General features: G+C 45.1%; 4 protein-coding genes across 4 annotated transcripts; all 4 read right to left on the bottom strand.

Annotated features, from left to right (window-relative positions):
• Positions 1-1,349: 1,349 nt before the first annotated feature.
• LOC124671425 (E3 ubiquitin-protein ligase PUB22-like) lies at positions 1,350-2,594 on the bottom strand. Its single transcript, XM_047207797.1, has one exon. The coding sequence runs from the start codon at positions 2,592-2,594 to the stop codon at positions 1,350-1,352; it is 1,245 nt and encodes a 414-aa protein (XP_047063753.1).
• A 4,541-nt stretch (positions 2,595-7,135) lies between these two features.
• On the bottom strand, positions 7,136-9,930 carry LOC124675349 (alpha-1,3/1,6-mannosyltransferase ALG2-like). Its single transcript, XM_047211422.1, has 8 exons — positions 9,802-9,930; positions 9,154-9,270; positions 8,697-8,890; positions 8,510-8,615; positions 8,240-8,387; positions 7,968-8,104; positions 7,669-7,835; positions 7,136-7,583 (listed from the first exon to the last, which is right to left on the bottom strand). Exons 1-8 carry the CDS (start codon positions 9,890-9,892, stop codon positions 7,290-7,292), a joined length of 1,254 nt encoding a protein of 417 aa, XP_047067378.1. The 5' UTR covers positions 9,893-9,930; the 3' UTR covers positions 7,136-7,289.
• A 14,043-nt stretch (positions 9,931-23,973) lies between these two features.
• Positions 23,974-24,438, bottom strand: LOC124678262. The gene has a single exon (XM_047214180.1). It carries the CDS (start codon positions 24,423-24,425, stop codon positions 24,156-24,158), a length of 270 nt encoding a protein of 89 aa, XP_047070136.1. The 5' UTR covers positions 24,426-24,438; the 3' UTR covers positions 23,974-24,155.
• A 12,188-nt stretch (positions 24,439-36,626) lies between these two features.
• On the bottom strand, positions 36,627-38,195 carry LOC124677410 (phenolic glucoside malonyltransferase 1-like). The gene has a single exon (XM_047213397.1). The coding sequence runs from the start codon at positions 38,114-38,116 to the stop codon at positions 36,743-36,745; it is 1,374 nt and encodes a 457-aa protein (XP_047069353.1). The 5' UTR covers positions 38,117-38,195; the 3' UTR covers positions 36,627-36,742.
• Positions 38,196-72,089: the final 33,894 nt, after the last annotated feature.

The raw sequence follows: 72,089 nt of genomic DNA on the forward strand, positions 1-72,089 counted from the left end.
CGTCGCTGCTCGCCGGTGGGTTTTGGCAGGCAACAGTGTATTATGAAGTGAACATTAGAGGATGTAAATTAGGCCAACTTTCTGTCAAATGTGCTACTGCTCCGCTATGATACATTTACGGGTAAAAATTGATAATTTATCCTTGAAAAACAATGGAAATGGACTATATTGAATTTCTTGATTGGTTTATATATATTGTGTTCATAAAAAAAGAGTAAGTGAAATGCTTTTACAGAAAGGTGGAAACCTGTATTTCCAAGACAATTTCCTCAATAGCATTAATTGCATGTCAAGTTTCACAAATTAGAACTACTGAATAATTCTTTGGAATCACTAGATTCAAATAAATAAATGTATTTCATGGATAATATTACATTAGTTCATTCTAACAAATTGTGATAAAAAATAATGATTTTTTTTGTTGGCTTAATCCCCTTTCTGTCGTTCTGGTGTGGCACAGTTCCATCACGAAAGCATATATGAATACGAAGATGCAAATGATGAAGCTATATATGTTAACTTTAAATTATATTAACTCTAACTTTTGAGCTTATGATGATCATTGTTTGCTCTAAAAGAGATGAAGTTACAAACATGAGCTAGAGGGGAAGCTAATATACCCCGCCTTTAGCGGGAGAGAACACAGATACCTATAAGCTATTTGGGATTGATTTTAATTATTTTAGTCAACATGAATAACAAAATAAAATGCAACCACAAAAACATTTGGTAAATAAAATAAAATATGGTATTCGTACATGTCAAGTGAATGCATGTATGGAAATAGGATGTTCAAAAAACTTCTAAAAAAATTAGACGGAGACTTGTATTCACCTTCTATGGAAAAATATTTGTGTATGCCACTAAGATGTTTATGTATGTCCAACAAAATATATTTACTTGACATGATGGCCAACAAAATATTTCAAAAACACAACTGTTACAAAAATCATATATGTTCAGTCAAATTCTAATTGGTAACTTGGTAAGTGATGGAATCCTTGATGGATGAAAAAAAACCACCATCAATTGAAAGGAGACATGTTTTCATCTTCTATGGAAGAATATTTGTGTATGTCACTAGATGTTTATGTATGTCCAACAAAATATTCAAACACACAACTGTTACAAAATCATATATGTTCAGTCAAACTCGAATTGATGAGTGATGGAATCCTTGATGGATGAAAAAACCACCAGCAATTTGAAAATTTAATCTGTACACTACACACATGCTCATACTCAACGCACGGGCTTCAATCTTTCCTAACAAACAATCATTCCTAGCTTTCTTTACACTCGCAGATCGAGCTATGGTACAGCACGCAGAGACCAGCTGAGAATCGAGATCAATTGAGAAACTTGAGGTAATCCTTGAGGTCCGCGGGGAAGCAAGGGTACTGCCTCCAGAACGCGCCGTGCACCCTCAGCATCCTCCCCGCCTTCTCCTTGGTCGACGCCGAGCTCTCCACCTGCAGCAGCGCCAGCAGTTTCGCCACGCCACCGCTCGTCACCAGGTCATCCAGCACCTTCTCCGAGGGTCTCGCCGCGCACGACACCAACCACAGCACGTTGACCGCCAGCCTTGTGGCCAGCCCGGACACGCGCAGAACCGTCCGCGACACGGCCGCCACGGCGAGCCCGTGCTCCGCGAACGCGAGCCGGCCCTCGGGGCACTTGCACAGCCGCTTGAGGAGGAGGAGCGTCCTCTCGGTGACGTGGCGGTCGGCGTCCGGGAGGAGCTCCACGAGCACGCGCACGGCTCCCACCTCCACCACGTCCTTGCCGCGGCGAGCGCGCCCACTGGAGGGCGAGCGCGCTGTGACGTCGAGCAGCACGTCGAGCGCGCGCGAGCTGAGCTTAGAGGAGGCCCCGTCGGAGAGAAGGTCCAGGAGGGACTTCACCATGTCGTCTACGTCCACGACTGCGGCCCAGTTGCGGCCGCCGCTGGCCTTGGAGACCTTGTCGAGGATGGACATGGCGTGCAACCTCGCCTCGGCGCTGCCACGCTGGACCAGCGCGACCATGGGCCTCATGCACTCCGGTTTGAGCACCAGGTCTACTGACGCATTTTCTGAGAGCGAGAGCGTGTCTAAAACAGCGGCTGCCTCCTCGCACGTCCGGAACGCCGAGAAGTCCCCGCCGGCACTGCTCTCCGCCAGCGCCTGCGCCATGACGCGGCCGAGCACCTGGATGCCGTCGCGGGCAACGAAGTCGTCCTGCGCCGCCTCGTCCACGGTCATGCAGGATCTCAGGCTCTTCAGGGCGGTCACCTTGAACGGCGTGGCCTCAATGCCGGCGAGCACCGACGGCAGCCGCTCCCGCGCCATGGGCGCCAGCGTGTCGGTGGGGCTGGACGGCGAGGAGGCGCGGTCGCGCCAGGTGGAGATGACGCGCTTGAGGGTGTGGTTGGGCGTAAGGTCGAAGGAAGCGAGGCGCTGCATAGTGGCAGGGCACGTCGTCTTGCCGTACTTGAAGAACCACCGCTCGATGCTGCGGCGCTCGTAGGTGACGCCGGTGGACACCGTGACGGGGTCCTCCATTAGCTCCATGGAGATAGGGCATAGGAATAGTTGGGGAGACTCCGTGGCCATCGCCAAGAAATGATCGTCGATCGGGGCCGAACTATCTGAACTTCTTTGTTTTCAGGTTGGGCAGAGAAGAATGTAATATGCAGTTTGTCTGGGAACAGGGATGCTGGTTATGTACCTGCAACTTGTGCATGCGTAATGCAGAAGTCATTCTAACCCATAGAATCGCTCGCTTGAATTTAAAAGGTGGTGTGTGCGAATACCAAGTGAAAATGATTATTGAAATGTGGCAGAGCAAGAAGAAGGTAGCCACTGAGCTCATGTACAACATGGATTTTTCTATTTACAAAACTGAAGAAGTCTTCCCTTAGAAAACCATCTAAAAGAACTAGTAGATAGGATTTACAGCTTGCAGTATTTGTACCTTATCTGTTTTGATTTCTGCGGATCTGTATATTGTGTATAATACTCTCTCTAGTCAATAGTCAAAGGGCCAGAATGGTAGGCGATGCTTACATATATTGAGTGCAAGGTTGGCAAATATGTAGACATAAAAAAAAGTGCTGCGACGATATGGGTTGCTGCCATGATCTGTAACCAGAGACTGTCTCTCTCGCCTAGAGCGATCACCTGGACAGTTTGACGAGACTTTGAGCCACATACATGGATTCGATGGGCGTCGACCGAAGCAACTCGTCGGTTAGAACGAGGTGGATTCGATTTTCACCCAGGAAATAAACGAGCAGTAACCAACGACTGACTTGGTGTGAATTGTGATTGATGCTGCTGCTTACCAAGTTGCCACATACATAAGTGGTTTACTTGTTCTTGATATATTTTAAACAAATGGAAGACAGAAAAGAGGCTTGATTTTTCTAGCGTCAAACTTGCACAATGGAGTTGTTCAATTCAGCTGGGGGAGGAGGTGGCCGACGACGACGTCGGATCTTTTATTGTTAATTAATCCTTTTCTTCTTCTGTTTGTTCACTTCATGGTTTAGTTTTTGTTCAGTTTAGTCGAGAGCGGTTGAGCGTTTCCTTTGACTACGACTGGGCTACATTTTCTTATTCCCATTTCCAGCCGGATTCTCAACTCTTCCTTGGAAATTCTCTAATGGCAACCGGTCCATACCATATAATATATGCCATTTCTTGAAATTTTCAAATTGCATTTTTTCCTGCAGGGAGAAGTATTCAAATATCTTAATGCAAAAGATAACTGATAAATTAGTGGTCCAGTAGTCACCCAGGGTGAAACACTATCCACGTTGCTGCTAAATTCCACCCAAATAATTCCCCATGCATGATGAAGGTTGATGCCAAGATACTACGATTCAATTTCATGATTTCTGCTACTACCCTTTTTTTGTGGTTTAGGTGGAGCTCTGATATCGTTACGGCATCTTTCCCTGTCATGCACTGCTTGCCCACTCTTGAAACAAAAACAAGACGGGCATTAAGTACAGTCTCAACCAAACCACTGGCTGACTGACGTTTACTACACTCATAGTCTCGTACATCAGTCATGAAAATCTATTTCATCACACATGGAATCTGTCGCTTGTGCAATTAATTAGCAAGTAGCTTGTCATCAGCTTGTCACCATTGTTCATTTAGTGTTAGGTTTAGATCTTTAGAATGGCTTACCGCCCCTGCATTGCATGCGGTTATCAAAATCATCGCTCTCCTACAAGTGTACCTATGGAAGGGTTGTGATAAAGTCATCTTAGGAAAATGTAAAGTTAATTGGGAGACGGTTTACCATCCAACAAAGGGAATACAAATCTTGGGATTTTGAATCTCGAGAAATTTGCCACGGCCAGGATTGGGAGTGTTGTTGGGGCAAAAAAATTTGGGTTATCTAATTCTTGGAGAGTAGGATCATGTGTAAAGACCTAGACTTATCCTAAATAAATACTATTTAACCTCCTTCTTAATCAAGAAATGGTAAGTCCTTTGCCCTGTTTTAAAAAAGAGCTTGCCTCAATTTGCCAAACAAAACATATTTTAAGAAAAAATGACTAATTTTAGTCCATTAGCAACGCCGGAAATCTAAGCTTGGTCCGTCGGCTCTTGATCCATGCAGCACTAAAACCACCTATATTTAGTTTCCTGTCCAATAGCAGTCAGCAGGAAAACTGAAAAATTACAAAAAATGGTTTACAGACCTATGACCACTTCCATAAAACGAAATTTACTTTATTCACTTCTGTTCGTTTTCGCTCTATTTTCATCCCTAGCATCATAGGTTGTTTCAAGGGTGTCACGTATGTCCTAGAACTTTCGGAATCGTCATCCAGGCCCGGAAGTGTACATCTATGTCCCAGAGATGCAGAAACATGAGTCATGCAGGTCCCTGCACTATATATGTTGCCTCACCTTTTTGCACTTCCGGGACATGGATGATGATTTTGAAAGTTCCAGGACCTAGGCGACAACCACTTCCATAAAAAAATAAGGGAAAAATGGGAAAATGATGAAAAATGAGACTGTGGAAAGTTAGGGAAAATCCAAGAATTTCAGAAAAAAGCAGGAATATTCCAAAAACAATGCTGCAATTGTAAGAAAATGCAAATTGCAAAACTAAATAATGTAGATAAAAAGAAAAGTTTGAATTATCAAAATTGTGTGTTGCAAACTATTTATGAATTTTATGCATTTAAAATTCCTAGTATATAAACTTACTTTTTGTATGTAATTTTAACAGGTTCAATTATTATTTATTGCGTCATGTTGGCATGAAATCGCTTCCACTTTAAGGCCTTGTTTACTTCTAGGGTTTTTATGGGGATGGGAGGGGATTATTTTGTATCCCGGAAAATCCCCACTAGTCCGTTTACTTCTCCGGTTTTGAACGACATAATCCCGAGATATCCCCTTCCATCCCCTCCCATCCTCACATTTTTTGCCTAAATCAAAAACTCTCCATCATACTAGTGTATTTTTGGGGAAGGGTATTTGGGGGGATTGGGTGAACACCAAATCCCCTCCCATCCCCATACCCATTGGGAAGAAAAATACGAGAGAAGTAAACAAGGCCTAAGTTCTGAAATGGGGAAGATCTAGATAGTTTTGGGACTTGCGAGATAAAAAAAAATCGATATGGAACTAAACTTACACATTTGTATAGGATACAGTTTTGTAGTATTAGGTTGTATTAGATGTCACAAGGTTTGTATAGGATTTGTAATCATCTCCTGCCTTGTCTCTAGAAGAGCCTTTTTAGCCTCCAAGTTTGTACCACTATATATACTCGTCCGAGAGACTCAATACAACACCCATCATATTCCGTCAATCTCTCTCCCTCTCTATCGTTCTACATAGAGCAACCAAAAATAGACAAATTTTGTTAAAAAAAATAAAACCAGCCATATCAGATTGCGTGTGCGAACAGTTAATCCAAAAGTCTAGTACAAACACACACACACACACACACACACACACACACACACACACACACACACAAAGATCTAGAAATAAAAATCCAACATGCCAGCACAAGTTCAATATTTGGGAAACATGGATCACGGATGAAATGATCGCTTGGCTGCTTTACATTGTTTATTTTGCAAACGCAAGCGCAAATTAGCTGGCCTGAAGCTGTCCATTAGTGCACCGCCACTAAGCGAAATCTGCGAGTCCTAACGAACTTGCACCAAATTTGTGTTTACAAATACTTGCATACCATCACCAGTAATACTAGTAGTTAACATCCACTTGGCACAGTGACGTGCCACATGGCCCCAGTATCCAACCATGTTGTTCTTGTCATTGCGCGACGACTTTATGCTAATAATCCCACATGCTTCGCTGAGTCGCTGAGATTAGGCGTGTCGTCGAACGAACGCGTCCCGATCGGTTTGACCGCCCCACATTTCGTACTATTTTGAACAAATGCTGCAATCAGCACGTACAGCAGCTCCTGACCATCAATTCATCATGAAGAAGATGCTAAATCCGCTGACGAAATCGATATGAAAAACAAATTAATTCGCCCTAATCAGAACTGTCACCGACGAATGGAGTTAAAACTTATAATACTGTGATTGATTTGGGATTGTTCACCGATGAGTTACAGGTGGTGGTAGTACCAAGGTTTTGTACTTGCATCTGTAGCTCAATTATTTTTCCCAACAGTTTTTGACCTTTCACCCTCAGTTAGTCAGTTTCCTCTGAATGGAAGCAACATTTTGCTGCTGACAATGCACATCCAGAGGTTCACTTTACCTATTGAGCCGGGAGTTTTTTTTTTCTCAACAAGGCACCTCTCATAACTTTTTAAATGTTCAGCACATGGAATTTTGGCAGTGGATCAGGTAACTTGTTTTTGCATCTATGACTCAGTTATCTAGGCTAACAGTTTCCAAACGTGTGACAGCAGGCTCTGGAAACTAAGGTGGTTGGATGACGCAAAATAGTTTACCGAATTAACGACAGGGTACCAGGAAATACTTTTACAGCAACCTAGACTTGCTCGGCTCTTTTCAAACATTGTTCTTCGTACAGTGCCACTTGCAAGCAAGTGAGAACTGATCCTAACAAAGACTTGACCAATCAAATAATCGTCAATGGGCTTGGCCACATGTATATCCAAGAGAATAACAGAGCAACAAGTAACTCAGTTTAACACAACATGGCATTAATAGTCACTATCACCGTGTGTACATCAAAGTCACAAGTCAAAACATAAAAAAAAAGGATGATGTGTATGTGCTACTCAAAAGGTTTCCATGTGGCACTGCCGACACTGAATTTAGATCACTCGATCCTCTGATGGTAGACATTAAGGACATAGCTGTTCAGGAGGTCACCAAACGTCTTGGTCGAGAATGTTTGCACCACACGGTCCCGTGCTTGTTTACCCATCCGAAGAGCAAGATCATGATCGTTTACAAACTTCAGCATGGCTTTAGAAAATTCAGTGGGCGAGGGATCACAGAGAAACCCTGTCGCTTCATTCACTACTGTTTCCACTGGACCACCACTGTTGCATGCAATTACAGGCTTATATGCTGCCATAGCTTCAAGAGGAACAATGCCGAAATGTTCGTCCTAGATGTAATAGAGTCAGACAAAGGCTGAATTAGAATAATCTGCCTGGATGGATGAAAGTCATGTGCAAATGCTAGACATTTACCGTTGGAGTGTATAGCACACAAAGGCAGTTGGAGAGAAGCTCGTTTCTTTCAGATGAAGAACAAGATGTCACGAATTTAACATGTTCAGACACACCTTCAGTCACTGCCGCTCTTTTCAGCTCCTCAAGGTAGTCAACATTTTCTTTGAGACGCTTATCATACCCACCTTAAGCAAGAGAAATGTAAGAGACAGTGTTCAGCAGTTAATAATTCCATATTGTGTAATAACCCAAGATGTAGTAAGATCGAACTGTAAATAAATGGTACTACCAAATAGTAAAACATAAACAGACATCACCTGCCACTGTTAAGCTTGCTTCCTGCAGAGAATCGCCAGATTGCTTCGAACCAACTGACCGGAGCAAAGCAAACGCTGAAATGGCTAGACCAAGATTCTTTTTTCTTTCAAACCGGTTAATCGATAGGAAATTCAACCTGACAGAAAGATGATAGTTCAGTTTAGCTACACCTGAACCAGGACAAAAGGAGGGATAAACAACTGTAGTATACTAAAATCTGAATAAATGAAACCTAAGTGAGTCACAAAGAGATATACAAGCATGAAGTTACTTATAATCATGAGGTTCATGAAACTGCTCAACGGAGACCGCTGGATATAGAACACCAGGCTGAATTCCTTTAGCATGAAGACCACGAAAGGTCCTGGCGAAAGTTGCCGCAGTGAACTTACTGTTGACTAGAATCAAATCTGCCATACCTAATGTATGCAAAAAAATAGTAACCGCTACAATTAGGATGCCAGGTAGATGTCTCGACATATAGTTGAACAAAAGAAAAGCAAGACAAGTATTAGGTATATTTGTAGTGCCTAAACAGTACCAGTCGTGGCTTCTTCAATCATGTCAATTGGCTTGCGATATAACCTCCGAAGAACGGTAGTATGTTGCGCAAGCAACAGATCAGGGAAATGACAATAAAAAATTATCTGAAAAATGCAACGAAAAATCTCTCAGCACATATAGCTGCAATTAGAGCATACTAAGCACTTCACATAAACGATCAATACCTTCGAAGATTTCTTTAGTTTAAGTAGCGGAATCACAACAGAAACCTGGTCTACCAATATGACGTCAAAGGAGGGCCACCAAAGTAGCACACACATCGCAACAAAAATGCATCGGAGGTAAGCACACACGGCGTGAAAGCGGTAAAACACATGGCGAGGCAGAAAATCTCCATATACAGTAACTGGGAATGGACCTGGAAACAGGCAGAAAAGTCGAGTAAAACTTGTATCCACATAGCAACAAGAACTGTTTCTCATACATATTGCCCAACGGTTTACAGGTAAGATATTACAGAAAACTATTATTGGGATACTTTGCAGGAATTAAATTAGCATGCAAATATCAATCAGTTACTCCGAATCATGTCCGTAATGTAAATCGCATATGGACAAATTTAAGAATCAGGTGTATCAGGTCTTCAGCAACATATACAACAGATACAGTTTAGAGATTTACCGGAGACTGTTTCCTCAAAGCACCGGTTTCTGTCATGGTGTGAAGTGAAAACGTGAACATCGTGTCCATGGGCAGCAAGCTGGCATGCCGCATCAACTACCAATCTCTCAGCACCACCTACATCAAAAGTGCGATTTAGCATTTGGCTCATCTACATGTTATATGTTATACCACGGATGATGCAATGCTGCCGCTACATGCTTCTAGGAAGGTTTCTGTAACTGCTAGCATCATATAGCTTTAGTGCAATCCTACATTGAAGTAGTGCAATTGCAGCTAGAATAAGCTAAAGATATGACATCACTCGACTCAAAACATCCGTTCGCGTATGGAAAAAAAAAACTCGAAAATCCTCGCTTCCCCATACTCCGACTTCACCTGAATTGCTACAACCGTATTCGAATCTGGTGCAAAATTGGGGAACTTCTAGACATGCTGATACGCCCAGTTAGGAGTCCTCCTTAACCTATCAACGCCAACGGATCAGAGACAAGAGCTTTTGACAGGGAAATTCTGCGAAGCCAGTGGATCTACTCGATTATCCCAACTTCACGAGATCCTACCGCGCGTCAGGACTCGGACGAACTGCATCTAGGGCTCAGCAGATCGATTGGATAAGGGGAGAGGGGGAGGGCGAGAACTCCGTACCTATTCCGAGGTCGGGGTGGATGACGGCGATCTTAAGCTTCTTCGTCTTCGTCCCCGACGACTCGCCGGCCGCTCCTACAGCCGTCGCCATCTCTCCCGAGGTTCTTTGCTTGCGCGACAGTTGGTGGGACCCGGAGAGTGTCGTTGAGTGGGTTCTTGGATTGTGGGCCTTCGGATGGACTGAACGACCCACGCGTCCGCTTTTCGGCCTTCTTGTTGTGTGAGATACGGGCTTTCCCGGCCCATATTGCTTGCTCCTCTCAAAAAGTCTGCAGTGCCTTCTTCTTCTACAGTAGAAAAAAGGCTGCATTGTCTATAAAAAAAAAGTTTTGAGTGCGGCCGTGCCTTGTTGTGTATATTTCAGCTTCTTCATTTACTCAAACTTTTTATATTCTTCAGTGTTTCGCCCAAAGCCATGGTGAATCGCCTACATATATATCTTTACTATTAAACGCCTACCGGTGGTGTCCGTAAGTAAATAAATCGTCGTACGTCAAAGAAACCGTTCTAGATCGATAAAAATCTTTACTATTAAACGCCTACCGGTGGTGTTCGTAAGTAAATAAATCGTCGTACGTCAAAGAAACCGTTCTAGATCGATAAAAAACCTGCTCCAAATCGATAAACAAAACCGGTCGTGCCTTATTGATAGCTAAGAAAACCAGTCCTAAATTGTCTGTCCGTCTAAAAGAACCGGAAAGAGAGTCCTCTTTCGATGCGGCATGAGACACGGAAATAATCCGTGTGCTTAAAAGGTACAAGCGCATATGTATTTGGTCGGTTTTCCCTGTGCGCGCGTAAGCAAGAAGCATCGCCCAGCAGTTGTGGGCCTGTGGCCTCCGCCCACGGCCGCCGTCGGTGCCGTTGACTCCACCCTAACTTCGCCGTAGGCGCCTACGACCGCAGATGGCATTCGCGTCGTGGCTCAAACAGCCGTGGACATCTCGCCTAGCACCACCGGCCGTGTGCGTTGGTGTCGTCACTACTAGGAAAGGCCTATAGATGGAAATAGGCCTACCGGCGCACCAGCAAACCCATGCGCCGGTGGCAAATAGTGCCGGCGCACCAATATGTCGCCGCGCCGGCGATGGAGGCTTACTGCCGGCGCACAAGCAAAAAAGATGCGCCGGCGATAAATTTCAAAGAGGACCGGACCGGACCGAAAAAATCGAGCCCCTTATCGCCGGCGCACCACCATGTTGGCGCGCCGTGGTAAGTTTCTTATTGCCGGCGCCGGCAAACATAATGGTGCGCCGGCGGTAAGGGCAGCCATAATTTTCCCTCTACACCCCCCCCCCCCCCCGTGGACCGCCTTTTCAGTTTTGAAAAAAATAAAAGAAAATGATAAAAAATTCAAAAAATAAAATCCTTTGAAATGCCCATGTAATATGTGATCTAGTTTTAGTGAAGAATTAAAAATATGAATTTCGATGTATTATGCAAAATGGCATCATCTTTCGGTAAAACGGGATTTCTGGTTGCATACCCGATGAAAAACTTTTTTATATCAAAATCGATCTACGCGAAATTTCCTGTTCGAATTCAACGGCCTACGGCCGTTTGGACAAAAAATGGATTCGTCAATTGGAAAACAGAAATAGGACTTTTTTCAGGTTTTAGATTTTGATGAAAAAAATTAAAAAAATACCCCCGGCGCACCGCCATATAGGTGCGCCGGCAGTAACAGGGGCTATATATGCCAAACCCGCCCGGCGCACCTTCTCTCTCTTCCATTTCCCCCCATCTTCTCTTTCACTTCTCCTCCTCCTCTCTTCCTCCCTCCGGCCACCTTCTCTTCTCCTCCACTTTTCCCCCTCTTCTACCTTCTTACCCCTCTAATCCCTCCCTCCAGCGAGCACCTCCTCAAGCTACTCACCGGAGCACCTCCTCAAGCTACTCACCGGAGCACCTCCTCAAGCTACTCACCGGCGAGCACCTCCTCAAGCATCTCGCCGGCGAGAACCTCCTCAAGCATCACCTCCTCTCACCCCCACAATCACCGACGACCACACCGGCAACCACCTCCTCTTTCTAAGCAGATGACCACCGTGGCGGCGGTACATCTCGAAGGCACGACCTAGAACTTGACCGACGACCTAGAACACGACCGACCTAGATCCGACCTAGATCTAGATCTAGATCTAGATCTGGGTTTTTTTTGAATCCTGGAAAACATAGCGCTGGTGCACTAGGCTGGTGTGCCGGTGATAAATCGAGTTACCGCCGGCGAACTAGATGGTGCGCCGGCAATAAGCCTTTATCACCGGCCCGTTCGCACTGGCGGGCTCTGGTGCGCCGGCAGTAGCCCAAATAGGTGCGCCGGCAATAGGCCTTTTTCTTGTAGTGCGTGGACGGCAGATGACATGCACTCACCCCGTGTTGGCTCACGCAGCCGGGGACGACACTGATGTCCGGCTTCTACAGGAAACCAAGCTGGCATGCGCAATGCAGCGCAGCTTCTCCACATGAAAAAGCAAAGCTAGCTCGTTATGCAGACGGATGATCGATCTTTTTTTTTCATATGCAATTAGGTTACCTGACTAAACAACTCGCCCTACAGCTGGCCCGGGGTGCAATCTCTTCTTGCAGGCTGCTCAAATCTTTTCCACTGGACTACCTATTGGACTCTAAATTTTCATCGATGAAGTATGGTTCCAAAAGTATTCTCTGCAGCACACACGCTGACCTTTTGCATGCAATTGCAGCACTACCGCTGACATTTCATAGCTCCGCCGACTACCATTTGCAGCATGACCACTCTTTCTTTGCAGATCCACGTGGAAGCCTTTGCAGCTCCAGCGCGTAGGACGGGAACGGATGCAGAGCTGGACGGTGTCGGTTAACGGCGTGTGCCTAAGCGGTGCTTGGACAGCCTGTCGGGGCACATAGCGACACGGTGGAGATCGGTGGCGGCGCACCCGGTTACATGGCGGCGGGTTGGAGAACGGCGGCACCGAGGCACATTGCGGCGGGTTGGAGAACGGCGGTGGTGGCACCTCCGATGGCGATAGCAGCGATGCTTCATGGGGAATGGGAGGCATGCTATGGTTTTTCACGACCCAGGAGGAAGACGGTGTTGTATTTGTGGATCACATGATAAGAACGCGGCTGGCCCCCATATGACATGTGTCACACACGGGCCCGGGACAATTAAACGCTTCTAAGAGCAATTCCAATAGTATAGCCAACTGTTGGCTATAACAAGATGTCATATCATTTGTAGTCATCATATAGCTAACATGTACAATAGTTGGCTATAAGAATGTAGTACTTTACTAATATATGGCCCACCTTTCACTCTCACAAGGTGCCTAGAAACACGTGCAAGAGCTGGCTATTGCATAGTAGCCCACCTCCCTTCTCTCTCCTCTTCTCTCTCCTCCAACTCATCTAAAATATATTATTTAATGTCTTATAGTCAGCTGACTGGACTCTATTGTACTTGCTCTAATGGTGGCGGGCTGAGAGGTTGCTCGCGCCCGCATCCTTGGGAGGAATCAAATCATTTTTCGTTCAATAATAACAAAATATAGTTGGTTTGCCAACTACATAAGCTGAATAACTGGCCCACCTGTGACCCGTAGCAACGCACGGGTATTGTGCTAGTATAATATTATACTATGGACCAGATAGTTGGTGTACATTTTAGTTTAATCATAGCTCTTTATCGTTCATATTTATTTCAGCTTGTTTTGAGTATCGGTTTTACCATAATATTAGCTAAATTTAGATTTAGCCCCTAAACTCTGAAACCATACATTTTGTGCCCTAATATTGAAAAAAGTTAGAGTCTAAAACTAGTACTCTAACTAATTTTTACTGGTTTTATAATTTTTACATTTTCTATTTTTGTTTTATTTCCCATTTTCTGTTCGTTGGATTGTCGTGTGTTCAAAACTAGTACCACATCATGCACCAAACAGCTTCAAGTCAGACAAGAAACCAATTTTGTTTGGTTCTGAAAAACTGAAATATAAGAGCACGGTAGGACTCGGTGTCACGAACACATTAGGGACGCCTTTGGTAGCCTGGGCCGATTTTGAAGCTCACCGGGGGCACACTCTGTGGGTCTTAGCCCATTTGAAACAAGCTCGGCCTACCTTTGGAGATTTATTGGTTGCTCGTGAAAGCATTTTCCGCAAGGGAGGAGAAACTCTGGCCCCTTGTTTGGTTGGTTGCACAGAGGCCTTTCTGCTCTGCTGGTGCAAAGCAACCCTTGTTTGATTGCACACATGAGCCTTCTATGGCAACCTCTTCCATTTAAGTAGTGAGGTTACACGGGTTTCTAAATGAACAAGAGCACATTGCAACATTCAATTAATTAAAGGGGTTGGTAATACACACCACACAATTACCCTAATGGGTGTTGCATCACAAGTAAAGTAACTATAGCGTGTAATGCATTAGTAGTTGAACAATTGAGGGTTTATTTTATACCACCTCAAAAAATTAATTCATCATATTACATATCAGGAATCAGGTTAAATCAAATCCTAGCTAAGAGAGGGATATGACTTATGAGACCACCTCCCAAAATATACATGATCTCTTCACCAGATTATGACCAACATTGACATGATGATAAACAATGAAGCAACAACACTAAGTAAACTGCTTGCTTAGTTAGGTCTTAAGCCATGCCCTCCTCTACCATGGTTGTTGTCCGCCATAATCGACACATTCATCTTTGTTGTCAGCAATGAAGTTGAGTCACTGATCAGCAAATGTGGTTTGTGAAGCTGTTGCTTGCTAATAAGCCTAGAAGATTACCTTCATATGAGCATCCTTGAATATCGGCTTGTTGAAGAATTCAATATGCCTCGGGTTGCAGATTGACAAGCATATATTGTTAGTGGACATAAACATGTACATATTCGAAAAATGAATGGAAAATAAGACCACACGATATTACTTGCAAGTGTTGCCTCCACTGCTCGCCATCATCAAGCACAAAGCAAGTGCCGTTGTCGCTCCATTTGATCTTGGCTGCCTCAATAAGTTTGCATATCTGACTCTGCATGGTCCGCCACTTCCTGGTGTGGTTGTACAGCTGAAGAGTGCTCACAACGATCCCAGTGAAGTCAAGAATGTTGTTGGCAACCTTCTTCATCTAGATCCATTTGAAGCCATTGGGAAAGGATACACCGCTATTCAGGAGCTCAACCAAACGGTTAAGAACGGAATCGAACAGAGAAGGATGCCAAACCATTGAAGGTTTATGTGCATACAATGATTCATCATGTACATAAGGGGGAGCACAGTCGACGACATACCATAGTTTTTAACAGAGGGAGTTGACAGATTGTGAAAGCTGGCAGGTGTTGATTGCCTACAACACGATATGAAGAACATTGATAAGAATTATACACTAACGAAGAATCTATACCACAATCATAGAGATCTTAGCTAGGACATGAAAGAGCGGAAATTTCTTGTAGTGAGAGGAACAACATGTAGCACGGAGGTCAGGGAACAAGGAGACTCTGGCCGTGAACCTAGCAGGACCACCGTTGCTCTGCTCGATGGAGAACCTGGTAGGACCAACGTCGCCGTGCTCGACGGATAAGAGACAACCTACAATCGGAGCCATCAAATCTACCCCATCTACCACATATCTGAGATGGAACTGATGCGTGTAATTGACACGTCCGTTGGGAACCCCAAGAGGAAGGTGTGATGCGCACAGCGGCAAGTTTCCCTCAGTTAGAAACCAAGGTTTAATCGAACCAGTAGGAGTCAAGAAGCACGTTGAAGGTTGATGGCGGCGGGATGTAGTGCGGCGCAACACCGGAGATTCCGGCGCCAACGTGGAACCTGCACAACACAACCAAAGTACTTTGCCCCAACGAAATAGTGAGGTTGTCAATCTCACCGGCTTGCTCGTAACAAAGGATTAACCGAATTGTGTGGAAGATGATTGTTTGCAGAGAAAACAAGTAAAACAAGTATTGCAGACAGATTTGTATTTCTCGTATTAAAGAATGGACCGGGGTCCACAGCTCACTAGAGGTGTCTCTCCCATAAGATAAAAGCATGTTGGGTGAACAAATTACAGTCGGGCAATTGACAAATAGAGAGGGCATAACAATGCACATACATGTCATGATAAGTATAGTGAGATTTAATTGGGCATTACGACAAAGTACATAGACCGCCATCCAACCGCATCTATGCCTAAAAAGTCCACCTTCAGGTTATCGTCCGAACCCCTTCCAGTATTAAGTTGCAAAGCAACGGACAATTGCATTAAGTATGGTGCGTAATGTAATCAACAACTACATCCTCGGACATAGCGCCAATGTTTTATCCCTAGTGGCAACAAGCACAACACAACCTTAGAACTTTACGTCACTCGTCCCGTGTGTCAATGCGAGCATGAACCCACTATCGAGCATAAATACTCCCTCTTGGAGTTAAAAGCAAAAACTTGGCCGAGCCTCTACAAGAATCGGAGAGCATGCAAGATCATAAACAACACATATGTAATAACTTGATAATTAACATAACATGGTATTCTCTATCCATCGGATCCCGACAAACACAACATAGAGTATTACAGTATAGATGATCTTGATCATGTTAGGCAGCTCACAAGATCCAACAATGAAGCACAATGAGGAGAAGACAACCATCTAGCTACCGCTATGGACCCATAGTCCAGGGGTGAACTACTCACTCATCACTCCGGAGGCGACCATGGCGGTGTAGAGTCCTCCGGGAGATGAATCCCCTCTCCGGCAGGTGCCGGAGGAGATCTCCGGAATCCCCCGAGATGGGATCGGCGGCGGCGGCGTCTCGTAAGGTTTTCCGTATCGTGGTTTTTCGCATCGGGGGTTTCGCGACGGAGGCTTTAAGTAGGCGGAAGGGCAGAGTCGGGGCCGACGAGGGCCCACACCACGGGCGGCGCGCGGCCCCCCTTGGCCGCGCCGCCATGTGGTTTGGCCACCTCGTGGCCCCACTTCGTATGCTCTTCGGTCTTCCGGAAGGTTCGTGGCGAAATAGGCCCCCGGGTCTTTGTTTCGTCCAATTCCGAGAATATTTTGTTACTAGGATTTCGAAACCAAAAACAGCAGTAAAACAAAGAATCGGCACTTCGGCATCTTGTTAATAGGTTAGTTCCGTAAAATGCACGAATATGACATAAAGTGTGCATAAAACATGTAGGTATCATCAATAATATGGCATAGAACATAAGAAATTATCGATACGTCGGCGACGTATCAAGCATCCCTAAGCTTAGTTTCGCTCGTCCCGAGCAGTGTAAAACGATAACAAAGATAATTTCTGAAGTGATATGCCATCATAACCTTGATCATACTATTTGTAAACATATGTAGTGGATGCAGCGATCAAAACAATGGTAATGACATGAGTAAACAAGTGAATCATAAAGCAAAGACTTTTCATGAATAGTACTTCAAGACAAGTATTAATAAGTCTTGCATAAGAGTTAACTCATAAAGCAATAAATCAAAGTAAAGGTATTGAAGCAACACAAAGGAAGATTAAGTTTCAGCGGTGCTTTCAACTTGTAACATGTATATCTCATGGATAATTGTCAACATAGAGTAATATAACAAGTACAATATGCAAGTATGTAGGAATCAATGCACACTTCACACAAGTGTTTGCTTCTTGAGGTGGAGAGAGATAGGTGAACTCGACTCAACATAAAAGTAAAAAGAATGGTCCTTCAAAGAGGAAAGCATCGATTGCTATATTTGTGCTAGAGCTTTTATTTTGAAAACATGAAACAATTTTGTCAACGGTAGTAATAAAGCATATGAGTTATGAAAGTTATATCTTACAAGTTGCAAGTCTCATGCATAGTATACTAATAGTGCCCGCACCTTGTCCTAATTAGCTTGGACTACCGGATCTTTGCAATGCACATGTTTTAACCAAGTGTCACAATGGGGTACCTCCATGCCGCCCGTACAAAGGTCTAAGGAGAAAGCTCGCATTTTGGATTTCTCGCTTTTGATTATTCTCAACTTAGACATCCATACCGGGACAACATGGACAACAGATAATGGACTCCTCTTTAATGCATAAGCATGTGGCAACAATTATTATTCTCATATGAGATTGAGGATGTATGTCCAAAACTGAAACTTCCACCATGAATCATGGCTTTAGTTAGCGTCCCAATGTTCTTCTCTAACAATATGCATGCTCCAACCATAAAGGTGGTAGATCTCTCTTACTTCGAGACAAGACGGACATGCATAGCAACTCACATGATATTCAACAAAGAATAGTTGATGGCGTCCCCGAAGCATGGTTATCGCACAACAAGCAACTTAATAAGAGATAAAGTGCATAAGTACATATTCAATACCACAATAGTTTTTAAGCTATTTGTCCCATGAGCTATATATTGCAAAGGTGAATGATGGAATTTTAAAGGTAGCACTCAAGCAATTTACTTTGGAATGGCGGAAAAATACCATGTAGTAGGTAGGTATGGTGGACACAAATGGCATAGTGGTTGGCTCAAGTATTTGGATGCATGAGAAGTATTCCCTCTCGATACAAGGTTTAGGCTAGCAAGGTTATTTGAAACAAACACAAGGATGAACGGTACAACAAAACTCACATAAAAGACATATGGTAAACATTATAAGACTCCATACCGTCTTCCTTGTTGTTCAAAACTCAATACTAGATGTTATCTAGACTCTAGAGAAACCAAATATGCAAACCAAATTAGCAAGCTCTAAGTGTTTCTTCATTAATGGGTGCAAAGTATATGATGCAAGAGCTTAAACATGAGCACAACAATTGCCAAGTATCAAATTATCCAAGACATTTTAGAGTTACTACATGTAGCATTTTCCAATTCCAACCATATAACAAATTAACGAAGAAGAAACTTCGCCATGAATACTATGAGTAGAGCCTAAGGACATATTTGTCCATATGCTACAGCGGAGCGTGTCTCTCTCCCATAAAGTGAATGCTAGGATCCATTTTATTCAAACAAAACAAAAAACAAAAACAAACCGACGCTCCAAGCAAAGTACATAAGATGTGACGGAATAAAAATATAGTTTCGGGGAGGAACCTCGATAATGTTGTCGATGAAGAAGGGGATGCCTTGGGCATCCCCAAGCTTAGACGCTTGAGTCTTCTTAAAATATGCAGGGGTGAACCACCGGGGCATCCCCAAGCTTAGAGCTTTCACTCTCCTTGATCATATTGCATCATACTCCTCTCTTGATCCTTGAAAACTTCCTCCACACCAAACTCAAAACAACTCATTAGAGGGTTAGTGCATAATAAAAATTCACATGTTCAGAGGTGACACAATCATTCTTAACACTTCTGGACATTGCATAAAGCTACTGTACATTAGTGGATCAAAGAAATTCATCCAACATAGCAAAAGAGACAATGCAAAATAAAAGGCAGAATCTGTCAAAACAGAACAGTCCGTAAAGATGGATTTTATTAGGCCACTAGACTTGCTCAAATGAAAATGCTCAAATTGAATGAAAGTTGCGTACATATCTGAGGATCATGCACGTAAATTGGATTAATTTTCTGAGCTACCTACAGGGAGGTAGACCCAGATTCGTGACAGACAAAGAAATCTGGAACTGCGCAGTAATCCAAATCTAGTACTTACTTTACTATCAAAGACTTTACTTGGCACAACAAAACTCAAAACTAAGATAAGGAGAGGTTGCTACAGTAGTAAAAAACTTCCAAGACACAAATATAAAACAAAAATACTGGAGTAAAAACATGGGTTGTCTCCCATAAGCGCTTTTCTTTAACGCCTTTCAACTAGGCGCAGAAAGTGTATCTCAAGTGACATCAAAGGGTGGTGCACCTACAGCGGGGTTTGGAGTTTTCTCAACCATGCATAGTATATTGGATACATAAGTTTCAGCGTCTCCCTTTTCATTAGTCTTGGGTTTGCTACTCTCATCAAACAAATTTTCAGGAACAAGCCAAGCATAGTTATGTTCTAGTGCATCATTCATAGCTAGGAGTTTACATGGTATTGGTGCTTTGATCTCCCCACCATCATTAATATTATTAGTGTACCTTATTCTATCCATGTCCATTTTTTCAAGGAGACCAACAAAATTAGTATGAGAACCAAGCATATTAAATTTAGCAAAGACCTTTCTAGCCTCTCTTGCTAGACCACCAAATTCTCTAAGAAGGGTTTCTAAAACGAAATCTTTCTTTTCCCCTCTTCCATATCACCAAGTGTAAGAAACATGTGTTGGATTATAGGATTGAGATTAACAAATTTAGTTTCCAACAAGCGAACTAAAGCAGCAGCAGCAATTTCATAAGTAGGAGCAAGTTCTACCAAGTGCCTATCTTCAAAATCTTCAACAGTACTAACATGGGTGAAAAATTCTTCTATATTGTTCCTCCCAATTATAGACCCTTGTCCTACCGGTATGTTCTTTGCGGTAAAATTAAAAGGAAACATGATGAAATAAGTAAAGTAAATGCAAGTAACTAATTTTTTTGTATTTTTGATATAGCAAACAAGACAGTAAATAAAGTAAAACTAGCAACTAATTTTTTTGTGTTTTGATATAATGCAGCAAACAAAGTAGTAAATAAAATAAAGCAAGACAAAAACAAAGTAAAGAGATTGGGAAGTGGAGACTCCCCTTGCAGCGTGTCTTGATCTCCCCGGCAACGGCGCCAGAAATTTTGCTGGTGCCTAGTTGACGTGGGAGTTAGAAATCTTTGTGGTGTAGCTTTTCTTCGATTCCCCTGCAACGGCGCCAGAAATTTGCTTGATGCGTGTAATTGACACGTCCGTTGGGAACCCCAAGAGGAAGGTGTGATGCGTACAGCGGCAAGTTTCCCTCAGTTAGAAACCAAGGTTTAATCGAACCAGTAGGAGTCAAGAAGCACGTTGAAGGTTGATGGCGGCGGGATGTAGTGCGGCGCAACACCGGAGATTCCGGCGCCAACGTGGAACCTGCACAACACAACCAAAGTACTTTGCCCCAACGAAACGAGTGAGGTTGTCAATCTCACCGGCTTGCTGTAACAAAGGATTAACCGAATTGTGTGGAAGATGATTGTTTGCAGAGAAAACAGTAAAATAAGTATTGCAGCAGATTTGTATTTCAGTATTAAAGAATGGACCGGGGTCCACAGTTCACTAGAGGTGTCTCTCCCATAAGATAAAAGCATGTTGGGTGAACAAATTACAGTCGGGCAATTGACAAATAGAGAGGGCATAACAATGCACATACATGGCATGATAAGTATAGTGAGATTTAATTGGGCATTACGACAAAGTACATAGACCGCCATCCAACTGCATCTATGCCTAAAAAGTCCACCTTCAGGTTATCGTCCGAACCCCTTCCAATATTAAGTTGCAAAGCAACATGAACAATTGCATTAAGTATGGTGCGTAATGTAATCAACAACTACATCCTCGGACATAGCGCCAATGTTTTATCCCTAGAGGCAACAGACACAACACAACCTTAGAACTTTCGTCACCTGTCCCGTGTGTCAATGCGGGCATGAACCCACTATCGAGCATAAATACTCCCTCTTGGAGTTAAAAGCAAAAACTTGGCCGAGCCTCTACTAGTAACGGAGAGAATGCAAGATCATAAACAACACATATGTAATAACTTGATAATTAACATAACATGGTATTCTCTATCCATCGGATCCCGACAAACACAACATAGAGTATTACGGATAGATGATCTTGATCATGTTAGGCAGCTCACAAGATCCAACAATGAAGCACAATGAGGAGAAGACAACCATCTAGCTACTCGCTATGGACCCATAGTCCGAGGGTGAACTACTCACTCATCACTCCGGAGGCGACCATGGCGGTGTAGAGTCCTCCCGGGAGATGAATCCCCTCTCCGGCAGGGTGCCGGAGGAGATCTCCGAAATCCCCCGAGATGGGATCGGCGGCGGCGGCGTCTCGTAAGGTTTTCCGTATCGTGGTTTTTCGCATCGGGGGTTTCGCGACGGAGGCTTTAAGTAGGCGGAAGGGCGAGTCGGGGGCCGACGAGGGCCCACATCACAGGCGGCGCGGGCCCCCCTGGCCGCGCCGCCATGTGGTTTGGCCACCTCGTGGCCCCACTTCGTATGCTCTTCGGTCTTCCGGAAGGTTCGTGGCGAAATAGGCCCCGGGTCTTTGTTTCGTCCAATTCCGAGAATATTTTGTTACTAGGATTTACGAAACCAAAAACAGCGAGAACAAAGAATCGGCACTTCGGCATCTTGTTAATAGGTTAGTTCCAGAAAATGCACGAATATGACATAAAGTGTGCATAAAACATGTAGGTATCATCAATAATATGGCATAGAACATAAGAAATTATCGATACGTCGGAGACGTATCAGGAACCATGATCTAAGACGCCTTACAACCACCAGAGGATTCAAGGTAGAGGAATGAGCCGATAAGCCGTGTCGGTTGCCGCCGCCAAAGTTGTTGTCGTCGTCACCAACCTCGCGGACCTAGCCGCACCAGTGAGGAAGCTCCCGCCATGTCGGTAGATTTGGAAGGCTGGAGGATCTCAAAGAAGGGGAAATTGGGAATTTGGATTTGGCGCAAGAGTGCCGCTCCTAAATAGGGTGGTGAAATTTCGCGAGCAGTGATCGAATTCGTCCCACCGGATTTCAGCTGTTTCACGCGAGCGAGCTCGTGCCATCTCCAGGGACGTCGTGTTCTTTATTTTTATAAACTAGGCTGGCTTGCTGGAAACGGTTACCCTCGGGCCTGGCCCGAATATGTTTTAATGTTTATGCTGGCCACAATGCGGAAGAAGCCTAGGCAACCAATCAGCCCATTTTCATCTCCTAGATACAGGCCATGGGTCTGCGACCTACCAAACACACCCTAATTGAGCTCGGTAAAACTTAATGCTACAAGTATTAGTAATTGTACTCCTTGGGGTTGAAGTACAATATATGGCCCTTCTTTTCTAAACATAAGGCCTAAGCCTAGAACGGCACAGGTTTACAAGATGCTGAGAGAAAAGCTTACAAGACATCAACACACACAAGCACACACAACGAAAACACGAAACATGGCTTGATCGTCGGAGTCCTCCGCCGCCAAGGCAAAGCCCTACACTTGAAGCGGTGACGGTTGACACTCGGAGGGGCTTGTCGTCGAGGAGGGAACCATCATGCGCGTACATCAAAGGGCCAAAGGCAGTGGTCCGTCTCCGAAGCCGAAGGAAGCCCCTGCTCCCTCGCCCTGGATCGAAGGGCGTCGTACCGTCCGCCGGAGTCGCTCACCCTAGAGCTCAAACAGAGGACCCAGACATAGAGACCAAAGAGCAGATGCTAGGACTGGCCACCAAGAACCGCCACGACCACCATGAGATTAGCTCCACCACCGGACATGAGTACTCACCCGGCCTGACGCAAGCTGAAGGTGCCACGAAGGAACAACAACACAAAGAAAAGGTGCCCTCGCCGGAGAACCGGAGAAGAACGCTGCAGAGGAAACCCGCCACTTCCTCCAACCGAGGCGAACCATCACAACACTGCCCCCTATACCTAAAACGGCGCCTTAAAGAAGGACACCACGCCGGAGGCGTAGACACCGCCCATTCCGAGGGGAATTGGGTTTTCACCCGGGCAGAAGGGATTGGTGGCAGAAGGGATTGATACGAGGAAGGGGAAAACCTTGATCGTGCATCCGGCGAGGGAGTGATGCCCGCAGGCCTCACCACCGTGGCCACTGGCCAGGGATTTCTCCCGGAGGCCCCAGCCTCAAAACCCACCGTGGCTCACCCATCCGAGCTCCGGTGACCAGGTGTGACCAGGAATCTGAGAAAAGAAGGATGTCCTTCAGATCTAGAGAGTGCGACACCGGAGAGAACATGCCAGACCAGCACCTGCCACCGAGTCACTGCCCACACAGCCGAGCACGGCAACCAGCAACCACGCGAGCGCCACCCCGCCGGAGAGTCGACGCTGCCCACCAGCCCAAGGCCGCCATCCTGGCTTCCCGAGCCCCCACTGAGGAAGAAACCCGCAAAAGCCTCCCTTACCTCAGGTCACCAGCCGTCGGAGTAAGAGGAGTCCGCAACGCCGCCGCCACCAACACACCATGCGGGGGGAGCAGCAAAGAGGTCTTGAGACAATGATCACCACACTCTATATGCAGATCTTGAGGCAATGGCTATCCACCAATTTACACACGGAAATATTTCAGGCCAAGATCGAAGAAGCAAGGCTCTGGCCTGCAACTATGTATTGCATCTCCAAGCACCCCCACAAACATCTCGATTATTTAGGGCCAGTGTCCCACAATATCCACAGTTGCAGGGCTAATCAGTAGTACTAGTGTTACTATTACAGGGCCAAGTTTGAGCTTAAGCGACGCCGTTGGTGTGCGGGCACGGCGTGGGCTGCTGGCGCGCCTCCGGCGACTGGTTGGCGATGGACATGAGCATCGACCTGTACTTGTCGGCCGCCGCAGTGTTGTCCTGCCCGCCATGCTCCATGTGGCCGTTGGTCGACTTGTCGCTCAGGGCTTCCCCTGCCGCCGGGACGGACTGGGAGATCCCCATGAGAGACTGGCGGGCGGCGGCTTCCTCCTGGGGTGTGCCGGTGGACTCCGTCGGTCTCGCGGGCGAGGCCATCCAATTGCCGAGAGCTGCTGCAAAAGACAGCAAACAAATTACAGAGGTTGGTTAGAGGAATTCGGTGGAAACAAGCAGCGAGTGGAAGTTCGGATCCCGGATCCACTTGGGCAACACCCAACAGTGGGCTGAATTAGGAAATTTGAGAGGCTAGAATGAATGCTCTGATGAACATAATTGCTGACACTTTTTAGTCATAATAGTAATCAGTCTACGCCGGACACTACTCCATTGACGATTTTCACCTTCCAAGCAAAATATTTGCAAGCTACTAATCTCATGAGTCATGAACCTCGGATGATGTCCTAAAAAAAAACCTCGAATGGTTAAACTCAAAGCGTTGAATAAACAACAAAGATAACCGATGAGCTACCTACGGACTCCTGGTAAGCGTTTCATCATGAAAGGACATCACTAGAACCATTTCAGTAACAGCTCCCTTGATAGACATTTTAGACCATACATACGGCGAAATAGGAAGTAATACCCATACGAGAAGGCGGGGATATTTCATCCATCTATATATCCCATAATCTCCTATTGCTAACCTACATGCAGCTTCTACGTACGGCCCTTTTTTTTATCAGATTCGACTAGTTAGCACACACGCATCTTTCGCTTTCACCGCTTAAAGATCCTGATTCTTAACGGCATGAGGCATGAGCCACAGAATCATCTCCCACGGCGGAAGAACCACAGTAACAGCATAGGGGAGCAGGTTGATGGTTCGGAACCAGGATCCGTAAGATCCACGGGAACAAGCGGCTAGCAGAGGCACAACCAGCTGGAGCAGAACAGCACGGGGCATCCGAACCCGGAGAGAGACAGGCGCTCGTCGCACAAAAATCCGGCGCCAGAACAAGAAAGGAGTACGGGATTCGAGTGCTTACCTCACCGTAGCCGGGGCCGGAGAAGGTAGCAGCGGCAGCGGGGAGCTTTTGGGCGAAGGAAGGAGACGATAGGAGACCAACCGGATGAGCTGACGGGGCGCGGCCGCCTTGTTTTATAGCCGTAAAGCGTTTATCGCCGACGAGGGCCCGCCCGGTGGACCGCCGCGGGATCCACCGCCCGTCGCTGCGCCGACGGCGCAAGATCGGCCGGGGTCCATGGACCTGACGTTGCGGACGCGGGAAAGGCGGAAAAGGATGCGTCGAGTCGGACGTGAGCTGGAGGCAAATACCGAGGGAGGGCGGTGTCGGCACTCGTCGCAGGCAGGGCAAGTTGCCGTCATGGGCCCCGGTCGTCGGTGAGCGGCGGCGCTGGAATCCTCGGTACGGACGGAGCGATAACTTGCCTTGCGGAGAATAGACTATGGAGTCACGACAAATCCGGTGGGGTCCGGGGTCTGTCTCCGACGTGTACCCAGCTCAGCTCATATACCTGTGTCGTGCGAAAGCTGCAACTCTCAGTTTTTCTATATTCCCGCCGCAAACACTTTTGCGTCCACGAATAACGGCGATTTACACAAAAATAACCCAAAACTGAAAGAAAAACACAGACTGATCCTCTGGCGAAACTATTTCACGAATCTAACCCTTTTGTGTGGCGCCCACACGTGCCCATGTGGCGCCTCTAGCTCTGGCGCCACACACCCATCCGACGTGGCCCGTCGACGCTGAGCTGGTGACCCCGATCCGACGTGGCAGCACGAGTGGCGCCGCTCCGGCCGGCGCCACACTTTGAAAGTGTGGCGCCCCGGGAAGGGCGCCACACATTGACTTAAGTTTGGGCGCGCGCGCGTCCAGCCCCGACCCTTCTTCTTTCTTTCTCTTCTTCTCTTCCTCCTCCCCAACCCGGTTCTCTCTCTCCTCCCTCTCCCCCACCAAATCCACCACCAAATCGTCGGATCCGTCCGTGGAGATCGTTCCCCATCCATTTGTCAAGGTAATCTCCTTCAAATCTTCTCCATTCATCCACTAATTTCATAGATCGGGCTAGATTTGGACATGAACCCTAGACATGTTTTTTTTCTTTTGTGCACTCTATATTGTATTGTTTGTGTTGGAGATGGTAGCCTCATGTATGCATGTGTTTGAACCATAGATGTGTAGAAATCTACATATGAAATTTCACATGTATGTGTATGAACTCTATGTATGTATGTGTATGTATGTGTATGAACCCACATGTATGCCTAGTATTTGTGATGGAGTAACTCATATTTGTTAGTTGAATGGATCGTAATATGGTTCAAAAATGTAAACATGTAGGATGGCCGGTGCCGGTGGACGGGGAAGGGCGGCCGCCGCGGTCCTGGGCGCCCCGGGCCGGGGAAGGGGCCGCCGCGGTGGAGCGAGCAAGGGCCCCACGATCACCGTCACCCGCATCCTCCTCGTCTTCGCATGACGAACGCCGCTCGAGTTCCTCCTCCGCATCGACGACGACCCACTCGGCATCAAGCGGCTACGGACAAGTTCGCCGAGTTCGTCGACGGCGTCGAGCCGGCGCACTTGCAGCTACGGGAGGCTAGGCCGCAACCTCGCCGCCGGCCCGTGGAGGTCCCGTTCGACGGGCGAGGGCAAGATGTACCCGCACACGGGGTGGGACAAGTTCGCCCGTGACCTCCACCTCGAGCCCGGCTGCCGGCTCACCTTCCCGTACGAGGGGGACGGCGAGATGATCGTCAAGGTGTTCGACGACACCGCCTGCCGTGTGCACTACCCCCACACCGGCGAATCCGGCTCCGACACCGATAGTTAGAACGTCGAGTGTTGTCAACTCTATCTTCGTTGCTTCGTGTTGTTTGAATTCTATCTTAAATTGTATGAAACTATGTGCTACGATGTTAGGTATGATGATGTTATGTCGATGATGTGTGTACGAAATGGTTGTTGATATGATGTGTGTATGATATAGCTTTTGACATGATGGCAGTTTTGTTGGAATATGGTAGGATTTTCCATGGTTTTAACACATGTCAATGAGTGGCGCCCTTCCCACCTGGCGCCACATTGCACGATGTGGCGCCCGTGGCATCGGCGCCACGGATGCATGTCTAATTGCACAAAACATACTGTAAGACAAATCGTCGGGACTTAGCCGTTTTGGCGACCCTCTTTGTGTGGCGCCGTGGCACGGCGCCACGAGCTATGTGTGGCGCCGATGCCACGGGCGCCACACAAAGAGGGTCGCCAAAACGGCTAAGTCCCAGACGATTTGTCTTACAGTATGTTTTGGGTCCAATAGTTCATATAAGTTGGCATGTGTGGCGTCGAGGCCACGGGCATGTGTGGCGCCGATGGCACGGGCGCCACACAAAGAGGGTCGCCAAAACGGCTAAGGACTTATCGTCCGGAGCCCCTGGATGTTTTCGACCAAATAGCTCATATAAGTTGGCATGTGTGGCGCCGATGCCACGGGCGCCACACAAGCACTTGTGGCGCCAGTGGGAAGGGCGCCACACATGGACTTGTGATAAAACCATGAAAAATCCTACCATATTCCAACAGTTTTGACAACAAGAACATTGCACTGAATATGTACCATACATAGACACAGCATAATGGTTCAAATGACAAATAAGGTTCGACGACATCAAGGTTTCCGGAATGACCCCATCTATCCATATCTCCGTGATACCTCTTTGTCTTTCTTCTTCCACGTTTCACAACCTTCCATTCCGGATCTGGCCAAACTTGCACTCCATGATACTCCGGCCATGAAGAAACTCTTGGCCAAACCTCATCATAAGCTCTTGCCCACTTTGAGTTAAATACGAGGTGTCTATGAAGAAACTCTTGACCACCCGCGTTGAGGTCTTTGTGCTTCAGCAAGCCGTTGTATAGGTTTGCGAAGCGGCGCTCCGAATAAGCGAGGCAACAATCTTGAAGAAGGTCAGACAACTCTTTGCTCTTGCATGCCCGGTAGAAGTTCGCACAAAAATGCCTCATGCACCATCGGTGATGCAAGGGAGCATGCCCGGGAATTGGAACCTCCACCGCATTGAGAATTCCTTGATGACGATCGGAGATGACACACACTTCCTTTGAGGGTGGTATGACCCTCGTCCTCAATATATGGAAAAACCATTGCCGGTTATCATTGTTCTCAATCTCTACCAATGCAAAAGCCAATGGTACTAAACGGTTGCTTGCATCACTTGCTATTGCCACCAATAGTGTGCCCTTGTATTGACCGGTCAAGAAGGTACCATCCACGGCTATGACGGGCCTACAATGTTCGAATGCCCTCGTGCATTGCTTGGAATGACCAAAATGCACGGTGAAATACCCTCACTTTTTTACCATCATGCAATGTCATTTTGGTTGCGGAAGGCTCGACCACATGCACCATGCCCGGGTTAGTTGCGGCCATCGCTAACAACAACCTAGGGATACGGTTGTATGCTTCCTCCCAATCACCGTACAACATCTTGAATGCGGCTTGTTTGGCCTTCCATGCCTTCCCGTACTTGACGTCGTAGGCAAACCGGGATTTGACCGTATCTTGCACGGACCTAATGCTCATGATAGGAAGTGATGATATCTCCGCCGAGAGCTTGTATGCAATGAACTCGGATGTGAGTTGACGGTGGTCCGGCTGTGCATCCTTGCCATCAAGCTTCGGTCCCCGGCACATGTGAGTGGCTACACAACTTGTTATGTGCCAAGAGGGCCCTTTTTGAAAGGTCGTGCACGGACAACCCATGGGCACCTTTTATCCACACATTTTAGCGTGTACCGCTTCTTCAAGTCCGAGTGAACAACGATGTAAGGGCGATGATGCTTAATGGAGAACTCCTTCAACCATATCTTCAATTCCAAGAATGTATCAAACGTTAGCCCTTTAGAGATCATAGCCGTCCTACCATCCACATCTCTCTTGGATAGTGGCCTAGCTCCAAGAAGTAAACTTTTACCACCATCAACCACGGCTCCATCCGCAAGACTAACATCACGGAACAATGGTACCCGGATATCCCGTCCGGTTACCTTCTTGAAGATCTCGGCTCTTTCGGCTTCCTTAGCCGTGAAGCCATCCTCGTCAACCTCCTCTTCGGGTCCATCATCATCCGAGTCCGACGCATAGCATCGGGAATAAGGAATGGAGTGGTCCATCTCCTCTTGCGTCCAATATTTATCCAAATCACCCACATTGTTGCCATTCATCTCGAAACAATCATCACCATCTTCGTGCTCATCATACTCATTATCCAACGGAGGTTGTTGGGCAATGGGAGATTGGACAATGGGAGATTGGGTGGCCTCTTCTTGGCTCATGGGTGGAGGAGTCCTCTCTCGAACGGGGAGGAGGGCCGGTTAAGGTCAAGCTCGATACGAGCCTCAACCGTCTTGGTTGCAAACAACTCCAAAGCCTTATCTTGTGACCCGGCCACCGTCTCCTTGTAAATGGACCAACGTTGCTCGGAGTTGATACACATTATCTTCCAACGGGTGTGCATTCCAAACCCCACATTATGCCTTCCCTCTAGCTCAATACCATCATTTGGCTCATTCCAATTCAACTCAACCCTAACTTGTGCTACCACCTCCGCATAGCTAGGGCTAACGTCAAACACCAAGTCAACCTCTTCCGGGTCCGGCTCTATGTTTCCCTTCAAGTAAGCATCCTTGTCCACATGATGAACATGAACAATTCTTTCCATCCCCCTAGCATAATGGGAACAACACATACACACATGTGTTCATTAGATACCATAATCAACATAATCTACCCATACAAACTAGCACACTACCATTTCTTCTACTTCAACAACCCTAACATCCAACCAAATCCATCTCCACCCTCAAATCAACCAAATCCACATCTAGGGTTTCACATATAGATTGGAGCAAATACACAAAATCAATGGATCAAAAGAGGGGAAACGGAGGAGATTACCTCAAGCAACGAGTTGGGAACGATCTCCACGGACAGATCTGACGATTTGGTGGTTGATTTGGTGGGGAGAGAGGAGGGAGAGAGAAAACCGGGCGTCTTTGGAGGAGAGAAGAGGAACGAGAGGAAGAAAGAAAGAAGAGGGTCGGGCTGGGCGCGCGCGGCGCCCAAACTTAAGTCAATGTGTGGCGCCCTTCCCAGGGGCGCCACACTTTCAAAGTGTGGCGCCGGCCAGAGAGGCGCCACACGTGCTGCCACGTCGGATCGGGGTCACCAGCTCAGCGTCGACGGGCCACGTCGGATGGGTGTGTGGCGCCAGAGCTAGAGGCGCCACATGGGCATGTGTGGCGCCCTTGAGAGGGGCGCCACACAAAAGGGTTAGATTCGTGAAATAGTTTCGCCAGAAGGTCTGTGCTTTTCTTTCAGTTTTGGGTTATTTTTGTGTAAATCGTCACGAATAACATGCAAACTAAACACCGGCGCAATAAAATAAATATACATCCGTTTCAAACATGGCACTCCCTCTGTTTTTTACTCACTTTGCATGCAGGTTTTGCCAAATGTAAAAACTTTGTAAAGTTGAACCAAATATATAGTACTACCGCAGTCCCAAGGAATAAGGCGCACGCGTATTCCAAGACGAACTTTGACCATAAAAATTGAGCAACAAATTCTTGGTTATATTATATATAATTACTATCGTTGGATTCGTATTGAAAAACACTTTCTAATGATGTTAATTTTATACAAAAAATCTTTATATATTTGAAGCAATACTTAGTCAAACAAAAAACAGGTAAAACAAGGGCGCCTTATTCCTTGAATCGAAGGTAGTATACAACTATTTTATTTATAAATTTAAATTACTATTGCTGAAATTTTTATAAATCTTATTTTTATATTATATGTATCGGGTATTATAAATGTAGATGGGTTTTCCACATATTTGATCAAGTTTGCGAAGTTTGATTTTGAATAAAATCAGATCGCAGAACAATTATAATATGTATTAGGAGTACACCTTTCCAAAACAAATGGCAATTGTCATGACAGCGTCGGCTGCAGAAACCGCACATATGTAATCTTCGCACGGAGTAGTACTAGTTAGTTATGCGGTACAAGTTCGGTAGGGTTAACCGCCCATGTCATATTTTTACTTAGGGCATGAGCAATGGAGGCAGCTGTTTAACTAGGTTTGGATAAAACTTTTGACATATGCATGCCATGTTATGATCCCATTAATATGTCTTTCTCTCAAAAGCTGATTTTGTTTTCCTTTTTCTCTCTCATATTTTACTCAGTTTTCACTTTATGGCTGAAGAGGTTGCCTCCTGATGAAGAGGCTGTCTTCTTATCCGAACCTAATTTGGACCAACCGAACCAAGATAAAACTGCGAGACACCACTCCCTAGGGCTATGCACTGGCCATGTCCTTAGGATACACCATGGCGTAATCTTAATATATGCAAAAGCCGTGACACCCAAAATTAATGCTGAGTGATGCGTGACAAGAACCACGTAGACGGATGATGGAAAACGTTCAATTTTCGACTAAGTTATATTTCCTCCATCCGTAAAAAGGACGTTGCAAGTTTGATTAAATTTGGACAAACTTGCAACATCTTTGTATGGGTAATTCTTTTTAGCTGCATAAAGTTGATGTTACGTTTTCCACAGTTTATGTAACATAGGCAGGAAAATAGCATAGAAGATAATTATCCTCCAAATGTATTTTAAAACGGTCTGAAATATCCAAATTTAGTCAAACTTGCGATATCTTTATGGGATAGTTTCTTTTAGCTGCATAAAGTTAATGTTACATTTCCCACGGTTAACATGGAGAGAAATATAGCCAAGAAGATAATAATTCCAAGAACCAAGTAGAGAGTGCGACATATGCAGAATATCTCAGGCTAGATTGACAACTAGTCCATTTCGTCAGTTTTTGAACTTCGTACACACTTATCCACAAAAATAATATAAATATTTCAGGCGGTCGGCATGTGTTTCCACTTTCCAGTGCTTTTTCCGCATCACTAGCTTAAGCCTATTTTGGCGGCGGAGAGTCCAAATCATACACCATGTTTTCCTCTTCTTCATAGAAGCGTCTCCTCTAATCTTTGGAACTTCGGAGAAAAAATGTTGTCGCCGATTTAAATGAAAATCGGTGATAAATAATATGAAATAGAGGAACTTCGGCATGTGTTTCATCACCTGATGCGCTCATGTCAAAGGATTAGGGGGTGTAGAGTGATAGTGGATAACTGAAACAGATTTGCTATTTCTTAATAGCCTGGAAATTAGCTTAGAGCTCAAAATATTTTCCTCACCGTTATATTATGCACGGAGATTCGTGCAGTAAAATCAGAAGCTGTTGAAAATAAAACGTGATTCGTGCACAGTAAAATCAGAAGGTGTTGGGCCGGCTGGCTGACGATACTGATTGTCAGAAAAACTTCTTGGCTGCCCACATACTTGCACAAAGAAGCATAAAAAATTTAAGACTAGTTTACAACTTGTATATAAGATGAACCAGAACGCTAACTTTCAAGCATTTTTTTCTAAATTCCAATCTAATTTGCAACCAAACAATGTTAGTTGCAACCTGAATTGCAACGGGAAAAAATATTAGTTGCAACTCCACCTGCAATTAATAAAAATTCGGTTAGAAAAGTCTTAGTTGCAACCACACTTATAACTGGAGAAAAACTCAGTTACAATCATATTTGCAACCGGAAAAAGTTTTAAGTTGCAACCACACTTACAACTGAACAAATTCTCAGTTACAACCACTCTTGCAACTGGAAAGGGTCTCACTTGCAACCGAAGAAAATTCCAGTTGATACCACACTTGCAATTCTCAGTTGCAACCGTGGTTCCAGCTAGAGGAAAGTTCCAAATAGAAAATCTCATTTGCAACTCCACTTGCAACTAAAATAAAAAATCTCAGTTACAACTTCACTTGTAACTAGAAAAAAATCTCAGTTACAACTCCACTTGCAACTGCAAAAAAATAAAATTTCTCGCTTTGTTGCAACAATCTTCATATATTATGCACAAAAACGGAAAAAACAAAAAAAACATGGAAAAAAAACTAGACTTCAAAACCTTCTTTATGCATTTTATTTTCAACACCTTCTGATTTTACTGTGCACGAATCACGTTTTATTTTCAACAGCTTCTGATTTTACTGTGCACGAATCTCCGTGCATAATATAACGGTGAGGAAAATATTTTGAGCTCTAAGCTAATTTCCAGGCTATTAAGAATTAGCAAATCCGTTTCAGTTATCCACTATCACTCTATACCCCTAATCCTTTGACAGGAGCGCACCAGGTGATGAACCCCATGGAGGAGCAAAGTTGTCAATTGGCATGCTTCTTCTCCTTTCAAAGTCACGCTTCTTGTTCTTGCAACAATGCAATTTTTTTATTATTTAAAAGCTTCCTCCGTTCACTAATATAAGATGTTTTAGCATTTAGTCGATTCATCTACTTTTTTATGTATCTAGTCTATTTTTAGTGTGTAGGTTCACTTATTATGCTGTGTATGTAATTGACTTTGAATTGTTTAAAACGTCTTACATTTATAAATAGAGAGAGTACATATTAAAACCAACCGTCCATCTTGTGAAGAGCTATAAATTAAGGGTAGGTTAGTACACTACTTTCAGTTGATAAAAGTGTTGAACCAGAAATATCCTTGAAATTTAGTCAGGTTTGCTCTTATTCTAGTTGCCATTCCTGCTTTGTCTATGATGTGCTTGCATCTCGCGAAGTTGCTGTCCTCAACACCTCTAGACACCTCCCTCTCTCTTCGCTCTCACGCGCGCACACAAACAAAGGTTTGGTCACCCGTGCGGGGCACTGTGGGCGTGCGATGTATGGGCAACAAAAGGAGACCTTGGAAATCGTCTCGAACGGTGGTGCTCGAAGTGAACCCGGTGAGACGAGAATCATGTTCGTGTAGTGTAGGACAATGTTTCTGACGAATGACGATTGAATCTTGAACTCCAAACATCAACCATTCCATATCATGCTGCCCTCTATTCTTATCCTCCAAAAATGTGACAACCCTCGTTCTGAGGTCCAGATGTCGATTCTGAAGCTCCCGTATAGGCGGAAGCCGGCAAAGTCACCCACCATGTTTTGACGTGTTTTGATTGCAGTTAACATCCACCGTCTGCTAAAAAGTCGAGCGGCAGCCAAACCGTTGACCCTGGGACATTAAAACCCAAACATTCGTTTTTCATATGTCGCAATTGGAATATTCTTTAAAACTAGAGTATTTTTTTAGTTTTAAAGCAATCGATCGTGCCATCCGATTAGATAGAATAGTGTTTAAAGTCTTTGCCGGAGCAAAGAGAGTAACCCAACAAAACTAAAAACTAGAGTATTTTTGTTATGCACTGGAATACTTATTTTTGATACAGCTCTATTTTGAATGCCATTTTTTTGAAAGAAAAAAGTGCATCGGATGGCCATGGAAAGGTAAAGGACAACATCTCCACATTAGTACAACATGCATCGCTCCGAAACTTTGCATTTATTTTGCTATCTGTGTAGTTCTACGGGTTATTTTTAACACGAAGAATTTTATTAAATTAAATGCATTTTACAGATAGAAGCGTGAAAGGAGCCACGCTAGATACAGAGATGATATCCCTTACTTGGACTTTTTTTTGACTGTAACTACGGCGGACGTGAGCCAGCCTGAACAAATATTCAGTCAAGTTGCCTATGAAGCTTTTCAGCCTCTACAAGATGGGTTCAAATGAACCAGAGTACACGGAGATTACGAGGGAGAAGAAGAAATGAAAAAACGCACACCACCAACACACAAGACTAAGAAGAGAACAACAAAGTGGCCACCCCTCAAACTAGGGACGGTTGGCCGATGAGAATTCTCATCGCGACCCAGGCACATCAATCACGAGGAAGAGCCCCAGGACATGAAGGAGGGACAACCCAGCTCGAGGACTCGCCGGAGTAGTCGAACGGCCTTGGTCCGCCGAGACCCAGCACCGGCACTGCACCATCGACGTAATCGAAGGGCAGCGCGCCTCCGAGACCACACTACGCACCGACACCACCTGTGTCGAGGGTGTGGCCGAAAGTTCGCGCGCGGCCGAGACGACGCCACGACGCCTGTGTGCCACCGGCTGGAGTCGAAGGGCATCAAAGGCAGAGACACCCATAGATTACTCTCGCATGGATCACCCGTCGCGCACCGAAGAACCCCACCAAGAACTCGACACCGGAGCCCAACAACCGGCAAGAAGATGCCACCACCACCACTGCCACGACTCGCCTCGCAACGGAGAGGAGACCGCACCCATGGCCGCCATCTGCATCATCATGGGGCACACCAGCACAGACATTGTCCTGTGTCAGAGCTTAAACAACGGACTGCTAAGCATATAGTCTGAATTCTTAACGCCAAACGAACCTGATGATAGGCTTGATATGAGAGATGTTGTTGCATCGAAAAGAATGAGAAGTTTGTATCGCTGCCAGTTGTGGCCTGATCTTCTATTACCCCTGAGCTGCAAACACGGTTGTCGCAGTAGCTGCCGAAGCCAACACCGAGCAATCAGTATAGAAGCCAGGGTTGTGTCGATCACTATAGCATGTCCATGGAGTTTCCTATCTGCCTTTTGCCAGCGCACATACTGCTACTATTGCCAGGCAAGTGTCGGTTGGTTTATTAGTGTTTTTTTTTGTATCTCAATGCATTTCATCTTTCTTACTTTAACTACATAGTTTTCTTCTAAAGAAAAAATACGTAGTTTTCACCATTGTTCACCACCTGCCTAGGCCTGAGCCCTGAGATTTGACGGAGGACTTAAAAAACTACATACTAACGCTTTACGTCCAATTATTCCCTGCATCTTGTAATGGCTGTTGGGAGAAAGTTAGCCGATGTTTATATTTTAGATACCAACATTGTTCTTCTCCAAATAGAAAAGTTGACGACCGGTAGACCTTTCACCTCCATGTGATTGCTACGTCAGGCTTTCACCCATTGATAGAAAGAAGCTCAACACCAAACTGAGTGCAGGAACGACAAATGGCTAAAAAGTTTTTTTAACGTTTCTCGCAAAAAAAGTTTTTTATGCATAAGTGGCGCCAAACCATTTTCTTGCGAACGGAGACACCAGTAAAAGGTAGATCTCATTGGGCTCAATCACATCATATGGGACATATGTTTACCCTTTCCATTACTGCGATAATTAAATAGAAATGCATTGTCTTACACCAACACGAGAAACCGCTAAGGCGTCGAGTACCTACTACGGGGTAAAAACCTGTTGACACTCGAGCTAAACCGAGAAGTTTCAAATATTACAACTTGACTCACAAAGTCATAAGAGTATCAAACAACCAACAAAAGTATCGCATGGGACGTACGATGATACAGGCGCCTTGAGGACGACCAACTCTTATTTCCTCGTAGTAGATCGTACGTTAACTGCGTTATTATGATGACGATGGCAGCCACGCGATGGCATCGGCAAAGCACTCACGGAACCGCTCCATGCCATCCGCCGGCAAGGAGATGCCCACCTCCACCCCGCCCCCGCCGCCGCGCGCCTCGGCCACCGATATCGCTCCTGTTCTCGCCACCGACACGACGTCCACTTTCACCGGCCGCCCGAACCCAAAGTCCGTGTCGTACACGCGGAACCTCGGCGAACCAGCCACCGTCAATGGCAGCTCGGCCGCGCTGAACAACTCGATGAGCCGCTCCATTATCCCGTCCCAGTAGCCGGGCTCACCGCGCATCACTGTGTCGATAGACGCCGCGACCGCGGCGCACGCGGTGAATAGGCCGTCCGTGCTGGCTGCGGCGACCTCCTTCCTGAGCGCCGACACGAAGCAGGGGCCGACGCAGTTGCCGAGGTACTTTTCCGCGACGGGCGGATCCAGTCTGGCCCGGTGATCAACCGGGAAGAGGAGGTGGGCACGGTCGCCACCACCACCAGACGACGCCGCTGCCTCCCTCTCGCTGCCTTGTTTAGCTCGGACATGGCAGTGCCAGATGAAGCCGAACGCCGCGACGATCGACGTGGAGCGAGGCGTTGGCACGCCACGGTGTTCCGCCTCACGGGCGACCGCTTCCTTGATGCGCTGCAGGTGCTCCTTGGACAACGTGAACGTGGCGAGGACCTGCTGAACGTCGGGGGATACGACTCCCAGCGGCTTTCTGCCGTCGTCTTCGTCGTCGCTGGATTGCCTATGCGGTGCGAAAGTGTCATACAGGTCGTCACGGTCGCGGATGAAGGTGCGGTCGATGACGGGCGGCTCCGGTGCGTTCGCGCCGGCGCAGGCTGCCGCTGCCCAGGCCCAGGTGCGGAGGAAGTGCGTCGAGGAGACCCCGTCGCAGGCACCGTGGTGAAAGGTCACTCCGAGGGCGAGGCCGCCGCTCAGCATGGTGGCCTGCACGGCGAGCACCGGGCCACCAGCCTGCAGCGCCGGCACGAGCGGCAAAATCTTGGCAACCTCTGTTGGGTCGTCCGTGGCAAGCTCGTCGAAGCCGGCGTGGTGGTACTCGGAGACGGTGAAGTTGACGCCGTCGCCCGGCTTGTAGTGGAGCTCGTGGCGGTTGGGCGTGCCGGGGGTGAGGCGGAGGCGGCCGGCGAGCGGATAGAAGTCACGGAGTGTCCGGGACAAGGAGTCCTTGAGGTTGGAGAGAACATCGTTGCCGGTGGCGTTGGCGTAGAAGAATACGCGCTCCACAGGCGGGGCGAGGAGCCATACGGCATCTAGGTAGGTCAGCGGGAGAGAGCGCTCCTGGAGAGCGGTGCCGGCCGGCGATGGCGCGACGAGGGAGGTGTGTAGGACGCGAGCCATCAAGCGAGCTGTGCCACACCGGTGCGAGGTGCGAGGTGTAGTTATAGACGTACTGTAGCACTTACTACTTGGCAGGCGATCTCTCGCAATATCTTCAGTTAAAACTTGACATGGTACTACCGAGAAGATGTGGCAGCTTGATCAAATCAACTGTTGGTACCTACCACTAAGGTTTTGGTTCGGTCATTTCGGTGTCGATCACATCACATGAGAGTATGGGACAGTATGATGCAAGCGCCTAAAGGACGGCCATTATTTCCCCTCGAGCTACAGGAGCCTACGTTAACTGTGTCATCAAGTATAATTATTGGTATTTGTTAGTTCTCAGCTAAGAACTAATTTCATGCTCAATCAAATCCTACGGTATTTAATTTGCATCGTGATTCGTGCTACTCATAAGTTGCAACTCATAGATTTGATGATAACATCTGACTGAGAATAAAGTTAGTTCTCAGTCGACTGAATAGTCACACCTTTAGAGCAACTACAACGGGGCGCTTAACTGAGGCGCTAAGAGAGAAATTCTGGCAGTTTTGCTGGTTATGGTGTAGTTTTGTGATGTTTTTCTGGCATCGATTCAATAACAAGAGCCTGAGGCTTGGAAACGAGGCACAAAATACTTCTCCTAGCTCCCGATGCTTGAGCAACGATCGGATTTGACTTTTTAATGCCTGTGTAAGCGTTGTGCAATGCACATGCCCTTATTGGTAAAAGTTCATGGAGTTACCACAACGATTAGTGCATTTGGTTCATCGGATTAAGTCCTTACTCCTTATCGTCTGTTAGTGGTAATATTATTTTACATAGCCAAATAGTGATTTTCCTTGATAATGAGCCCACATGGTTCTCGTCGCTGTCGCTGGGACCAACTGCTTTCAGGTTCATGGCAGGTTGATTATTCACACGGGTGTCTCACTGATAGCTCGAAATTTTGAACTATTTTATTAAGATTTTTAAGTATACTATTACTCATATTATCACTTATTTCATGCTCCAGCTAGATACACCTATATCTATTTTGCATATTTACGAGTTCTTGTTCACTTTCATATGAGTATCGCATATTTAGAGCATCTCCACCGGTACTCCCCAAAAAAAGCGTCGGCATGCATGCGGACAGCAGGCTATGGGGAGCGCCGGCTACATGCAATTAGTTTTTGGGGACCGCGTCTCACACCAATTAGCCCAATAAAGACGCCGGCACTATGCATGCACATGCAAGTGGGGACAGAAGAAGTAGGAGAGAGGAGAATCTTTAGAGGGATGTGTCACATGCAAGTGGGGCACATGCAACTTTTCAGCAGAAATTAGACGCCAGCGCTCCCAATCGGCTCCCTTTGTGAAGGGATTGCTACGGGCGTGCCGGCGCTTTTATTGGGGTCTCAAAGTGGCCGGTGCTTTATCGGAACCGCCGGTGTGGACACTTTCTCTCACTAGGACCCCCAAAGTGCTATTGGGAGGGCTATGGGGAGGACTGGTGGAGATGCTCTTAGTAGCTTTAGTAGAATTTTATTATGTTTCCCTTGTCTTTTACATGTGTTTAGATGATATGGGCAATCATGGAGAAAGGGAGGCAAAAGAACCAAGAGGGTACAATATGGGAGAATTACAAGTACCATACTTAGCCATATGAGGTGTGGGAAAAGTAATATTTTTCCAACATCTTATAATTAAGATCTAAAGCCATGGTGTTGTAGCCCTTGACCATACTAGCTCCAATGAGCCAAAGCACACCTAAATTGGAGTACGTATGAAGAAATAGCGTCGAAAATACGAAAGCATCTACAAGTTTAGCGACCACCAGTTCGGGCAGAGCCCGTCCGTACCGTCCGTCTGTACTGGGCTCCCTTGGATCCGTTTCATAAAACGGAATTGTCGTTGCCTATTCGACGGTACTCCAGAGGAGGGATCCTCATGGAGGGAAGAAGAAGTAGGGACCATCGGGCGGAGAGTCCTCGGGACGGTGGTACGCGATTTACCCAGCTTCGGAACACCTGCTCGATGACAGGGCCTACTGCTGCTTGTCTGGAATTATCTGGGTGCTTTCGCGTTTTTACAATGAGTTGTTGTTGTGCCTCTAGGGCTCCCGGGATCCGGCTTATAAAGGTGTCAGGATCTAGGGTTTACACGGAGAGTCCTAGCCGGAATACAAGTTGCCTAACTACGGAATATTACATTGTCGTGCACGTCAAGGATCCACCTTTCCTTATACGCCGTACTGGATTCGGCTACCCCTGATGGGCCAAGATGGATCCGACTTCCAGAGGGGTCGGTGGATCCGGCTCCTTGTTCCTGGGCTAGACTTTCTCCATCTTGATCATAAGCAACTGGGCCGCCCGATGGGCCATATGCCACCATCACCGTCTATGGGTCACCCGGGCTTGCCGGATCTAACCACTGTTGATGGTACACCCATGAAGTATACCCACAATAGTAGCCCCCAGAGTTCTCCGAGGTTCACCTCTCATTTCCGTCTTGCTCGAACCATCTTCACGTCTGGCAATCTTCACGGAAACTTGGTGAAACTTGAAGAACTCCGACTTCATGAAACGTCCTTTTTCAGCTTGCATGCCGAAAAAAACCTTCATCCCGCGGGACTTCATCCATCGACCTCATTGTTACAACGAGTCTCCGAGTTACTACCCTGTAGAGATAATAGCTTATCATTTGAAACTCTTACCTGGAACCTTGAAGGGTTCTAACGGTTCCGCCAATCTTGGCGCCATTTTCGGGTAATTCGAGCGGTAACTTGATCCTTATCCATTTTTACCGCTAGGGTTTTCGACACGTGTCCATCATCCAACGGCGCGACGCTTGAGTTCCGACCACATGATGCGGAGCACGAATATCATCCCGCGCTTATAAATATCCCCACCGCTCACTCTAATCGCACCATTCTCCCCCTGGTTCACCTCTCGTGCGAGCGCCGGCACCGAGCTTCCGCTTCCGCCGTGCCGGAGTCTGCCGAAGTTTCGCCGGAGCTCGCGCCGCCGCACGGTGTTCTTCGTGTTCTTAACTTCGGCGAGCCACCACAGCAAAACCTCGTCGCCGACAACTCCGACCACCGCAGCGTCCATTTCTGGTAAGTATTCCGGCCTCGAGCTTTTCATCTGTGTTGGTAGGGATGACTATTGAGTAGTGGTAGTTCCGACTAAGTTAAGTTTCCATTCATTGTAGATGTCTTCGTCTACTCCGCTGATACGTCTCCGACGTATCGATAATTTCTTATGTTCCATGCCACATTATTGATGATATCTACATGTTTTATGCACATTATATGTCATTATTATGCGTTTTCCGGAACTAACCTATTGACGAGATGCCGAAGGGCCAGTTCCTGTTTTCTGCTGTTTTTGGTTTCAGAAATCCTAGTAAGGAAATATTCTCGGAATCGGACGAAATCAACACCGAAGATCTTAGAATCCCTGGGAGCTTCCAGAACACCCGAGAACCGTCAGAGAGGGGCCACAGGGGCCCACACATGGTGGCGGCGCGGCCCGGAGGGGGCGCGCCGCCCTAGTGTCTCGGTGGCCCCGGACCCCCTCGACCTTGCCCTTCCGCCTATTTAAAGCCTCCGTCGCGAAAACCACGACAAGTTCGACGAAACCGGAGAAAACCTTCCGGAGCCGCCGCCATCGCGAAGCCAAGATCCGGGGGACAGGAGTCTCCGTTCCGGCACGCCGCCGGGACGGGGAAGTGCCCCCGGAAGGCTCCTCCATCAACACCACCGCCATCTCCATCAACGCTGCTTTCTCCCATGAGGAGGGAGTAGTTCTCCATCGAGGCTCGGGGCTGTACCGGTAGCTATGTGGTTCATCTCTCTCCTATGTACTTCAATACAATAATCTCATGAGCTGCCTTACATGATTGAGATTCATATGATGATGCTTGTAATCTAGATGTCATTATGCTAGTCAAGTGGGTTTTACTTATGTGATCTCCGGAGACTCCTTGTCCCACGTGTGTAAAGGTGACGAGTGTGTGCACCGTGTGGGTCTCTTAGGCTATATTTCACAGAATACTTATTCACCTGTTATGAATGGCATAGTGAAGTGCTTATTTATATCCCTTTATGATTGCAATGTGTTTTGTATCACAATTTATCCGTGTGCTACTCTAGTGATGTTATTAAAGTAGTTTATTCCTCCTGCACGGTGTAATGGTGACGAGTGTGTGCATCGTGTAGTACTTGGCGTAGGCTATGATTATGATCTCTTGTAGATTATGAAGTTAACTATTGCTATGATGGTATTGATGTGATCTATGCCTCCTTTCGTAGTGTGAAGGTGACGAGTGTGCATGCTATGTTAGTACTTGGTTTGGTTATGTTGATCTGTCATGCACTCTAAGGTTATTTAAATATGAACATCGAATATTGTGGAGCTTGTTAACTCCGGCATTGAGGGTTCGTGTAATCCTACACAGTTAGTGGTGTTCATCATCCAACAAGAGAGTGTAGAGTTTAGCATCTATCTATTTATTCTGTTATGTGATCAATGTTGAGAGTGTCCACTAGTGAAAGTATGATCCCTAGGCCTTGTTCCTAAATACTGCTACCGCTGCTTGTTTACTATTTTACTGCATCTGTACTTCCTGCAATATTACCACCATCAACCACACGCCAGCAAGCACTTTTCTGGCGCCGTTACTACTGCTCATATATATTCATACCACCTGTATTTCACTATCTCTTCGCCGAACTAGTGCACCTATTAGGTGTGTTGGGGACACAAGAGACTTCTTGCTTTGTGGTTGCGGGGTTGCATGATAGGGATATCTTTGACCTCTTCCTCCCCGAGTTCGATAAACCTTGGGTGATCCACTTAAGGGAAACTTGCTTGCTGTTCTACAAACCTCTGCTCTTGGAGGCCCAACACCTGTCTACAAGAATAGAAGCACCCGTAGACATCAAGCACTTTTCCGGCGCCGTTGCCGGGGAGGAAAGGTAAAAGGCACTCATACTCCGGTCCCGGGTAAAGTACTTTTACGGCGCCGTTGTGTGTGTGCTCGAAGCTATTTCCTTTAGATCCCGCAATTGCATCTTTTTGTTTCTTGTTTACACTAGTTTGGCATAATGGACAACAATGAGCTTCTTATTCTATTTCCTGATTTAAGACATGGATGGTTTGATGCGAAAATTAAAAAACCTATGGAACATATTAGTATGAACGCTTTGAACACCATTGTTGCTAATGATATGGAAAATTCTAAGCTTGGGGAAGCTGGCTCTGATGAGCATGACCTCTTTAGTCCCCCAAGCATTGAGGAGAAAATTTACTTTGATGATGCTTTGCCTCCTATTTATGATGATTATAATGATAGTAGTCTTTTAGTACCGCCTGTTATGGAGGATAAATTTGATTATGATTACAATATGCCTCCTATATTTGATGATGAGAATAATAATGATAGCTACTTTGTTGAATTTGCTCCCACTACAACTAATAAATATGATTATGCCTATGTGGAGAGTAATAATTTTATGCATGAGACTCATGATAAGAATGCTTTATGTGATAGTTGTATTGTTGAGTTTGCTCATGATGCTACTGAAATTTATTATGAGAGAGGAAAATATGGTTGTGGAAATTTTCATGTTACTAAAACACCTCTCTATGTGCTGAAAATTTTGAAGTTACACTTGTTTTATCTTCCTATGCTTGTTACTTTGCTCCTCATGAACTTGTTTATTTACAAGATTCCTATGCATAGGAAGCATGTTAGGCTTAAATGTGTTTTGAATTTAGTTCTTGATGCTCTCTTTTTGCTTCAAATACTATTTCTTGCGAGTGCATCATTAAAACTGCCGAGCCCATCTTAATGGCTATAAAGAAAGAACTTCTTGGGAGATAACCCATGTGTTTATTTTACTACAGTAATTTTGTTTTTTATTTTGAGTCTTGGAAGTTGTTACTACTGTAGCAACCTCTCCTTATCTTATTTTATTGCATTGTTGTGCCAAGTAAAGTCTTTGATAGAAAGGTTGATACTAGATTTGGATTGCTTGCGCATGATAGCGATTTCTTTGCTGTTACGAATTTCGACCTGCCTCTCTGTAGGTAGCTCAGAAAAATATGCCAATTTACGTGCGTGATCCTCAGATATGTACGCAACTTTTATTCAATTTGGGAATTTTCATTTGAGCAAGTCTGGTGCCTCAATAAAATCCATCTTTACGTACTGTTCTGTTTTGACAGATTCTGCCTTTTATTTCGCATTGCCTCTTTTGCTATGTTGGATGAATTTCTTTGATCCATTAATGTCCAGTAGCTTTATGCAATGTCCAGAAGTGTTAAGAATGATTGTGTCACCTCTGAACATGTTAATTTTTATTGTGCACTAACCCTCTAATGAGTTGTTTCGAGTTTGGTGTGGAGGAAGTTTTCAAGGGTCAAGAGAGGAGGATGATATACTATGATCAAGAAGAGTGAAAGCTCTAAGCTTGGGGATGCCCGGTGGTTCACCCCTGCATATTTTAAGAAGACTCAAGCATCTAAGCTTGGGGATGCCCAAGGCATCCCCTTCTTCATCGACAAATTATCAGGTTCCTTCTCTTGAAACTATATTTTTATTCGGTCACATCATATGTACTTTACTTGGAGCGTCTGTTTGTTTTTGTTTTTTTGTTTTTGTTTGTGAAAGTGCATGGAGCCCCCATGTGTGGTTTTGGTAATTAATGACAATCCCTATGGACTAATGTTTGCATTAAGTTATATTTGTAGGTGTTGTCCATAGGCAATGCTTGAACCATATGTTGGCTTCAAGATTGCAATATGAAGAAATTGATGAAGGATATCAAGTGGCAAGTATGTCTTGAAGATGAAGATGAAGTGAGCCCTCAAGTTACTTCAAGACATCAACATGATGAAGAATGAAGAAATGATGTGCAAGTTCAAGATGAGCCATCTCTAAGAGATCATTTGCTTGAAGCTTTCCATCCATATGGTGATCATGGATATGTGAAGATGTGCCGAAGAAGAAGCTCTCCCATGGTGGATTATGGGGGAGCAATCCACAAGACTTCATCAAGCAAGCACAATCAAGAAAGTGTTCCATCTTGTTGCGGTCAAGATCGTCATCATCAAGCTCAAGTGGAATACTCAAGGTTAAGGTTTGCTCTTGATAGGGTTTCTTTCTCACCGGTCTCATGGTGTAGTTGGAGACCGGTTTATAGTTTAGTTGCCGTACTATCAAGAGGGCTCTCGAGTGAGTAACTCGATCGTATCCTTCGGAGAGCTCAAACCTTTGCATCCTTGCATCATCTTTCTTGGTTGTTATTCGGATCTTATCCATATGGTGTTTTAGAGCTTGTGCTTATTCTCATGACAAGCTCTAGTTCATCGAAAACAGATTCCGCATGAATCACTTGTTGCGTTTTCGATATTGGAGTTTTTCTCGGTTTCTCGTATTGAGAGGTTTCACTCTAAAATACATAGAAAAACCTACCCCACTTGTTCTTAAGCTTTTCACTCTTTGTGGGGTAGCTCTTGTCATCTTATTTACAACAAAATTGGTTTCACCTAAATCCGAGTTTCCTAACTCAAGTTGTTGCATTTTCCATATTGGAGGTTTTACCGGTTTGCTGTTTATAGATAGGTAAAACATTTATTCATTTGTTTCTATCCTCCTTTGCTGTACTATGATGTTTCTATGCATATTGTTGTAGAGCTCGTTGTTGTCATTCCAACGAGCCCAAGATCATCGAAATCGGAGTCCGGATGCAAAAGTTCTTAAGGTTTTCGTATCGGGTGTTTGGGTAAAAACAGGGGGCCGGAAGTGCCGCCGGGAGCACCCCGGCACTGCCGCCGGGAGCACTCCGGCAGTGCCGGCCTGTCACGATTTTGGCCCCAACGGGCAGATTTCTCTGCCCCTATTTAAGGGGGTCTTCTTCCCCAAAGTTCCCCAACTGTTAGAGCTCGTTTTGCCTCCATTGTTGACCTTCTTTGAGCTTGCTATCTCCCTCTCCCTCCCATGAATCTTGCATCTATTTGAGAGAAAGATAGAGGAGATCTAGATCTACATCTTCACCAATCAAATCCCTCTCTTTGTGAGGGAATCCTCTAGATCTAGATCTTGGAGAAATTTGGTGTTCCTCCTCTTTGTTCTTCCTCTCTTATTCCCCAATAGCTTTTGTAGCTTTGTTGGAATTTGAGAGAGAAGGACTTGAGCATCTTTGTGGTGTTCTTGCCATTGCATTTGGTGCATCGGTTTGAGTTCTCCACGGTGATTCGTGGAGGTGAAAGCAAGAAAGTTGTTACTCTTGGGTTCTTGGAACCCTAGACGGATTCTAGACCTTTGTGGTGATTTGTTGGGAGCCTCCAATTAAGTTGTGGATGTGTGCCCCAACCTTTGTGTAAGGCCCGATTTCCGCCTCGAAGGAAATCCCTTAGTGGAACCGTGACCTAGGCCTTTGTGGCAAGGGTCACCGGAGATTTAGGTGAGGCGCCTTCGTGGCGTTCGGTGTGTGGTGTGAGTACCGCATCTTGGGGTGAGGCCTTTGTGGCGTTGGTGTGCATCGAGCAACCACACCTCAAGGTGAGCCTCTTGTGGCGTTCGGGAGCACTAAGCAACCGCACCTCTCCACCGGAGATTAGCACTCGCAAGAGTGTGAACTCCGGGATAAATCATCGTCTCACGCGTGCCTCGGTTATCTCTATACCCGAGCTCTTTACTTATGCACTTTACCTTGTGATAGCCATCGTGGTTGAAGTTATATATATCTTGCTATCACATACTTGCTTGTATTGCTTATCATAAGTTGTTGGTGCACATAGGTGAACCATTGCTTAGAATAAGTTGTTGGTGCACATAGGTGAACAATAGTATATAGGCTTTGGGCTTGACAAAGTAAACGCTAGTTTTATTCCGCATTTGTTAAGCCCATCTCGTAAAAGTTTTAAAGCACCTATTCACCCCCCCCCTCTAGGCGACATCCGTGTCCTTTCAGTTTGAATAAATGCTTGTGTGGGAGAGAGACACGCTCCGCTGGTTCATATGAACACATGTGTTCTTAGCTTTTAATGTTCATGGCGAAGGTTGAAACTGCTTCGTTAATTGTTATATGGTTGGAAACGGGAAATGCTACATGTAGTAATTCTAAAATGTCTTGGATAATGTGATACTTGGCAATTGTTGTGCTCATGTTTAAGCTCTTGCATCATATACTTTGCACCTATTAATGAAGAAATACATAGAGCTTGCTAAAATTTGGTTTGCATAATTGGTCTCTCTAAGGTCTAGATAATTTCTAGTAAAGAGTTTGAACAACAAGGAAGACGGTGTAGAGTCTTATAATGTTTACATGTCTTTTATGTGAGTTTTGCTGCACCGGTTCATCCTTGTGTTTGTTTCAAATAACCTTGCTAGCCTAAACCTTGTATCTAGAGGGAATACTTCTCATGCATCCAAAATCCTTGAGCCAACCACTATGCCATTTGTGTCCACCATACCTACCTACTACATGGTATTTCTCCGCCATTCCAAAGTAAATTGCTTGAGTGCTACCTTTAAAATTTCCATTCTTTACCTTTGCAATATATAGCTCATGAGACAAATAGCTTAAAAACTATTGTGGTATTGAATATGTACTTATGCACTTTATCTCTTATTAAGTTGCTTGTTGTGCGATAACCATGTTTCTGGGGCCGCCATCAACTACTCTTTGTTGAATATCATGTGAGTTGCTATGCATGTCCGTCTTGTCGAAGTAAGGGAGATCTACCACTTTAATGGTTAGAGCATGCATATTGTTAGAGAAGAACATTGGGCCGCTAACTAAAGCCATGAATCATGGTGGAAGTTTCGAGTTTTGGACATATATCCTCAATCTCATATGAGAACACTAATTGTTGCTACATGCTTATGCATTAAAGAGGAGTCCATTATCTGTTGTCCATGTTGTCCCGGTATGGATGTCTAAGTTGAGAATAATCAAAAGCGAGAAATCCAAAATGCGAGCTTTCTCCTTAGACCTTTGTACGGGCGGCATGGAGGTACCCCTTTGTGACACTTGGTTAAAACATGTGTATTGCGATGATCCCGGTAGTCCAAGCTAATTAGGACAAGGTGCGGGCACTATTAGTATACTATGCATGAGGCTTGCAACTTGTAAGATATAATTTACATGATACATGTGCTTTATTACTACCGTTGACAAAATTGTTTCTTGTTTTCAAAATAAAAGCTCTAGCACAAATATAGCAATCGATGCTTTCCTCTGCGAAGGACCTTTCTTTTACTTTTATGTTGAGTCGAGTTCACCTATTTCTCTCCACCTCAAGAAGTAAACACTTGTGTGAAGCTGTGCATTGATTCCTACATACTTGCATATTGCACTTGTTATATTACTCTATGTTGACAATTATCCATGAGATATACATGTTATAAGTTGAAAGCAACCAGCTGAAACTTAATCTTCCTTTGTGTTGCTTCAATACCTTTACTTTAATTTATTGCTTTATGAGTTAACTCTTATGCAAGACTTATTGATGCTTGTCTTTAAGTACTATTCATGAAAAGTCTTTACTTTATGATTCATTTGTTTACTCATGTCATTACCATTGTTTTGATCGCTGCATTCATTACATATGTTTACAATAGTATGATCAAAGTTATGATGGCATGTCACTCCAGAAATTATCTTTGTTATCGTTTACTGCTCGGGATGAGCAGGAACTAAGCTTGGGGATGCTGATACGTCTCCGACGTATCGATAATTTCTTATGTTCCATGCCACATTATTGATGATATCTACATGTTTTATGCACCTTATATGTCATTATTATGCGTTTTCCGGAACTAACCTTTTGACGAGATGTCGAAGGGCCAGTTCCTGTTTTCTGCTGTTTTTGGTTTCAGAAATCCTAGTAAGGAAATATTCTCGGAATCGGACGAAATCAACACCGAAGATCTTAGAATCCCCGGGAGCTTCCAGAACACCCGAGAACCGTCAGAGAGGGGCCACGGGGGCCCACACATGGTGGCGGCGCGGCCCGGGAGGGGCGCGCCGCCCTAGTGTCTGGTGGCCCCGGACCCCCTCCGACCTTGCCCTTCCGCCTATTTAAAGCCTCCGTCGCGAAAACCCCGACAAGTTCGACGAAACCCGAGAAAACCTTCCGGAGCCGCCGCCATCGCGAAGCCAAGATGCAGGGGACAGGAGTCTCGTTCCGGCACGCCGCCGGGACGGGGAAGTGCCCCGGAAGGCTCCTCCATCAACACCACCGCCATCTCCATCAACGCCTGCTTGTCTCCCATGAGGAGGGAGTAGTTCTCCATCGAGGCTCGGGGCTGTACCGGTAGCTATGTGGTTCATCTCTCTCCTATGTACTTCAATACAATAATCTCATGAGCTGCCTTACATGATTGAGATTCATATGATGATGCTTGTAATCTAGATGTCATTATGCTAGTCAAGTGGGTTTTACTTATGTGATCTCAGGAGACTCCTTGTCCCACGTGTGTAAAGGTGACGAGTGTGTGCACCGTGTGGGTCTCTTAGGCTATATTTCACAGAATACTTATTCATTCGTTATGAATGGCATAGTGAAGTGCTTATTTATATCCCTTTATGATTGCAATGTGTTTTGTATCACAATTTATCCGTGTGCTACTCTAGTGATGTTATTAAAGTAGTTTATTCCTCCTGCACGGTGTAATGGTGACGGTGTGTGCATCGTGTAGTACTTGGCGTAGGCTATGATTGTGATCTCTTGTAGATTATGAAGTTAACTATTGCTATGATGGTATTGATGTGATCTATGCCTCCTTTCGTAGTGTGAAGGTGACGAGTGTGCATGCTATGTTAGTACTTGGTTTGGTTATGTTGATCTGTCATGCACTCTAAGGTTATTTAAATATGAACATCGAATATTGTGGAGATTGTTAACTCCGGCATTGAGGGTTCGTGTAATCCTACACGTTAGTGGTGTTCATCATCCAACAAGAGAGTGTAGAGTCTAGCATCTATCTATTTATTCTGTTATGTGATCAATGTTGAGAGTGTCCACTAGTGAAAGTATGATCCCTAGGCCTTGTTCCTAAATACTTGCTACACGCTGCTTGTTTACTATTTTACTGCATCCGTACTTCCTGCAATATTACCACCATCAACCACACGCCGGCAAGCACTTTTCCGGCGCCGTTACTCTTGCTCATATATATTCATACCACCTGTATTTCACTATCTCTTCGCCGAACTAGTGCACCTATTAGGTGTGTTGGGGACACAAGAGACTTCTTGCTTTGTGGTTGCGGGGTTGCATGAGAGGGATATCTTTGACCTCTTCCTCCCTGAGTTCGATAAACCTTGGGTGATCCACTTAAGGGAAACTTGCTGCTGTTCTACAAACCTCTGCTCTTGGAGGCCCAACACTGTCTACAACAATAGAAGCACCCGTAGACATCATCCGCCTCCATCGCAGTCGGAGCCGATCGTGGCTACGCCTATCTCTCCCGCCCCTCCACCATTTGTCCCCGTCCGGCTGGATCCTACCAAAGGATCCGACAAGTCTATTGAAGGAGCCAGCTCTACCCCGGCGGACCTAGCCGAAAAAGAGCAGATGGAGAAGAAGGCGGAGGAGGTCGCCGCCAAGAAATCGAAAGCCCGATCTCGCGAAGGCGAAGTCAAAGGGCAATGGTGGCCCTGCACCACCACCGAGGATGAGCTCCGCAGCTTCGAGGCGGAAGGATTCCTCAAACCCGGATCCTGGAGAGTGGTTCCGGGTGCCCTAAGCCCGGCGCCCGAAGCCGGAGAATGGGTGCTGACAAGGGCGCTGGTGGAACGTGGATTCTCGCTGCCTCCGAGTGATTTCTTCTCTGAAATCCTCGAGGCCCACAAGCTTCAACCCCACAACATCTCACCCAACAGCGTTCTCGCCATCGCCAACCACGTTGCTCTCTGCGAGGGTCATCTCCGGGTAAAACCTAACTTGGCCCTCTTTCAGTTCTTTTTCTCCGCCATGAAGGTGACCGTCCCGCAGACTTCCACGCTCGCCACCTGCGGGAGCATTACTTTCAAGATCCGCCCCGGCCGCGTCTACCCTCACACGGATCGTCACGAGTCCATGAGGTACTGGTCTGGGGGGTTCTTCTATGTGAAGGACGTCGCGGATCCGGCCAGCCCCAAGACTCTGCCGGCGTTCAAGGATGGACCCGCCAGCGAGACCCCCGCCTGGACTAACTGCCCGCACATCTCCGAGTCACCAACGTTGACAAGGATGGTTAGACGGATCTGCAAACTGACGGAGTTCAGACTGTCAGGGAAGGACCTAACGCTGTCTTGGTTCACCAAGCGGATCCAACCCCTCCAGCACCATGAACGTTTGATGTATGAGTACATCGGCTGCGACGACACCATGCGCGCCACTAAGGACAACCTTTCTTCCGACGCCCTAGACAAGCGGCTCCGGGTTATGATCAAGATTCTGTGTGACGTTTACTGTCACGCGTGTCAATTTGATATATACACGGAGGGTGCCGGCACCGTGGTAAGTTTTCCGACTGATCATCATCTCCCTTTTTATGTCTGCAAATTTGCCTAAGGACTTTATCTTGTGTGTACAGCTTGAGTCCCTCGATAAGAAGGATCTTGGGACCATGACCTGGATCCTACACGCCGGCACATCGAACCCGGAAGCCGCATCCGACACGAAAATTCCTGGGGGCCCTCCTCCCGCAAAACGGAAGAGAGGTGCAGCCTCTGGGTCGGCGCCCAAACGCGCGCGTGAAGCCCCCAGCACCGCAGCCATCAAGAAGCTTGAGAAGGAGAAACAATGTCTCAAGGAAATCGAGAGCAACAAGTACACGCAGGGCGGCATCGAGAGGTTCTTCAACAAGCCTTGGTAATAACTCAATTTCCAACTGACTTCTTTCCAGCTTACCTGAAAATCTGCTAAGAGTCATGCTCTCTTTATCATGCAGCAAAACTGCCGGAAACAAGCCCCATAAGAAGAAACTTAAGCCCTCGCCTGCCTCCATGCCAATCACTCCAGAAGTGGAGGTTCCGCCAAAACCTTCTTCCTCTGTAGCTCAGGATCCCAAGAATGTCATCAACCTTGATGATATTTCGACACCCACCGCAGATTTCGGCAAAGGCGCTTCCTCCTCCAAACCTCCGCCTGAAGAAACCAAAGCAACCTCGGCTGAAGCTCCGGCTAATTATGCCGCAAAGAAATTATTGCTAAGTGGTGCCACTGGTACGCCCCAAACGCACCCACGCTTGTTTCCGATTCTTCGAAAAGCTCCTCTACACCAGCGCCACACAGAAATGACAAACTTGATGAATGAAGTGTGGGGGTCGGCGGAGACGAAGCAGCAAGACCTGGCAACCCTGGAGCACAATCTCCGTGTTTTCTTTGCGAAACACAAAGCCATGCCACAGGTAATTGATGCGTGTAGTTGACACGTCCGTTGGGAACCCCAAGAGGAAGGTGTGATGCGCACAGCGGCAAGTTTCCCTCAGTAAGAAACCAAGGTTTAATCGGACCAGTAGGAGTCAAGAAGCACGTTGAAGGTTGATGGCGGCGGGATGTAGTGCGGCGCAACACCGGAGATTCCGGCGCCAACGTGGAACCTGCACAACACAACCAAAGTACTTTGCCCCAACGAAACGAGTGAGGTTGTCAATCTCACCGGACTTGCTGTAACAAAGGATTAACCGTATTGTGTGGAAGATGATTGTTTGCGAAAACGAGTAAAACAAGTATTGCGATGGATTGTATGCGATGTAAAGAATAGGACCGGGGTCCACAGTTCACTAGAGGTGTCTCTCCCATAAGATAAAAGCATGTTGGGTGAACAAATTACGGTCGGGCAATTGACAAATAGAGAGGGCATAACAATGCACATACATGTCATGATAAATATAGTGAGATTTAATTGGGCATTACGACAAAGTACATAGACCGCTATCCAGCATGCATCTATGCCTAAAAAGTCCACCTTCAGGTTATCATCCGAACCCCTTCCGGTATTAAGTTGCAAAACAACGAGACAATTGCATTAAGTATGGTGCGTAATGTAATCAACAACTACATCCTTAGACATAGCATCAATGTTTTATCCCTAGTGGCAACAGACACATCCACAACCTTAGAACTTTATCATCCTTGTCCCGGATTCAATGGAGGCATGAACCCACTATCGAGCATAAATACTCCCTCTTGGAGTTAAGAGCAAAAACTTGGCCGAGCCTCTACTAATAACGGAGAGCATGCAAGATCATAAACAACACATAGGTAATAACTTGATAATTAACATAACATAGTATTCTCTATCCATCGGATCCCGACAAACACAACATATAGTATTACATATAGATGATCTTGATCATGTTAGGCAGCTCACAAGATCCAACAATGAAGCACAATGAGGAGAAGACAACCATCTAGCTACTTGCTATGGACCCATAGTCCGGGGGTGAACTACTCACTCATCACTCCGGAGGCGACCATGGTGGTGAAGAGTCCTCCGGGAGATGAATCCCCTCTCCGGCGGGGTGCCGGAGGAGATCTCCGGAATCCCGAGATGGGATTGGCGGCGGGGCGTCTCAGTAAGGTTTTCCGTATCGTGGCTCTCGGTACTGGGGGTTTCGCGACAGAGGCTATTTGTAGGCGGAAGGGCAGGTAAAGAGGCGGCACGAGGGGCCCACACCATAGGTCGGCGCGACCAGGGCCTGGGCCGCGCCGCCCTGGTGTCTGGCCACCTCATGGCCCCACTTCGACTCTCCTTCGGTCTTCTGGAAGCTTCGTGGCAAAATAGGACCCTGTGCGTTGATTTCGTCCAATTCGAGAATATTTCGTTACTAGGATTTCGAAACCAAAAACAGCAGAAAACAGCAACTGGCTCTTCGGCATCTTGTTAATAGGTTAGTTCCAGAAAATGCATAAATACGACATATAATGTGCATAAAACATGTAGATATCATCAATAATGTGGCATGGAACATAAGAAATTATCGATACGTCGGAGACGTATCAGCATCCCCAAGCTTAGTTCCGCTCGTCCCGAGCAGGTAAAACGATAACAAAGATAATTTCTGAAGTGACATGCCATCATAACCTTGATCATACTATTTGTAAACATATGTAATGAATGCAGCGATCAAAACAATGGTAATGACATGAGTAAACAAGTGAATCATAAAGCAAAGACTTTTCATGAATAGTACTTCAAGACAAGCATCAATAAGTCTTGCATAAGAGTTAACTCATAAAGCAATAAATCAAAGTAAAGGTATTGAAGCAACACAAAGGAAGATTAAGTTTCAGCGGTTGCTTTCAACTTGTAACATGTATATCTCATGGATAATTGTCAACATAGAGTAATATAATAAGTGCAATATGCAAGTATGTAGGAATCAATGCATAGTTCACACAAGTGTTTGCTTCTTGAGGTGGAGAGAAATAGGTGAACTGACTCAACATAAAAGTAAAAGAATGGTCCTTCAAAGAGGAAAGCATCGATTGCTATATTTGTGCTAGAGCTTTTATTTTGAAAACATGAAACAATTTTGTCAACGGTAGTAATAAAGCATATGAGTTATGTAAATTATATCTTACAAGTTGCAAGCCTCATGCATAGTATACTAATAGTGCCCGCACCTTGTCCTAATTAGCTTGGACTACCGGATCATTGCAATACACATGTTTTAACCAAGTGTCACAAAGGGGTACCTCCATGCCGCCTCGTACAAAGGTCTAAGGAGAAAGCTCGCATTTTGGATTTCGCGCTTTTGATTATTCTCAACTTAGACATCCATACCGGGACAACATGGACAACGAGATAATGGACTCCTCTTTAATGCATAAGCATGTGGCAACAATTATTATTCTCATATGAGATTGAGGATATATGTCTAAAACTGAAACTTCCACCATGAATCATGGCTTTAGTTAGCGGCCCAATGTTCTTCTCTAACAATATGTATGCTCCAACCATTAAGGTGGTAGATCTCTCTTACTTCAGACAAGACGGACATGCATAGCAACTCACATGATATTCAACAAAGAATAGTTGATGGCGTCCCCAGAAACATGGTTATCGCACAACAAGCAACTTAATAAGAGATAAAGTGCATAAGTACATATTCAATACCACAATAGTTTTTAAGCTATTTGTCCAATGAGCTATATATTGTAAAGGAGAATGATGGAATTTTAAAGGTAGCACTCAAGCAATTTACTTTGGAATGGCGGAGAAATACAATGTAGTAGGTAGGTATGGTGGACACAAATGGCATAGTGGTTGGCTCAAGGATATTGGATGCATGAGAAGTATTCCCTCTCGATACAAGGTTTAGGCTAGCAAGGTTTATTTGAAACAAACACAAGGATGAACGATGCAGCAAAACTCACATAAAAGACATATTGTAAACATTATAAGACTCTACACCGTCTTCCTTGTTGTTCAAAACTCAATACTAGATATTATCTAGACTTTCGAGAGACCAAATATGCAAACCAAATTAGCAAGCTCTATGTGTTTCTTCATTAATGGGTGCAAAGTATATGATGCAAGAGCTTAAACATGAGCACAACAATTGCCAAGTATCAAATTATTCAAGACATTTTAGAATTTCTGCATGTAGCATTTCCCAATTCCAACCATATAACAATTTAACGAAGAAGAAACTTCGCCATGAATACTATGAGTAAAGCCTAAGGACATATTTGTCCATATGCAACAGCGGAGCGTGTCTCTCTCCCATACAGTGAATGCTAGGATCCATTTTATTCAAACAAAAACAAAAACAAAAACAAACCGACGCTCCAAGCAAAGTACATAAGATGTGGCCGAATAAAAATATAGTTTCGGGGGAGGAACTCGATAATGTTGTCGATGAAGAAGGGGATGCCTTGGGCATCCCCAAGCTTAGACGCTTGAGTCTTCCTAGAATATGCAGGGGTGAACCACCGGGCATCCCCAAGCTTAGAGCTTTCACTCTCCTTGATCATATTGCATCATACTCCTCTCTTGATCCTTGAAAACTTCCTCCACACCAAACTCGAAACAACTCATTAGAGGGTTAGTGGACAATAAAAATTAACATGTTCAGAGGTGACACAATCATTCTTAACACTTATGGACATTGCATAAAGCTACTGGACATTAATGGATCAAAGAAATTCATCCAACATAGCAAAAAGAGGCAATGCGAAATAAAAGGCAGAATCTGTCAAAACGAACGATCAGTAAAGATGGATTTTATTGAGGCACCAGACTTGCTCAATGAAAATGCCCAAATTGAATGAAAGTTGCGTACATATCTGAGGATCACGCACGTAAATTGGCTTAATTTGCTGAGCTACCTACAGTGAGGCAGGTCGAAATTCGTGACAGCAATGAAATCTGAAACTGTGCAGTAATCCAAATCTAGTATTCACTTTACTATCAAAGACTTTACTTGGCACAACAAAACATAAAACTAAGATAAGGAGAGGTTGCTACAGTAGTAAACAACTTCCAAGACTCAAATATAAAACAAAAATACTGTAGTAAAAACATGGGTTGTCTCCCATAAGCGCTTTTCTTTAACGCCTTTCAGCTAGGCGTAGAAAGTGTATATCAAGTAACATCAAGAGATGAAGCATCAACATCATAATTTGTTATAATAATAGAATCATAAGGTAACTTCATTCTCTTTCTAGGGAAGTGTTCCATACCTTTCTTGAGAGGAAATTGATATTTAATATTACCTTCCTTCATATCAATAGTAGCACCAACGGTTCGAAGAAAAGGTCTTCCCAGTATAATGGTGCAAGATGCATTGCATTCAATATCCAAGACAACAAAATCAACGGGGACAAGGTTATTGTTAACCATAATATGAACATTATCAACTCTCCCCAATGGTTTCTTTTTAGCATTATCGACGAGATTAACATCCAGATAACAATTTTTCAATGGTGGCAAGTCAAGCATATCATAGACTTTTTTAGGCATAACAGAAATACTTGCACCAAGATCACATAAAGCATTACAATCAAAATCATTGACCCTCATTTTAATGATAGGCTCCCAACCATCCTCTAGCTTTCTAGGAATAGAAGTTTCAAGTTTTAGTTTCTCTTCTCTAGCTTTTATGAGAGCATTTGTAATATGTTTTGTGAAAGCCAAGTTTACAGCGCTAGCGTTGGGACTCTTAGCAAGTTTTTGTAAGAACTTTATAACTTCAGAGATGTGGCAATCATCAAAATCTAAATCATTATGAGCTACAGCAATGGGATCATTATCCCCAATGTTGGAAAAAATTTCAGCAGTTTTATCACAAGCGGTTTCAGCAGTTTTAGCGGTTTCGGGTAATTTTGCGCGCTTTGCACTAGGAGTAGAAACATTGCCAACACCAATTATTTTACCATTAATAGTAGGAGGTGCAGCAACATGTGAATCATTAGCATTGCTAGTGGTGGTAATAGTCCAAACTTTAGCTACATTTTTCTCTTTAGCTAGTTTTTCATTTTCTTCTCTATCCCACCTAGCACGCAATTCAGCCATTAATCTTATATTCTCATTAATTCTAACTTGGATGGCATTTGCTGTAGTAACAATTTTATTTTCAATATCCCTATTAGGCATAACTTTCGATTTCAAAAGATCAACATCGGAGGCAAGACTATCAACCTTAGAAGCGAGAATATCAATTTTATTGAGCTTTTCCTCAACGATTTGTTAAAGGCAGTTTGTGTACTAATAAATTCTTTAAGCATAGCTTCAAGTCCAGGGGTGTGTTCCTATTATTATTGTAAGAATTCCCATAAGAATTAGCATAACCGTTACCATTATTATAAGGATATGGCCTATAGTTATTACTAGAATTGTTCAGATAAGCATTGTTGTTGAAATTATTATTTTTAATGAAGTTTACATCAACATGTTCTTCTTGGGCAACCAATGAAGCTAACGGAACATTATTAGGATCAACATTAGTCCTATCATTCACAAGCATAGACATAATAGCATCAATCTTATCATTCAAGGAAGAGGATTCTTCAACAGAATTTACCTTCTTACCTTGTGGAGCTCTCTCCGTGTGCCATTCAGAGTAATTAATCATCATATTATCAAGGAACTTTGTTGCTTCACCAAGAGTGATGGACATAAAGGTACCTCCAGCAGCTGAATCCAATAAATTCCGCGAAGAAAAATTTAGTCTCGCATAGAAGGTTTGGATGATCATCCAAGTAGTCAGTCCATGGGTTGGGCAATTCTTTACCAAAGATTTCATTCTCTCCCATGCTTGAGCAACATTTTCATTATCCAATTGTTTAAAATTCATTATGCTACTTCTCAAAGATATAATTTTAGCAGGGGGATAATATCTACCAATAAAAGCATCCTTGCATTTAGTCCATGAATCAATACTATTCTTAGGCGGAGATAGCAACCAATCTTTAGCTCTTCCTCTTAATGAGAAAGGAAACAATTTTAATTTTATAATGTCACCATCTACATCTTTATACTTTTGCATTTCACACAATTCAACAAAGTTATTGAGATGGGCAGCAGCATCATCGGAACTAACACTGAGAAAATTGCTCTCGCATAACAAGATTCGATAAAGCGAGGTTTAATTTCAAAGAATTCTCGCTGTAGTAGCAGGTGGAGCAATAGGTGTGCATAGGAAATCATTATTATTTGTGGTTGTGAAGTCACACAACTTAGTATTTTCAGGAGTAGCCATTTTAGTAGTAGTAAATAAAGCAAACTAGATAAAATAAATGCAAGTAACTAATTTTTTTGTGTTTTTGATATAGAGTGCAAGACAGTAAATAAAGTAAAGCTAGCAACTAATTTTTTTGTGTTTTGATATAGTGCAGCAAACAAAGTAGTAAATAAAATAGAGCAAGACAAAAACAAAGTAAAGAGATTGGGAAGTGGAGACTCCCCTTGCAGCGTGTCTTGATCTCCCCGGCAACGGCGCCAGAAATTTGCTTGATGCGTGTAGTTGACACGTCCGTTGGGAACCCCAAGAGGAAGGTGTGATGCGCACGAGAGGCAAGTTTCCCTCGGTAAGAAACCAAGGTTTAATCGAACCAGTAGGAGTCAAGAAGCACGTTGAAGGTTGATGGCGGCGGGATGTAGTGCGGCGCAACACCGAAGATTTCGGCGCCAACGTGGAACCTGCACAACACAACCAAAGTACTTTGCCCCAACGAAACAGTGAGGTTGTCAATCTCACCGGCTTGCTGTAACAAAGGATTAAACGTATTGTGTGGAAGATGATTGTTTGCAGAAAACAGTAAAACAAGTATTGCCGTAGATTGTATGCGATGTAAAGAATAGGACCGGGGTCCACAGTTCACTAGAGGTGTCTCTCCCATAAGATAAAAGCATGTTGGGTGAACAAATTACAGTCGGGCAATTGACAAATAGAGAGGGCATAACAATGCACATACATTTCATGATAAATATAGTGAGATTTAATTGGGCATTACGACAAAGTACATAGACCGCTATCCAGCATGCATCTATGCCTAAAAAGTCCACCTTCGAGGTTATCATCCGAACCCCTTCCGGTATTAAGTTGCAAAACAACAGTACAATTGCATTAAGTATGGTGCGTAATGTAATCAACAACTACATCTTTAGACATAGCATCAATGTTTTATCCCTAGTGGCAACATCACATCCACAACCTTAGAACTTTACTATCCATCGTCCTGCATTCAATGGAGGCATGAACCCACTATCGAGCATAAATACTCCCTCTTGGAGTTAAGAGCAAAAACTTGGCCGAGCCTCTACTAATAACGGAGAGCATGCAAGATCATAAACAACACATAGGTAATAACTTGATAATTAACATAACATAGTATTCTCTATCCATCGGATCCCGACAAACACAACATATAGTATTACGGATAGATGATCTTGATCATGTTAGGCAGCTCACAAGATCCAACAATGAAGCACAATGAGGAGAAGACAACCATCTAGCTACTGCTATGGACCCATAGTCCAGGGGTGAACTACTCACTCATCACTCCGGAGGCGACCATGGCGGTGAAGAGTCCTCCGGGAGATGAATCCCCTCTCCGGCAGGGGGCCGGAGGAGATCTCCGGAATCCCCGAGATGGGATTGGCGGCGGCGGCGTCTCGCAAGGTTTTCCGTATCGTGGCTCTCGGTGATCGGGGGTTTCGCGACGGAGGCTATTTGTAGGCGGAAGGGCAGGTAAAGAGGCGGCACGAGGGGCCCACACCATAGGTCGGCGCGGCCGGGGCCCGGGCCGCGCCGCCCGGTGTCCGGCCACCTCGTGGCCCCACTTCGAGTCTCCTTCGGTCTTCCGGAAGCTTCGTGGCAAAATAGGACCCCGGGCGTTGATTTCGTCCAATTCCGAGAATATTTCGTTACTAGGATTTCGAAACCAAAAACGAGCAGAAAACAAGCAATCGGCTCTTCGGCATCTTGTTAATAGGTTAGTTCCAGAAAATGCATAAATACGACATATAATGTGCATAAAACATGTAGATATCATCAATAATGTGGCATGGAACATAAGAAATTATCGATACGTCGGAGACGTATCAGTAATACTAGCCCCCAAGCATTGGTTTATATATTTCCGAGTAAAATTTGTAAGTTGATGCTTCAACTGTATCATCTTGTTTGGATCTTGGCGGAAACTTGAAATTTCCTAGCATAAGAAGAGTTTTGACTTCGCGTCCAGTCCCCCCAGATGTTAAATTTCCGGCTAATCAACCCTACTCGCTTCACAGAACACACGCCAGCTGCATGAAGACCTGCGCAGCTAGTGGTGGAGCAGAAGGTGGAGATTGAGCGGCTGAACAAGAAGGAGGCAGAGGACCGGCAGGCGATAATACTCCTCGAGACTCGTTTGAAAAACAACGAGGGTATGTCCCCTCCCTACTAGAGGTTCCTCAACATCTTCTTTGAATATGTCTTTTTTTACTTCGAACTTGCTTCCCGCCTTACAGAACTACTTGCCAAACGCCCCTCCGTTGACAAAATCTCCGCGAAGCTTGAAGTCTTGGAATCCGAGCATGAATCCCTCCAGCAATCCCTCAAGGAGTCTCACGAACGTGAGACTAAAGTCAAAAAGGAGCTAGAGGAGAAGCACACTCAGGCGATGACGGAGATGGCCGAGAAGCTTAAGAACAACAACAACAACAACGGAGTTAAGACTCTGGCGTCCAAGCTCAAGGCTGCTGAGGCGGAGGCGATGAACGTCGACGAGCTGATCTTTCGTAAGGACTTCACGTCTTCAGCATGTATATTGTACTCTCTTGTTCCCAACCCGGAATCTGATCGCATGATACGTTCTGTATATCAGCGTTGTTGGGATTTGACTGGAAGAAGGATATCGGCATCTCCCGAACTGAAGCGTATGAAGAGGCGAGGAACTCCATCGAGGACCTCACTGAAACTTGCCGGACCATTGCTCGGAAGATGTCCCTGAAGAATGCCCGCACCACAGTCATAGATACGATGATGAAGCTGATGAAGATGGTGCCGGATCTGATCAGGGACTGGCAAGAGTCATCTGCTCGCGGAGCTGCCGCCACTGCCTTGGCTATGTGCAAAGCACATTTTCCCGCCATGGACTTTGCCACGATCGCGCGTGGAGTCCCGAAATCTACCAACGTCAAGCAAGCCATCGGGGAAACCCAAGGCTTTGACACGCTTTTTTCCGAGCGAGTGGATCACTCGTCATGGTACAAGAAGCATGACCTTCCAGCTGGTTTTACAGTCGATGAGGAAGAAGACGAGGTAGAAGGCTCCGGGTCCAGCGCGAATCAGACAGGCGAAGAATCTGGCGACGGTTCCGCCAAGGACAGCACCTACCAAGCTTCTGATGACAAGCCGGGATCTTCAGAGTGATTCCTGGAAAAACAATGAGCTACATCATTTTGGCCCCTTCGAGGTTTTGTAATAAGCCTTAAGTATTTGAAGTAGTTAGGACGAAACAAGTGCATGTCATGGGCGGAAGAAACTTATCCTGCAATCCGTTTAAGTTATATATGCATGTTTTGTTTATTTGGAAAGCAAGTGCTAGTTTCTAAATTTTACGGCTTACTTATTTGACCTTCCACGAGCCAGAATACCTTTAGCCGGAAACGCCCGCCAACGGTGACGAAGCCTAACGGCAATCCGTCAATAACCGCAGAAACAAGCCCCTAGCCAAGGTGCCGGAAGTCGCTACCAGGAATCCATAAGTTCGCAACGAAAAACTCATCCACCAGAAAACTTAAGCTCATGCCCTAATGGACGATTTTGAAAATCACAAATTTAATACACGCCTAGGCGGAAACATCTAGCTCTGCGGTTTTAGTCGGAAAAACATACACGATCCAAAAATGAACAAGTAAAGGAGGTAAAAGACTCAAAGAGTGAACAATATGCTTTATTTCATCGATCATGTATCATAACTATTACAAATTATGTAATGCGAAAATTGCTAAGTGTGGAAAGGACGTAGTTGTGCTATATTCCAAGGATGGTCTGTTTCATCGCATACGTCACCCGGATCTTCCCTCTTGTGTTTCCGATGCCAATTGGCAGGTCTATCCTTCAACTCGCGGATATCAACAAGGTAGTCAGATCCGTTGTGCAGCACTTTGCTGACGACAAAAGGTCCTTCTCATGGAGATTGCAACTTATGCTCTTTCACCTGTCGAAGGCAGAGGAGCAAGTCACCTTCCTTAAACGAGCAGTTCTGAACTCGACGCCTATGGTAGCGTTGGAGTTTCTGCTGGTAGATGGTGGAACGTTGATTGATGGCGTGTAAGACACATGTCCGTTGGGAACCCCAAGAGGAAGGTGTGATGCGTACAGCAGCAAGTTTTCCCTCAGAAAGAAACCAAGGTTTATCGAACCAGTAGGAGCCAAGAAGCACGTTGAAGGTTGATGGCGGCGGAGTGTAGTGCGGCGCAACACCAGGGATTCCGGCGCCAATGTGGAACCTGCACAACACAATCACAGAACTTTGCCCCAACGTAACAGTGAGGTTGTCAATCTCACCGGCTTGCTGTAAACAAAGGATTAGATGTATAGTGTGGACGATGATGGTTGTTTGCGAAGAACAAGTAAAGAACAATTGCGTAGATTGTATTTCGGATGTAAAGAATAGGACCGGGGTCCACAGTTCACTAGCGGTGTCTCTCCCATAAGATAGCAGATGTTGGGTGAACAAATTACAGTTGGGCAATTGACAAATAAAGAAGGCATAACAATGCACATACATATATCATGATGAGTACTATGAGATTTAATCGGGGCATTACGACAAAGTACATAGACCGCTATCCAGGCATGCATCTATGCCTAAAAAGTCCACCTTCGGGTTATCATCCGAACCCCTTCCGGTATTAAGTTGTAAACAACGAGACAATTGCATTAAGTATGGTGCGTAATGTAATCAACACAAATATCCTTAGACAAAGCATCGATGTTTTATCCCTAGTGGCAACAAGCACATCCACAACCTTAGAACTTTCTCGTCATCGTCCCGCATTTAATGGAGGCATGAACCCACTATCGAGCATAAATACCCCCTCTTGGAGTCACAAGTATCAACTTGGCCGAGCCTCTACTAGCAACGGAGAGCATGCAAGAACATAAATAACATATATGATAGATTGATAATCAACTTGACATAGTATTCAATATTCATCGGATCCCAACAAACACAACATGAAGGATTACAAATAGATGATCTTGATCATGATAGGCAGCTCACAAGATCTAACATGATAGCACAATGAGGAGAAGACAACCATCTAGCTACTGCTATGGACCCATAGTCTAGGGGTGGACTACTCACACATCGATCCGGAGGCGATCATGGCGATGAAGAGACCTCCGGGAGATGATTCCCCTCTCCGGCGAGGGTGCCGGAGGCAATCTCTCGAATCCCCGAGATGGGATTGGCGGCGGCGGCGTCTCGGGAAGGTTTTCCGTATCGTGGCTCTCGGTGCTGGGGGTTTCGCGACGGAGGCTTTAAGTAGGCGGAAGGGCAGGTCGGGGGCCACACGAGGGCCCCACACGCCAGGGCCGCGCGGCCAGCACCTGGGCCGCGCCGCCCTGCTGTGGCTGCGCCTCGTGGCCCCACTTCGTAAGTCCTCCGGTCTTCTGGAAGCTTCATGGAAAAATAGGCCCCTGGGCGTTGATTTCGTCCAATTCCGAGAATATTTCCTTACTAGGATTTCTGAAACCAAAAACAGCAGAAAACAGACAATCGGCTCTTCGGCATCTCGTCAATAGGTTAGTGCCGGAAAATGCATAATAATGACATATAATGTGTATAAAACATGTGAGTATCATCATAAAAGTAGCATGGAACATAAGAAATTATAGATACGTTTGGGACGTATCAAGCATCCCCAAGCTTAGTTCCTACTCGCCCTCGAGTAGGTAAACGATAACAAAGATAATTTCTGAAGTGACATGCTATCATAATCTTGATCATACTATTGTAAAGCATATGAGATGAATGCAGCGATTCGAAGCAATGATGAAGATAATGAGTAAACAAATGAATCATATAGCAAAGACTTCTCATGAATAATACTTTCAAGACAAGCATCAATAAGACTTGCATAAGAGTTACTCATAAAGCAATAGATTCGAAGTAAAAGCATTGAAGCAACACAAAGGAGATATAAGTTTCAGCGGTTGCTTTCAACTTCAACATATATATCTCATGGATAATTGTCAACACAAAGTAATATAACAAGTGCAATAGGTAAACATGTAAGAATCAATGCACACAGTTGGTACAAGTGTTTGCTTCTGGGATAGAAAGAATAGGCAAACTGACTCAACAATAAAGTAGAAGATAGGCCCTTCGCGAGAGGAAGCATTGATTACTATATTTGTGCTAGAGCTTTTCATTTTGAAAACAAGAAACAATTTTGTCAACGGTAGTAATAAAGCATATGAGTTATGTATAAGACATCCTATAAGTTGCAAGCCTCATGCATAGTATATTAATAGTGCTCGCACCTTGTCCTAATTAGCTTGGATTAACACTGATTATCATTGCATAGCATATGTTTCAACCAAGTGTCACAAAGGGGTACCTCTATGCCGCTCGTACAAAGGTCTAAGGAGAAAGCTCGCATTGGATTTCTCGCTTTTGATTATTCTCAACTTAGACATCCATACCGGGACAACATAGACAACGAGATAATGGACTCCTCTTTAATGCATAAGCATTCAACAACAGCTTAATATTCTCATAAGAGATTGAGGATTAATTGTCCACACTCGAAACTTCCACCATGAATCATGGCTTTAGTTAGCGGCCCAATGTTCTTCTCTAACAGTATGCATACTTAAACCATTTGATTGTGAGAACCGCCCTTACTTCAGACAAGACGAACATGCATAGCAACTCACATGATACTCAACAAAGGTAAAAGAGTTGATGGCGTCCCCAGAAACATGGTTACCGCTCAACAAGCAACTTATTAAGAAATAAGACACATAAGAGCATCTCCAGTCGCGTCCCCCAAACCGTCCCCCAAAGCGATTTGGGGCGCGCCGGAAAAAAAAAGCGTTCCAGCCGCGTCCCCCAAAGCCCTTTTTTGTCCGGCGCGGCCCGATACGGTGTCCGGCGCCCGAGCCCGTCCCCGTCCCACGGGGACGCTCCGGGACGCCGGACACAACGAAAGCGAGGCGGGGAGTGGCGGGGCCGACGCGTCGGCGGCACGGAAGGCTAAAACCCCGTCGCCTACCTTTGGTCAAGCGACGTTAATGGCGTCCCCGTTTTCCCCGGGCGACGCGAGGACGCGTCTCGTCGTGCATGGCCGCGTGGCCGTCCGCGCCGGAGTTATTGCGTGCAACCACCCGCTGCCGCCGCTGTTTTAAGACGCCCTCCAGTTATCGCCGCTCATCATAATCCTTCTCGTCGCCGCCGCCTCCCCCTTCCCAGATCCTCTACTCGCCGCTCAAAAAATGTCGTCCTCCCGCAAGATCGCCGCGGCGAACGGCTTCGGCCGCGGCAGCCTCACCGTGGCGGAGGCGTGGGCGCTCGTACCACGCCCGGTATCCGGTCCCGCCGGACGTGCGGCTGCCACAGCGCGGCGGCCGGAAGATGGCTGTGAACGGCATTGGCATCCCGCCGCCGCCGAAGCCGGACACGCAGCAATGGCGGGACGCCATCAAGGCCCGTCGGGCTCAACTCACCGCCGAGGAGCGGGCGGATCCGACATGGGCGGCCAAGGACAACGACGGCCGGTGGACGACGTACTTCAAGGCCAAGTACGACGTCGAGCCGCACAGCACCGACGGGCTCATCGGCGGGCCCAACAGCCGGAACAGGGAAGGCCGCGCCCTGTTCGGGGCGTTCCGGGCGTACCCTCGAGAACGTCATCCGCGGCCTCCGCAACGGCGCTCCGCGGCCGGGAGATGCCGTCGTCGCCGCCGCCTTCTCCTCAATGGCAGCCGAGGAGGACGACGTACTCGTCCTCCTCGCACTCTTCTTCCTCGGGGCCGGCGCGATCGACGCCGTCGTCCTCGTCGTACCGGTCGGCGCCGTATACCGTTCCCAAACGGGAGGTCAAGGAGGAGCCGGCGACGCCCGTCAACACGAGGCGTGGCGGTAGCGGCAGCGGGCGGCAGCAAGGGAGGCGCGGCGGCGCCCTCCTCATCCCGAAGCCGGAGGTGAAGGAGGAGCCGGAGGAAGCGTCGCAGGCGGCGCCGCCGGCGGAGTACGAGCGGCAGCAGCGGCTCATCGCCGGCAGCGACGACCCCGAGGACTGCCCGGGGCTGCGGGCGGCGTTCTTGGCGTCCATGGACGACAAGGACGCTTGGAGGGGCGACCTGGACGCGGCGATCGCCATGTCCATCCGCGACTCCGGCAAGCCGCTGGTGGACCTCACCGACGACGGCGAGGTAGGACCAAGCGGCTTGGTGAAGGACGAGCCCGTGGACGAGCCCGTCGACGAGCGCGTCAGCGGGAGGTCGTCACCGACGAGATGTACAACTTCCGGCAGTACTACGACGCCTCCGGCCGCCGCAAGTGGTTCTAGATTAGGTTTAGTTTTAAAGTTAGTCAAATTTCGTTCGAATCTATGTAAGTTTGGACGAATCTAATCGAATCTAGTCAAGTTTAAAATTTGCGAAATTTTGTTTGGGGGACGCGACTGGGGAGCGACGTCCCCCAAACGCGGCACGAACGAAACACGTCCCCCAAACGCTCAATCCGGCGCGGTTTGGGGGACGGTTTGGGGGACGCGACTGGAGATGCTCTAAGTACATATTCTTCACCACGATAGTTTTAAGCTATTTGTCCCATGAGCTATATATTGCAAAGGCAAAGAATAGAAATTTTAAAGGTAGCACTCAAGTAATTTACTTTGGAATGGCGGAGAAATACCATGTAGTAGGTAGGTATGGTGGACACAAATGGCGTAGTTATTGGCTCAAGGATTTGGATGCACGAGAAGAATTCCTCTCAATACAAGGCTAGGCTAGCAAGGTTGTTTGAAGCAAACTCAAGTATAAAAGGTGCAAGCAAAGCTCACATATGAACATATTGTAACTATTATAAGACTTTACATTGTCTCCTTGTTGTTCAAACACCTCAACCGGAAAATATCTAGACTCTAGAGATCAATCATGCAAACCAAATTTTAACAAGCTCTATGTAGTTATTCATTAATGAGTACAAGGTACATGATGCAAGAGCTTAAACAAGATCTATATGAGCACAACAATTGCCAAGTATCACATTATTCAAGACATTTAACCATTTACCACATGCGGCATTTTCCGTTTCCAACCATATAACAATGAATGAAATAGTCCAACTTTCGCAATGAACATTAAAGATAAAGCTAAGAACATATGTGTTCATACGAAACAGCGGAGCGTGTCTCTCTCCCAAACAAAGAATGCTAGGATCCGATTTATTCAAACAAAAACAAATTAAAACAACAACAAACAGACGCTCCAAGTAAAGCACATAAGATGTGACGGAATAAAAATATAGTTTCACTAGAGGAACCTGATAAGTTGTCGATGAAGAAGGGATGCCTTGGGCATCCCCAAGCTTAGACGCTTGAGTCTTCTTAAAATATGCAGGGATGAACCACGGGGGCATCCCCAAGCTTCGACCTTTCACTCTTCTTGATCATATTGTATCATCCTCCTCTCTTGACCCTTGAAAACTTCCTCCACACCAAACTCGAAACAAACTCATTAGAGGGTCAGTGCATAATTCATATATTCAGAGGTGACATAATCATTCTTAACACTTCTGGACATTGCACAAATCTACTGAAAGTTAATGGAACAAAGAAATCCATCAAACATAGCAAAACAGGCAATGCGAAATAAAAGGAAGAATCTGTCAAAACAAAACAGTTCGTAAAGACGAATTTTAAAGTGGCACCAGACTTGCTCAGATGAAAATTCCCAAATTGAATGAAAGTTGCGTACATATCTGAGGATCACGCACGTAAATTTGCAGATTTTTTTGATTTTTCTACAGAGACTACTGCTTAAATTCGTGACAGCAAGAAATCTGTTCCTGCGCAGCAATCCAAATCTAGTATTGGCTTTACTATCAAAGACTTTACTTGGCACAACAATGCATTAAAATAAAGATAAGGAGAGGTTGCTACAGTAGTAAACAACTTCCAAGACTCAAATATAAAATAAAGTGCAGAAGTAAAATAATGGGTTGTCTCCCATAAGCGCTTTTCTTTAACGCCTTTCAGCCTAGGCGCAGTAAAGTGTGTATCAAGTAACATCAAGAGACGAAGCATCAACATCATAATTTGTTCTAATAATAGAATCATAAGGTAACTTCATTCTCTTTCTAGGGAAGTGTTCCATACCTTTCTTGAGAGGAAATTGATATTTAATATTACCTTCCTTCATATCAATGGTGGCACCAACGAGTTCAAGAAAAGGTCTTCCCAATATAATGGGACAAGATGCATTGCATTCAATATCCAAGACAACAAAATCAACGGGGACATGGTTATTGTTAACCATAATACGAACATTATCAATCCTCCCCAAAGGTTTCTTTATAGCATTATCAACAAGATTAATATCCAAATAACAATTTTTCAATGGTGGCAAGTCAAGCATATCATAAATTTTCTTAGGCATAACAGAAATACTTGCACCAAGATAACATAAAGCATTACAATCAAAATCATTGACCCTCATCTTAATGATGGGCTCCCAACCATCTTCTAACTTTCTAGGAATAGAGGTTTCAAGTTTTAGTTTCTCTTCTCTAGCTTTTATGAGAGCATTTGTAATGTGTTTTGTAAAGGCCAAATTTATAGCACTAGCATTGGGACTTTTAGCAAGCTTTTGTAAGAACTTTATAACTTCAGAGATGTGACAATCATCAAAGTCTAAACCATTATGATCTACAGCAATGGGAGCATTGTCCCCAATATTTTGAAAAATTTCAGCGAGTTTTATCAATTTCAGTAGCTTTTAGCAGTTTCAGGCAATTTTGCACGCTTTGCACTAGGAGTAGTAACATTGCCAACCCCAATTATTTTACCATTGATAGTAGGAGGTGTAGCAACATGTGAATCATTAACATTACTAGTGGTGGTAATAGTCCAAACTTTAGCTACATTATTCTCTTTAGCTAGTTTTTCATTTTCTTCTCTTTCCCACCTAGCATGCAATTCAGCCATCAATCTAATATTCTCATTAATTCGAACTTGGATGGCATTTGCTGTAGTAACAATCTTATTATCAATATCCTTATTAGGCATAACTTTCAATTTTAAAATATCAACATCAGAGGCAAGTCTATCAACTTTAGAAGCGAGAATATCAATTTTATCGAGCTTTTCCTCAACGTATTTGTTAAAAGCGAGCTTTGTGTACTAATAAATTCTTTAAGCATGGCTTCAAGACCAGGGGGTACACTCCTATTATTGTTGTAAGAATTCCCATAAGAATTACCATAACTATTACCATTAGCAGACAGGATATGGCCTATAGTTGTTACCAGAATTATTCCTATAAGCATTGTTGTTGAAATTATTATTTTTAATGAAGTTCACATCAACATGTTCTTCTTGGGAAACCAATGAAGCTAAAGGAACATTATTAGGATCAACATTAGATCTACCATTCACAAGCATAGACATAACAAGTATCAATCTTATCACTCAAGGAGGAGGTTTCTTCAATAGTAATTTACCTTCTTACCTTGTGGAGCTCTTTCCGTGTGCCATTCAGAGTAATTTGTCATCATATCATCAAGAAGCTTTGTTGCCGCCCCCAAAGTAATGGACATCAAGGTACCTCCAGCAGCTGAATCCAATAGGTTCCCCGAAGAAAAGTCCAGTCCTGCATAAAAGGTTTGGATGATCATCCAAGTAGTTAGTCCATGGGTTGGGCAATTCTTCACCAAAGATTTCATTCTCTCCCATGCTTGTGCAACATGTTCATTATCTAATTGCTTAAAATTCATTATGCTACTTCTCAAAGATATAATTTTAGCGGGAGGATAATATCTACCAATAAAAGCATCCTTACATTTAGTCCAAGAATCAATACTATTTCTAGGCGAGAGATAGCAACCAATCTTTAGCTCTTCCTCTTAAGGAGAAAGGAAACAATTTTAATTTTATAATGTCACCATCTACATCCTTATACTTTTGCATTTCACATAGTTCAACAAAATTATTAAGATTGGCGAGCAGCATCATCGGAACTAACACCGGAAAATTGCTCTCTCATAACAAGATTCAAGTAAAGCAGGTTTAATTTCAAAGAATTCTGTCGTAGTAGCAGGTGGAGCAATAGGTGTGCATAAGAAATCATTATTATTTGTGCTAGTGAAGTCACACAACTTAGTATTCTCAACAGTACCCATTTTAGCAGTAGTAAATAAAGCAAACTAGATAAAGTAAATGCAAGTAACTAATTTTTTTGTGTTTTCGATATAGAGAACAAGACAGTAAATAAAGTAAAACTAGCAACTAATTTTTTTTGTATTTTGATATAATGCAGCAAACAAAGCAGTAAATAAAGTAAAGAAAGACAAAAACAAAGTAAAGAGATTGGAAGTGGGAGACTCCCCTTGCAGCGTGTCTTGATCTCCCCGGCAACGGCGCCAGAAAAAATGCTTGATGGCGTGTAAGACACACGTCCGTTGGGAACCCCAAGAGGAAGGTGTGATGCGTACAGCAGCAAGTTTTCCCTCGTAAAGAAACCAAGGTTTATCGAACCAAGTAGGGAGCTAAGAAGCACGTTGAAGGTTGATGGCGGCGGAGTGTAGTGCAGCGCAACACCAGGGATTCCGGCGCCAACGTGGAACCCGCACAACACAATCACGTAACTTTGCCCCAACGTAACATTGAGGTTGTCAATCTCACCGGCTTGCTCGTAAACAAAGGATTAGATGTATAGTGTGGATGATGATGGTTATTTGCGAAGAACAAGTAAAGAACAATTGCGGTAGATTGTATTTCGGATGTAAAGAATAGGACCGGGGTCCACAGTTCACTAGCGGTGTCTCTCCCATAAGATAGCGAGATGTTGGGTGAACAAATTACAGTTGGGCAATTGACAAATAAAGAAGGCATAACAATGCACATACATATATCATGATGAGTACTATGAGATTTAATCGGGGCATTACGACAAAGTACATAGACCGCTATCCAAGCATGCATCTATGCCTAAAAAGTCCACCTTCGAGTTATCATCCAACCCCTTCCAGTATTAAGTTGTAAACAACGGACAATTGCATTAAGTATGGTGCGTAATGTAATCAACACAAATATCCTTAGCCAAAGCATCGATGTTTTATCCCTAGTGGCAACAAGCACATCCACAACCTTAGAACTTTCTCGTCACTCGTCCCGCATTTAATGGAGGCATGAACCCACTATCGAGCATAAATACCCCCTCTTGGAGTCACAAGTATCAACTTGGCCAGAGCCTCTACTAGCAACAGAGAGCATGCAAGAACATAAATAACATATATGATAGATTGATAATCAACTTGACATAGTATTCAAT

Source organism: Lolium rigidum, chromosome 7 (genome assembly GCF_022539505.1).
Source record: "Lolium rigidum isolate FL_2022 chromosome 7, APGP_CSIRO_Lrig_0.1, whole genome shotgun sequence".
Classification (NCBI taxonomy): Eukaryota; Viridiplantae; Streptophyta; class Magnoliopsida; order Poales; family Poaceae; genus Lolium; species Lolium rigidum.

Excerpts from the sequence above, each read along its gene's own strand:
- LOC124671425 (XM_047207797.1), bottom strand. The coding sequence starts at position 2,594 with ATGGCCACGGAGTCTCCCCAACTATTCCTATGCCCTATCTCCATGGAG.
- LOC124675349 (XM_047211422.1), bottom strand. The coding sequence starts at position 9,892 with ATGGCGACGGCTGTAGGAGCGGCCGGCGAGTCGTCGGGGACGAAGACG. Across the intron at positions 8,616-8,696 it reads AACTAAAGAAATCTTCGAAG|ATAATTTTTTATTGTCATTT; the intron begins GTATTGATCGTT and ends TGCATTTTTCAG. Across the intron at positions 7,836-7,967 it reads AGCAAGCTTAACAGTGGCAG|GTGGGTATGATAAGCGTCTC; the intron begins GTGATGTCTGTT and ends CTCTTGCTTAAG.
- LOC124678262 (XM_047214180.1), bottom strand. The coding sequence starts at position 24,425 with ATGGCCTCGCCCGCGAGACCGACGGAGTCCACCGGCACACCCCAGGAG.
- LOC124677410 (XM_047213397.1), bottom strand. The coding sequence starts at position 38,116 with ATGGCTCGCGTCCTACACACCTCCCTCGTCGCGCCATCGCCGGCCGGC.